This window comes from Artemia sp. Qi Xiang Cuo, chromosome 4, assembly GCF_049724085.1.
Source record: "Artemia sp. Qi Xiang Cuo chromosome 4, ASM4972408v1, whole genome shotgun sequence".
Taxonomy (NCBI): Eukaryota; Metazoa; Arthropoda; class Branchiopoda; order Anostraca; family Artemiidae; genus Artemia; species Artemia sp. Qi Xiang Cuo.
In genome coordinates, this window is record NC_142797.1 from 30506328 (window position 1) to 30578416 (window position 72089).

Here is a 72089-nt window from a genome sequence, read left to right on the forward strand (position 1 = left end):
TGTCAAACCAAGATACATATCATAATGATCCATTTAAAATTGATTATAGGTCGCTTCACAAACATAAAGGAGAAAAAAACAACTAAACGTTAAAAACCTTTATTTATGAATCAAATTTTATTTTTTAATAGAAGTCCAGATATTTATTTTCTTGCTTAATACACAAAAATATAAAAATAATAATAAGAAAACTACAAGTAATCAAAAAATAACAACTATGTCAGCGGCGGATCCAGGGGAGCGAGGGGGACCCCCCCCCCCTAATGTGGTCTAAAGTAGTGTAATTTACTTAATTAACGAAAGAAGAATTTGAAGAATATTCATATAGCAGTTTTTAAAACTATGTATGAGTTCGGAATAAATCTATCTGCCAAATCGTATCTACGGATATCGGATATCACAGTGCACCCATGTGACCAATTAGCTAACTTTTGTGATAGTCTGCTGTTGCGAGTGCTCCGTCACAAGTTCGACCAACACACTTATTTCAATCCACAGTATAAATGGATATACGAAGATTTATATACGATTACCAATAAAAAATATTCGTATATATATATATATATATATATATATATATATATATATATATATATATATATATATATATATATATATATATATATATATATATATATATATATATAATATATATATATATATATATACGAATGTATATATGAAACGTTTGTACATATCTATACTGTGTTTCAATCATTACCGCGAACAGTTACAAAATCTTAAGACTGAAAAGTCAATCTTAACAACGTTGTTCCTAACAGCGTTAGCAGTATAATGTGTGGGTGCTGGTGATAGAGCTATTCAAAAGAATACAGATACACGCTTTGCCACTATTATTATTTAATTGATGTAAGAAAATAAAATGTAAAAATATTTCTGTGTTTTTAAATTTTTTCTGCAATTCAGCAAAATTGTCTTGTGAGCCAGTGCCGGGTCACACTGCTCATACTTCTGGAAACTTTTCATATCTCCAGGAAATCTTGGAAGTCTTGTGGTTTTTTCTCCAATAAAAAGGCTGCTAACACTATGCAATTTTCCCCAATTTTGTATATTAATGTAAGAAAGGCAAAAGTGGACGGTTGAAAGTAATGCACAGCATATTGCTCTTATTGGCATATTTTTATACAATATAACAGCCTGCCTTGTCCAAATATTGAGTTTGTAACATAGCTGGTTTTCTACTTGAAAATCCCATAAGAACTTGCTGAAGATGCATTTTTAGCAATATATCTTATATTTTTTTTGTGTGTGTGTTTTTTTTTATGAAATCAAGACCTGAATCCCTGGCATTTGCGCTGGGTGGGACCTTTCTGGCCCAGGTCTTCACTGAAGTCCTATCTTGATTAATATCCACTAAATTTATCCCTTAAATTGTTAATTTAGCTTGTAATTCACCTGTTTTGTGGTATCTTAGTAAATATGCCAGCTCCAATTTGAGAGACCCCTCCAAAATAAACTCGTGTGTTCAGCTCAATCTTCAAAGCTGCAAGAGACTTTTATTTTCTTTTTCCACCGAAAGAATCAAACACACACAAAACAAAATAAACAAATAAAAAACCGTATCTTAACAATCACTAGTTTTTAGCGTCAAACACGAGTTTAGGATAATGGTAGGACTTGCCCAAGGGCCTCACTTAGGGCCTACCACGAACTCCTCCCTTCTATCAAGAAAAAAGGAAATAAAAGAAAGAATATGAGGGGGGTGAAGCCTCTCAATGAAATAGACTGAAAATCCGTTAGAAATAGGGAATAGTATAGGATATAGTTCGAATAACGCCATTGGCAGCATTTATCAGGTCACGTCAGGAGGAGATTGTTCTGCGCCTTTTAACCGTACTGATCAAAACTGAAATCTCCAATTGTAGATTCGATACCAGGTGGGACTCATGGAGCGTCAAAGGGATGATAAGTTGCCCTCTGGTCGGTTTAGGCCTTTAAGAATGGTATTAGAACTTCTTATTTACGATCGAATGAACTCCCCACAAGCTTTTACGACTTCCCACTCTATATGATCGAATGGAGTTAAAGATAATGAATGGGAACATATCGCTCTTGCAACAATACTCTTGTAACACAAAAATCTGTGTCACCACTTGCTATATTAGAACAAGTGGAAACCTCCAAAATGAGGTGAGATGATTATTGAAATTAAACCATCAAACTCATCATGTATGTAAGCCTTTGAAAGGGGATTTTTTGGGGGAGATTCAGTGGAGATGAATTTTTATGAGAAAGATAGTCAATGTTATGTGTTCGTTTTCTTCTTGTCTTTTTAATGAGAAACATGGTCTACGTTATGTGTTAGTTTGTTTATTTGTTATTGTTTTCTACGAGGGTCAGTTATGTCGAAGTAGTGGTCATAGAATATCAGTAAGGATCATCTGAGTAGAAATTTTAAGTTCCAATGTCCCTGTTGGTAACAAAAGAGAATGCACCACTGCAAAGTGCCATTTTCAGCAATTTGTGCCAAATAATGATCATTTTGGCCAAAATGGGTCAAAATGCTATAGAGCGGAAACTCTGAGATAATAAATTGGTTTGAGACTACACAAAGGCTATGTATAAAATCTTCCAGTATCAGAAAGCCTTATATTCCACTGTGCCACATTCGCCCTTAAACATATTAAATTAAAAAAAAAAGTTGAAAAAATAAATATGAAGAGCTAAACACTTAAACTGAAAACGAATATAAGTTATTTTATATACAAGGGCTGTTTGCTGTTGGAACTTACCCCCACCTCCACACTGCTTCGATACCTACTGATTTATCGTGAAATCGCGCGATGCTCTGAAAATGTCACGACCAAAAATCGAATCTTATTATTTTCTCATCAAAACTCCAATTAGTGACGATTTAATGCAAATTTTCGTTAAAAAAAAAATTCAGAAAACCTCACGTCATATTCGTTTAGGATTTGTGAAGAATAGTTCAGACTCTTACAGCTTGAATTGCAAACCATAAACCACATTGACCCAAATTTGTTTTATCTTTTGTTTGCTTTTAGATTTCAATACATTTAACCAAATAGTTCATTAAATGTTAATTATTCAATTTTTATGTATGTTTTTTTTAATTGAGTTAATTTAATTCTACGGTGTTTCTTGGTTTGTTTAAAAAATGTCCAATTCTTTCTACTGCACATCAGCGAAAACGTAGGTATTTCTATTAGTGCAGGAGATATAAATTGTAAAGAGTTAAAACTTTATTTACTAATAAATTCAGCATTGGTAAAAGTATCAGTATCAAATTCAGGATTTTTTCAATCAAATACATGGCAGGCTCTGCTTTTTTTTCTGGACTGAGAATCCTTGAATGATTACTTAATTGCATTTTATCATATGCTGCAATGTTGCTTGTGTAGGTTGCATTAGCTAGTCAGCGGTAGACAGGGACGACCAATGAACACAAAATTTCTGATGTAATCTATTCTGCTTCTCCGTGAACATTTTGCAAACAAGTAAAAAAAAGAAAAAAAAATACAACTGTCCTAGTTATGTTGAAATTTGAAGGTTTAATAACTTTCGTTGAAGTTCGTTCATAAATCTTTTACTCAATTCCAACAGGTTTGCAGCTATGCCGAAATGTAGGCTACACACTGGCATTTTCCGTTATATAAAAAAAAACAAGCAAAACCTGAGAACAACTTTATTTGAATCTCAATACACTGACAGAAAAAGTTTACTAATTAAAATACGGATATTTTCTTCGAGTCCTACCGACTTTAAGCGACCTCTGCCTGATCTTCTAAAAAAAGTGCAGACCCCCCCCCCCTCACCACTTCTCTTGAAGCTAAAGTTTAACTAGGGCTTTCAATAAAACATTTTAGTGTCCAACAAATCGACCCTGTTGGAAATTGAATGTATTTTACTTTTTTTTATATAAAAAAAAAGGTAATACTTTTACGAAAGTCCAGTCTATCACGTAGGAATTTCGCGTTATTGAAAGAATAAGTTCGTAAAATTCAAATGTTGCTTCGATTTGTTCTTAAAAAAGAACAAATTTAATCCAGATATAATCCTCAAAGTGAAGGAAAGCTATGAGATAATCGATATTGACATGAAGGACCCCTAGAGGAAAGTTTGAAAACTTTGGAGTGAAAATGCTCTTTTTTAGGTTTTAGGCAACCCTCCTCTTAAAAAGATTTTCTGACCTCCTCCCTAATAGTTCATATGCAGCTATCGAATACTATAGAGAGACTAATATTACTATGTAATTGAACTGTGATAACCGGTCTTTACGTTTAGACTACGTTTATGTTTAGGGACGACTTTGCAAGTTTGACGCAGCCTAGCGCGTGGAACAATGAGGCTAAATACATAGCTTTTTGATTGTTCTAGGCCAATTAGCCATCCTTAGATTTTTCTGGATAGCCCTTTTAAGGATTGGACGGGCCTCAAAAAGCGTAGTTATGAAGTAGGAAATGTCCATATTTCCAAGAGAAATCCTTTAGGTTAATGGGGGGGAGGGGGTAATTTACCCCCTAAGCTTGTCTTATGCAAGAATGCGACCAAATTTGTCAGTAACCTCGTAAATAGGAGGCCTAACCGAAGCTTTGAACGTTTTAGATAGATGAAGTAAAATAGCGATGTTGAAACTTGAAAGGAACAGAAGTTATCAAACAGTTCGTGGTAACGAACTGTAAGTAAGGAGCGACCTGGCTCAATAGTAACCGAAACTCTAAGAAACTATTTTGATACCAATAGATACATCAAAAGAATCGATTTTTTTGCTAATTTTAAATATATAAATTTCATCAAGTTTAGTCTTACCCATCAAAGGTTACGAGAATGAGAAAAGTCATAAAATCTTAGTGAAAATCACACCATGAGAATCACCGTATTAGAGAACCCTATTGTAGAGGTTTCAAGCTCCTATTTGCAAAAATATGGAGTTTTGTATTTTTTGCCAGAACAAAGATCAAGGATGCGTGTTTATTTGTTTTTTTTTTCTCTTTTTCCCAGGGGTGATCGTATCGCCCCAGTGGTCCTAGAATGTCGTGAAAGGGCTCATTCGAACGGAAATTAAAAGTTCTAGTTCTTTTTTCAAGTGACCAAAAAACTGGAGGGAAACTAGGCCCCCTCTCACGCTCATTTTTTTTCCAAAGTCACCGGAACAAAATCTTGAGACAGCCATTTCGTTCAGCATAGCCGCAAAATCTAATAACTATGTCTTTGAGTACGACTTAATCCCCCACAGTCCCCAGAGGAAGAGCTGCAAATTATGAACTTTGCCCATTGTTTACATATAGTATTGGTTATTACAAAGTATACAGACGTTTTCAGGGGGTTTTTTTCTGGTGGGGGAGTCAGGGGGAGAGGGTTACGTGAGAGGATCTTTCCATGGCGGAATTTTTCATGGGGGAGAGAATTTCCATGAAGGTTAGGCCCCCACCCCCGCCCATTTCTTAAAATCATCCGATCAAAATTGTGAGAAAGCCATTTAGCCCCAAAAATGTAAAATTAATATGCAAATTTCATTTTAATTATTCATGTAGCCTACGGTGAGCCAAAATCAAAACCTGCATTAATTAAAAAAAGTTCACAAATTAAACAAAAAAAGTTTTTTAATTGAAAATAAGAATTGACATTAAAACTTAAAACGAACAAAATTTATTCCGTATATGAAAGGGGCTGTCCCCTTCTCAGTGCCCCGCTCCCTACGCCAAAGATTTTTATTGTTTTAAAAAGTAGTGTTGTGAGAAAGAGTCAAACTTTAGCGTAAAGAGCGAGGGTTGAGGAATAGGTAGACCCTCCAAAAACACGGGATAATTTTTATCGTTTTAAGTTTTAATGTCGCTACTTTTTCCTTACTTTCAGTTAAAAAAAAACTTGTTTTTTTATTTAATCATAAGTAAAAAGGGATCCAATGACCGCATCAACGACTAGCCCCAGCTCACTATTTTTTACTTATCATTTATTCTTCACGATTACAAGGGCTGATTCGTCCAAGCGACAGTTAAACTTTAGTATTAAGAACAGAATAATAGACCGACGCAATTAGGGGCAGATCCAGGATTGTTTTAGGGGAGGGGGGGGAAAAATAGGTTGATCCGATAAATGTGCTTTAGGAGCAAGTTTATTTAGCGTAAACTTGTGTTAATTAAGTAAACTACACTACTTTAGACTATGTTAGGGGGGGGGGGGCGCACCCCCTTGTCCCCTGGATCCGCCACTAGATGCAATAAAAATTGCTGGGAGCAAATTAAATCTTAAATGCCAAGGTTAATCAGTCTAAGTACAAAATGAATTCCGCCCCGTCAACCACTCCCTCTTTCTCATTTTGGAATTTAAACTGCACTTTCTGAAGCTAATAACCTTCTGTGTGAAACACGTAAACCCGAATAACTAAGTATGAATCTAAGTTGAATTTGAATGAGAAGCATTTTTAAATGACTTTGAGACTAAAAAAATGAATTTTGATACCAATAGATACATCAAAAGAATCGGATTTTGGATGCTGTTTTTCAATAGATAAGTTTCATCAAGTTCAGTCTTACCCATCAAATGTTACGAGCCGGAAAAAATGTGCCTTATTTTTGAAAAAATTGGGACACCCCCTAAAAGCCATAGAACCTTAATGAAAATCACACCATCAGATTCAGAATATCAGAGAACCCTATTGTAGAGGTTTCAAGCTCCTATCTGCAAAAATGTGGAAGTTTGTATTTTTTGCCAGAAGAAAGATCACTGATGCGTGTTTATTTGTTGTTTTTTTTCCAGGGGTGATTATATCGACCCAGTGGTCCTAGAATATCGTGGGAGGGATCATTCGAATGGAAATTAAAAGTTCTACTGCCCTTCTCAAGTGAAAAAAAAATGGAGGGCAACTAGGCCCAATCCCACGCTCATTTTTTCCCTAAGTCACCCGAGCAAAATTTTGAGAAAGCCATTTTGTTCAGCATGGTCAAAAAATATAAGAACTATGTCTTTGAGGATGATTGAATCCCCCACAGTCCCCGTGGGAACGGCTTCAAGTTATGAACTTTGCCCAATGTTTACATACAGGCTAGTATTGGTTATTGGGAAGTATACAGACGTTTTAAGGGGGAATTTTTTCTGGTAGGGGGCGGTCGGGGGTTACCTGGAAGTATCTTTCCATGGAGGAAATTTTGTTTGGGGGAAAGGACATTGCCATGAAGGGGGTGCCGGATTTCCCAGCACTATTTAAAAAAAAGGAACAGGTAGACCCTCCTAAAAAAACGGGATAATTTCTGTTCGATTTAAGTTTTGATGTTGCTCCTTACTTTCAGTTGAAAAAATTTTTTTTTATTTAATCTTAGTTCAGAATTAAAGCGTAGTTTCTGAAACTGGGAAAGGTGAAAGCCTGCAACAACAATTTTTCGTTCTGTAATACGTAGCTAGCCAAAAATACAATGACTTAGTAATAGTAAAAGTATTTAATAGTGTTAATAAGCAAGAGTTAGGAACACATTAGTTTTGATTAAAGCCTTGCAAATCTATTTCTTGCCATTTCCATCTTCTCCACCTATAGTATGCCTATTTCATGCCGTTTATTAACCTTGGCTTCTTTATATTACATAACCATGGGTTGGTTTGGGCATAAATGAGCCCAAACCATCCCATTCATTCTCCACCCCAACCGAACCCATTCATTCTTCATTTTCGAAGCATCAATAAGAAAGTTAAAATTAGTAAAGAGGTGCAGCGGCGCCAGTAGCCCTCGTATTTAGGATAATTCCTGATTGTTCTAAGTTTTATCGCTACTCTTGATTTCTATTATTAAAAATATATTTTGATGTTAATTTGACGATTGGATGGTTTGTCTTTTTGGATATTCTTTTATTTTCAGAAAATAGAAGTTTATGAAAGACCTTGTGGGAAGGTAGGCTTATATGGTACTTTGGCTGAAGCTGGCGTATTTTTAGTTAAGACAGTCATTCTCCGTATTATTCGAATACGCTGAAAATCATCACAAGGATAAAGAGTAAGGTAATCCAAAGTAAGGATTACCTTACTTATAATTCTCCTAGTAAGGTAATCAAAAATTTTTTAATCAAATTTTTGTTTTTTTTTGTTTAGAAGAATATTGGTAAATGGAGCGAGCCTCATTATAAAAAACTAAATTGATTTTATGTTTCAAAATACATAAACTATCTTTGTATCAACATTTTTAAAGAATGGTTACATTCCTTTTAAGGTACATATTTACTTCTAGAAGGGAAAAAACGGAGATTGCCGTATTGATTGATGCATGATGATTGATGTATGAGTACAAGTCTTCGGATTTGATTTATTTTGTTTCTATTTTAATTACATAAATTATTATTTGAGTCTAATTTACAACATCTTTGATTTACCTTTTCAACGGATAATAACTTCAAGAATTTTATAGCGGTATTGACAAACTACACAAGCCTTTGTAGACTGGCGCGTCTACGACTGAGGCAAGTCAGAGTAATCTTGTTTGAGCATTCCCCTCTTAAAAACTTAAGACATTTAAAGACTTGGTTTTCAAACATTTTTTTTTGCTTATACTATTATCAGGACTCCTTATAACGTCGCTGAGAAAGTGTTTTGAAATCTGACTCTCTTTAGTTGTTAAAAATTGGTTTTAATGTTCACTTTTTATTTTTCATCATTTTCAACATGGCAAGTCGGCAACCTTTTCGAAATCCCATCGCGACAATTGTCAACCATCATGGCAAACAAAATGGCTGGGCACATTGGATAAAATAATAGAATAATGGGAAAGTTCAAAAAAATTTTGTCAAAAGCTAGTCAAACTTGAATTAAATTAAACGTGAAAATAAAAAAATATTTAATGAAGTTATAAAGACAAAAATAATATTTTTTTTTGTTATTATAGCTATTGAGAAGCGCAGTTGTTGAACAAGATGACACAAGTCAAATCTAATCTTGGATTTATTATCTTTAGAATTAAAATTGGTCTGAATTTGGTTCTAGTACAGTTCAGTTCTATTTTACTGTGCAACCCTGGCTCACGTTTCAGGTGCTAGAGTCTTTTCACATATTTCACGATTCTGTATTTTTTAATTTTTTTTATCTCTTTCGATTATCTTCTGAATAAAATATTGTGCATTTTCTAATAAAGATGTATAGACGATGAACAGTTTATTTAATAATACGAATAAAAATAAATAACGAAAAACTTAAACACTTCAAAATCAATTATTTATTACATAGCTTTGCTTGCGAAGACTGACTGGAAACACTGTTGTGGTAAGCAGCTAGACTTGCAAGGTAAGGGTGGTAAAGGTACTGGGCTGTTGGCAAACTCAGAGGTACAGCCATGCTTCTTGCTGGCTCTTCTCGTGGCATAAATCTCAGAGTTACATGGCGTGGGTTCTGGGAATGAATTAATCCAAAGTTCGGATTAAAGAAGGGAGTATTTTGACTATTGGTAAGGTGGGTATATGGACTTGATTGCTGCAGCTGACGACGTTTTGTTTTGTAGCGGCGATTCTGAAACCATATCTTCACCTAAAATATATACAAAGAGTCAATAATTGATTAATTTAACTAAAATGGAGCCATTTAGAGACCAACAGACTTCGTCAATCAATCAACAGAGACGCTTCCAAAAAGAAAATTCATCGGCATTCTAATTTTAATGTCCTTTTCATTTTGTTGAAAAAAATTCCCAGTATTTATCGTCGTTTTCTTATGTATGCAAATAGGGGATGTGTCTAAGTACAAAATGCTCGTTTGTTTTAATTTTTAGAATGGAAATAGTAAAATTGATTTCTTAGAAAAACCATGAAGTTTCTGATAGAAAAGTTTTTTTTATTATTATTTATAGAAGTAATCCTTAAATTTTGGGACTGTCCTTTTGACCGTACATGTTACAGGTTCAAGCAAGTGCTTTGAAACTAAACCTAAAAATAAGAATAATAAAACATGGATTTGTGAAATTGCTTTTGAAAGGTTCATTGAGGTCGTATGTCCAGTCTTATGCGTTTCTCATATTATTGTCAATAATTGGTTAAAAAAACCGTGTACTTGGTCATGTATTTAATTATTGCCAAATCAAAGCCAAAAAACTCATATTATTGTCAAGAATAACAAACCTAAACTTCAGTAAGCGAGTATAATGTATATAACACAATAAAAGGCAGAAGTGCATTGGCTATATGTCCAATCTTACACAAGTCTTATATAGCTGCCATTAAAACAAACCAGATTATATACATAAAATGTTATGATAGTAAAAATATTACAGTAGGAGTATTGAATTTTGAAGTTGTTTTTAAATATTGTCAAGTTTTGAATTTGAATTTCAATTAAAATTTTATCCAATATGATTCTTATACATTTTGGTGACAAAGCGAATAAAATAATGTATGTAGCATTATAGTACGCTTGAAATTATTCCCGGATGAATATTGGTTTTTCGGGTACTTGTCTATTATATAAAACACACTCGATAAGTGAAGTTTGGCTAATTCTAATGTAATAAAACAAAATATGATGAAAATATAATAGTTTAGAAACAGATTTGGGTTATATATTTGCACATTAGAGGGATGGTAGTGGGGGTAAAGCATAGCATATGTTGAATACGTAACCTAAACAAACCTATTCTAACCTAACCTAACCAAAATACCAACTAAATACTTAAATAAAATATAGCTACAATTTATTTTCCAACCAAGACAAAGCTAACTCTCTGGTATAAAGAAGTTGCTTGACCAGTTTCTTGTCTCATTTTCACATCATTTGCGATCGAAATTCTCGAGTGTGTTTTATATTTTAGACAAGTACCGTTTTTCGTCCCGTTTACACTGGCATGGAAACCCAATTAATTTACTTTGCATAAATTATGATTTCACTTAGCTCACCTAACTTAACCTATTTAGGAAGTTAAGCTTTTTTTAACTTAGTGATCACCTGTGAAATTTATTATAGCCTAAACTTGAAAAATGGCATCAACTGAAAATATGATCATGGATTTTATTAGAAATAGACCATATAATGTTCAATCCAAAGAGCGAAAATTACAAGGACACTTTCGAAGATGGGCAGCTCATTTAGAATTTTGCTGTGGCTACTATGTGATTCTAGGATACTATATGATACCTATTGATGTCTCAATTTTTTTAGTTTGACGAATAAACTTTAGAAATAGGTCTATAGAATAATTAAATAGTAAAAATTCGTTTTTTAAAGAAATTTTACAAATTAAATAGTAAAAATTTGCAAGTCTAAAGTGTCAGCTGAACGGTTTGATAAGTAAGACAATACAGACGTTACTGGTTTACTTCCTTTCCTTTGCCACCTTATTGTATTTTTATTTTTTCTATTAATGGAAAACTATAGTAAGATAGTAAAAGACTGTAGATGAAACTTGCCTAGCTTTATTTAATGACAACATTGTATTTTTAGGTGCTAGTGGTCGGTGTATTATCAAATTGTAACACTAGGATTCTTTTCAATTTTTGGACGTGAAAGCTGTGACATTTCAGTCAATATTATAGACTATTGTTGGAAACAGGGGCATCAATTGACAAAAATATAGGGGGAAGTAGACACCATACATGTTTCGTAATCTATCAAAGATACATTTTTTCTTTCATTAACTTTTTAAATTGAAATTCAAAATCTTTGGTTAATCCTCGATATTTTTGGAGTAGTAAAAATAGGGCACTTATGTATTATAGCAAACACACTCAAGAAGTGAAGTTAGGTTAATCCTAATGAAATATACCAAAAACTTCATTCTATATAATAATATAATTTGGGCTATATATTTGCAAATTAGGGGGGGGGGCGAGAGTTAAAGTAACCTAACTTAACCCAACCTAACCTTACCCCAACCCGCCCCTAATGTGCCCTATAGCCCAAATTCTACAAGTCCAATGCATTCTGTCACCCGTTATTTGTCTGTATGCCTACGAAACCGGTTCTCATAGATCGTAAATTCAGCAAACTACTCGACTGTGTTTGAATTAATACATAAGTACCAAAAATATTGTTTATGTTTCAATGTGAACGGGAAAATTTCAATCTGAAGAGACCCAAATAAAATCCCGTAACTTGTGCTACTTAGCGTAGGCTACTTAGAGCAATGTAGGCTACATCCGGCCTATAAAAGCAAATACTTAATTTTGGGTTTGTTTTCTATTACGAAAAATGTTTTTGTGTTGAAGTTCTTTTTTCAACACAAAATGTTTTTGTGTTGAAGACAATTTATGAATGAACTTTAAGCAGATACATTGCATTGGCGAGATATTAAAATGCCAAGGAACTGAATAGTAAATGATAAAGTACTAAAATGGTTATCATTAAGGTCCAAGGAAGACAAGGAATGGAGAAAAGAAAAAAAGATCTAAAAGATGAAATGACAAAGATTGTTGAAAAGAACTTTAGCACAAGTTGCTGAAAATATTTCTGCTGCAAAATCAGCGGGCAAAATTCCCTGGGAAAAATTGCAGCCATGAATTAGTATAGCTTTTAACTTAGTATAATGGCTCTGGACTAATCCAATATACACATATAATTACTATTTTGGGATTTTCTTTTTTAACTATGATTAATTTAAAAAACTTTTTCCACAAGACAAGTTTTCAAAGAAAAGTAAAGAGCTCCATTAAGCTAGGAGTAAACAAAAATAAAGTCAAATAATCTTTCAAGCGTAAAACTACCACAAATCACTATCAATAAACAAATGAAACTCAAAACGAACATATATTACAAAACATAGCTGAGTCAAACTCAAAACGAGCAAAAATTAACATGAGTAGGGATGATAACCCCCATGTCTTCTCAAGACCAGAAAACAATTTGCGCTTGACTGAAAAAGAAATTACCGTGGATTGTCAGTTTAATTGACATACACTGACATTTCTTCCTTAAGATTTGATAATTTTTATTTGTGAAAGTAAGAAAGGTGAAAACATTTCAAACGTATTTGGTTTTCAGTAAAGCGCAAATTGTGTTCTGGTCTTGAGAAGGCATGGGGGTTATCAGTCTTACTCATGTTAATTTTTGCTGGTTTTGAATTTGACTCGGCTATTTATTGTAAGTTCTGTTCTTTTTTAGTTTCATTTATTTATTGATAGTGATTTGTGGTAGTTTTAAGCTTTGAAGATTATTTGACTTTGTTTTTGCTCATTCTTGGCTTAATTGAGCTCTTTAAGTATTTTTTAATTTAATTTTATAGCCTCTGAAGTTGACCTGAAAAATAAAAGTTAATATAATTCCAAAAGATTCTATCTATGCCCTTTGACAACCTGGATACATATACACTCTTTTTATTTATTTAAATTGTAAGAGCAGAAGTAGTAATAGTGGTATCCCCAAAATTTCTGAGGTATCACCAAAAGTTTTTCTCGATGTATTGCTGAGGTGTCTTATTGGCAACCATAAACACAATGCTTTATGATTTATTTTAAAGAAACATTTAATTTTAAAGCATATTAGGCCAATTGCATAATTATGTGTGTGTGTGTGTGTGTGTCTGTGGGGGGGATGATATACCCAATATCTCTAAAGACACAGTTACTTGGACATTTTATTCCTCTGAACAAAATCGCTTTCTCAAAATTTTGATCTGACGCTATTGGAAAATTAAAGATTTTGGGAAGTGAGCTGTTGCTCCTTTAATCTCTTTTTAGTTGTAAAAGGGACACCATACACTCGCACTGTAATTGAAGCGCACGGGGGAGGACTTCCCCCTTGATATATCTAGTAAAAACATTTTAAACAAGTAAAAACAGAGTGAAAACATTTTAAATATATTTTGTTTTTAGCAAAGTGCAAATTGTACTCTGGTCTTGAGGAGGCATGGGGGTTGTCAGCTCGACTCGTGTTAATTTTTGCCCGTTTTGACTTTGACTCGGTTGTTTATTGGATGATTTAAATAAACAAAATACGTTTAAGATGTTTTAACCTTTTGGCTGATTTTGGATTTTTTATGATCACCCTTTCTGTATATACCTTATATGCCCCCAGGGCATAATTGACAACCCTTACCCTGAGGGCTGTGGGGGATGGTTTCATCATCAAAGACATAATTTCCAGACCTTTCATTTATGTTGAAAAAGATGGATATATCAAAATTTTGGTTGTATATTTTTAGGGAAGTAGTAGGCGTGGGAGGGGGATTAGTTGCCCTCCGATAACTTTTGGCTATTAAAAATTTTTAAACTCAGCGCATTAGGGCTCATTCAGCTCATTCAATTTCCAACCAAATGAGCCCTTTTCGAAGTTCCTATGACAACTCCTTCGATACGAAGTGAAAAAATTACATTGTACCCACATCGATCTTTACTTAGGCAGCGTTATTGCGCTGCCTATGATCAAAGAAATTGACCTCTCTCATATACATTATCAGTAATGATTAACGTTGGTAGATACCTGATCAAAATTGTTTAGTCCTGGGCACTGTTCTACACAATCGATAATCCTACTAGCCCAAGAATCGACTCTGATGGCTCTTCATCTAGTAAAGAGTCCACTTAGCAAGTTTCTTGTCGTCACTCTCCACTCGCTGTCAGTAGGGTAAGAGGTACCATTTCTACGAGACGTATAGCAATCTCCATGTTATTTGCGTACGCCCCCGTACCAAACAGGTTTTTCTGGTAGGTATTCTATTCTACAGGGCATTACACCTTTGCCAAGAGATTTACGCAATTTAAGGACAAGTTTTTCTGACGTAGATTTCTAGTTCATGATATACAAGTTTTTTTTTAGGTTAAATCCGTGGTCATTCATCTGTAAGTTGATTAGTAGGTTTTTTTTAAACTTGGCTATTAGGTTTTTAAACCTATTACTACGAACGCTACATGCATTCCACTTTTAGAACTACGAGTGACATTGTGTGATGCTATAAGACTGGTTTCGTTTCATGGGTTCATTAATAGAAGGACTAATGTTTTTGAAAAGGGTAATTACTTCTTTAGTTTACGAGATTTGCGAATTTTTTGCGAAAAGGTATTTGCGTAAAGGTATTACGATGGTTAAGAATGCCTCACGGGTAATTAAAGAATGGGATGCTTGCATCACAAAATACAAAGAATATGCTCAGATACTTAATAGATTTGACGCCTACAAGAGACATTGGTAGAAGGTATTCAATAGCTTAATTGAAAAGTAACGATAGAATGATATTGTGACTTGACCTAGCTTTACCTCGCCGATGTGGTCTGTATAATACATAAGTGATGATTTGCACAGTGTTGTCAATTTTAAATAGTTTAGAAATAAAAAAAATTAACAAGAAATGGCTGAAAAGTGTTTTGAGGGAGTTGAGTTGCACGAGGGTTCAGTTACATGCGGATTCAGTTACACGGGGATTAGTTAAATGGGGTCGAGTAGCCGGAGGTTCAGTTGTACAGGGTTTCGGTTATACAGGGGTTCAGTTACATGGGGGGTTCAGTTGTACGGGGTTTCGGTTATACAGGGGTTAAGTTATATGGGGGGGGGGGTTCAGTTATTTTTTCTGATTTTGTGTGTTTTCGCAAGAAAATAACTGGTCTTTTAGCAAACTTAGCCATAGCTACCTGAAACTCTGCATAAATATCTTCATTTTTAATCTAATTGCATAGCTACTAAAGGAACATTGAACATTTTTTCTGATTTTCTGTGACCACCCGGCACCCCAAAGACTCTTGAGCCTCCATTATAATACTTTTTAAGGCTTGATTATATCTTTTCAGAACAAATTATTATTTTAGGGAATTATTTCGGTGAAACTCTGTGGTCGTTATAATACACAAGTTCCATTTGAACGGTGTTGTGAGGTCCCTTACCACAACCCCAAAGGGCTCCGATACCCCCACCCCAACCCCCCAGGAAGCCCCCGGAAAGCAAAGGTTCTCTGGACCCCCAAAGGACCCCCGGTGCCCCGATTCCTCCTGAGTCCCCCATTATAATACTTTTTAAGGCTTTATTATATCTTTTCAGAACAAATTATTATTTCAGGTAATTATCTCGGTGAAACAGTTAGAGACATTTTAAGAGATGATTTTAGAAAAGGACTTGAGGGTGAAACTCTGTGGTCGTTATAATACACAAGTTCCATTTGAACGGTGTTGTGAGGTCCCTTACCACAACCCCAAAGGGCTCCGATCCCCCCACCCCAACCCCGAAGGAAGCCCCCGGACAGCATAGGTTCTCTGGACCCCCAAAGGACCCCCGGGGGCCCCGATGCCTCCTGAGTCCCCCATTATAATACTTTTTAAGGCTTTATTATATCTTTTCAGAACAAATTATTATTTTAGGGAATTATTTCGGTGAAACAGTTAGAGACATTTTAAGAGGGTTGTGAGGTCCCTTACCACAACCCCAAAGGGCTCCGATCCCCCAACCCCAACCCCGAAGGAAGCCCCCGGACAGCAAAGGTTCTCTGGACCCCCAAAGGACCCCCGGCGCCCCGATGCCTCCTGAGTCCCCCATTATAATACTTTTAAGGCTTTATTATATCTTTTCAGAACAAATTATTATTTTAGGCAATTATTTCGGTGAAACAGTTAGAGACATTTTAAGAGATGATTTTAGAAAAGGACTTGAGGGTGAAACTCTGTGGTCGTTATAACACACAAGTTCCATTTGAACGGTGTTGTGAGGTCCCTTACCACAACCCCAAAGGGCTCCGATCCCCCCACCCCAACCCCGAAGGAAGCCCCCGGACAGCAAAGGTTCTCTGGACCCCCAAAGGACCCCCGGCGCCCAAATGCCTCCTGAGTCCCCCATTATAATACTTTTTAAGGCTTTATTATATCTTTTCAGAACAAATTATTATTTTAGGCAATTATTTCGGTGAAACAGTTAGAGACATTTTAAGAGATGATTTTAGAAAAGGACTTGAGGGTGAAACTCTGTGGTCGTTATAATACACAAGTTCCATTTGAACGGTGTTGTGAGGTCCCTTACCAGAACCCCAAAGGGATCCGATCCCCCCCCCCCCACCCCGAAGGATGCCCCCGGACAGCAAAGGTTCTCTGGACCCCCAAAGGACCCCCGGCGCCCCGATACCTCCTGAGTCCCCCATTATAATACTTTTTAAGGCTTTATTATATCTTTTCAGAACAAATTATTATTTTAGGGAATTATTTCGGTGAAACAGTTAGAGACATTTTAAGAGGGTTGTGAGGTCCCTTACCACAACCCAAAAGGGCTCCGATGCCCCCACCCCCACCCCCAAGGAAGCCCCCGGACAGCAAAGGTTCTCTGGACCTTCAAAGGACCCCCGGCGCCCCGATACCTCCTGAGTCCCCCATTATAATACTTTTTAAGGCTTTATTATATCTTTTCAGAACAAATTATTATTTTAGGGAATTATTTCGGTGAAACTCTGTGGTCGTTATAATACACAAGTTCCATTTGAACGGTGTTGTGAGGTCCCTTACCACAACCCCAAAGGGCTCCGATCCCCCCACTTCAACCCCGAAGGAAGCCCCCGGAAAGCAAAGGTTCTCTGGACCCCCAGAGGACCCCCGGCGCCCCGATGCCTCCTGAGTCCCCCATTATAATACTTTTTAAGGCTTTATTATATCTTTTCAGAACAAATTATTATTTTAGGGAATTATTTCGGTGAAACAGTTAGAGACATTTTAAGAGATGATTTTAGAAGAGGACTAGAGGGTGAAACTCTGTGGTTGTTATACTACCCAAGGTCAATTTGAACATTGTTGTGAGGTCCCCGGCCCGAAACCCCACAGGGCTCTTATCCCCCAAACAACCTACGTAGGAAAATTCCCGGTCTGCAAGGGTCTCTTTGGTAGCCCCGGAGATCCCCTCGCCCCCCAGTCAACCGAGCCTCCCTACTAAAAATTTTTAATCCGTTAATATATGTTTTTAGAACAAATTATTATTTTAGGGAATTATTTCGGTGAAACAGGCCCTCATAGGTGTTTGTTGTCTGAAACCTATAGTTTGGGATGAATAGTTTGCTATTTCAAGCTTTTCTGAGCTAAGGTTTCTTAGTATTTCATAGGTGTGTGTTGTCTGAAACTTATGATTTTAGGTATGTAATTTGCTATTTCCGACTTTTCATAACCAGATTTCTTAGTCTTTCGTAGTTATGTGGTGTCTGAAACCTATCATTTGGGATGTGTGGGTTGCTATTTTTTGAATTTTCTGAGCTGGATTTCTTAGCCTTTCGTAGGTGTGTGTTGACTGAAACCTCTGATTTGGGAATGAGTGGTTTGCTATTTTTGACTTTTCTGAGTTAGATTTCTTAGTATTTCATAGGTGTGTGCTTTCACAAAACTATGGTTTGGGAGGTGTCGTTTGCTTTTTGGACTTTTCAGAGCTAGGATTCTTAGTCCCTCATACGTGTTTGTTGTCTGAAACTTCTAGTTTGGGATGAGTAGTTGGATATTTCAGACTTTTCTGAGCTAAGGTTTCTTAGTATTTCGTAGGTGAAGCTTCCACATCAGTTTTAAGTTCACCAAGACATAAAAAATTTAAAGTTCAGTTCTAATTTTTCCATTGAAGATAGGAAAAGTTATACTATTATTGTGATTATTTTCTATGAAGATAGAAAGTTTCACTTTAATTCTAAAATTTCTTAAATTCAGTTCCGACTTTTCTCAAAGAGATGAGAAAATTTAAAGTTCAATTCAAAATTATCTCAACGAAGTCAAGGAAAGTTCAAGTTCCCTACCGAATTTTACCAAAGAACACAATTTAATTCTAATTTATCCAGAGAAAATAAAAATCTTCCACTTAAGTTCTTTATTTCACAAAGACATAAAGAAATTTAAAGTTCAATTCTAAATTTTTCAGTGGAAGATAGAAAAAGTAATACCATACTTGTGAATATTTTCACGGAATATAAAAAGTTCTAGTTCAATTTTAAATTTTTTCAATGAAGTGAAGAAAAGTTCAAGTTCCCTACTGAATTTTACCAAAGAACACAATTCAATTCTAATTTATCCATAGAAAATAAAAATCTTCCACTTAAGTTCTTTATTTCACAAAGACATAAAGAAATTTAAAGTTCAATTCTAAATTTTTCGGTGGAAGATAGAAAAAGTAATACCACACTTGTGAATATTTTCCCAGAAGATAAAAAATTCTAGTTCAATTTAAAATTTTCTCAACGAAGTGAAGAATAATTCAAGTTCTCTTCATAATTTTACCAAAGAACACAATTCAATTCTAATTCCACCAGAGAAAATAGAAATCTTATACTTCAGTTATTTATTTCACAAAGACATAAATAAATTCAAAGTTCAATTCTAAATTTTTTGGTGGAAGATAGAAAAAGTAATACCATACTCGTGAATATTTTCACGGAAGATAAAAAAGTTCTAGTTCAATTTAAAATTTTCTCAATGAAGTGAAGAAAAGTTCAAGTTCTCTACTGAATTTTACCAAAGAACACAATTCAATTCTAATTCCTCCAGAGAAAACAAAAATCTTCCACTTAACTTCTTTATTTTACAAAGACATAAAGAAATTTAGAGTTCAATTCTAAATTTTTCGATGGAAGATAGGAAAAGTAATACCATACTTGTGAATATTTTCCCGGAAGATAAAAAGTTCTAGTTCAATTCAAAATTTTCTCAACGAAGTGAAGAAGAATTCAAGTTCTTTTCTGAATTTTACCAAAGAACACAATTCAATTCTAATTTCACCAGAGAAAATAAAAATCTTCCACTTCAGTTCTTTATTTCACAAAGACATAAAGAAATTTAAAGTTCAATTCTAAATTTTTCGGTGGAAGATAGAAAAAGTAATACCATACTTGTGAATATTTTCCCGGAAGATAAAAAGTTCTAGTTCAATTAAAAATTTTCTCAACGAAGTGAAGAAAAGTTCAAGTTCTCTACTGAATTTTACCAAAGAACACAATTCAATTCTAATTTCTCCGGAGAAAACAAAAATCTTCCACTTAAGTTCTTTATTTTACAAATACATAAAGAAATTTATAGTTCAATTCTAAATTTTTCGATGGAAGATAGAAAAAGTAATACCATACTTGTGAATATTTTCCCGGAAGATAAAAAGTTTCAGTTCAATTTAAAATTTTCTCAACGAAGTGAAGAAGAATTTAAGTTCTCTTCTGAATTTTACCAAAGAACACAATTCAATTCTAATTTCACCAGAGAAAATAAAAATCTTCCACCTAAGTTCTTTATTTCACAAAGACATAAAGAAATTTAAAGTTCAATTCTAAATTTTTCGGTGGAAGATAGAAAAAGTAATACCATACCTGTGAATATTTTCTCGAAGAGATGAAAAATTTAAAATATTGTTCCAAATTTTTCACAGAAGATAAAAAAGTTCAAGTTCCCTTCGGAATTTTACCAAAGAACACAATTCAATTCAAATTTCAACAGAGCAAATAACAATCTTCCACTTAAGTTCTTTATTTCACAAAGACATAAAGAAATTTAAAGTTCAATTCTAAATTTTTCGGTGGAAGATAGAAAAAGTAATACCATACTGTGAATATTTTCTCGAAGAGATGAAAAATTTAAAATACTGTTCCAAATTTTAAACAGAAGATAAAAAAATTCAAGTTCTCTTCGGAATTTTACCAAAGAACACAATTCAATTCTAAATTCTCCAGAGAAAATAAAAATCTTCCACTTAAGTTCTTTATTTAACAAAAACATAAAGAAATTTAAAGTTAGATTCAATATTTTTCAGTGGAAGATAGAAAAAGTGATACCATGCTTGTGAATATTTTCCCGGAAGATAAAAAGTTCTAGTTCAATTTACAATTTTCTCAATAAAGTGAAGAAAAGTTCAAGTTCTCTTCTGAATTTTACTAAAGCAAATTTTTTCTTGAATTCGCCTCCTGGATAAATAAAAAGACATTTCATTCAAGAAATTATGACAAATTCTAAGTAAGTAACAAACTGTTTCTTGAATCCTCCTCCTGAATGCACAATACAGATATTTCATTTAAGAAATTACGAAAAAATTGTAAGCAAGTAACAAACTCTTTCTTGAATACACCTCGTGGATACACAATGCAGAAATTTCATATAAGAAATTATCAAAAATTTTAAGTAAGTAGCAAATTATTTTCTTTCTTGAAGTTACCTCATGGATACATAATGCAGAAATTTCATTTAAGAAATTATGAAAAAATTGTGAGCAAGTAACAAACTCTTTCCTGAAGTCACCTCGTGGATACACAATGCAGAAATTTCATTAAAGAAATTATGAAAAAATTGTAAGTAAGTAGCAAATTCTTTCTTGAATTCACCTGCTGGATAAACAAAAAGACATTTCATTCAAGAAATTATAACAAAACTCCAAGTAAGTAACAAACTCATTATTGTTTTCACGACTTAGATACACGATGTAGAAATTTAATTCAAGAAATTATGAAAAAATTCTGAGTAAGTAACAATTTCTTTCTTGAAGTCAACTCTTGGATACACAATACGGAAATTTCATTCAATAAATTATTAAAAAATTATCATAAATTGTAAGTAAGTAGCAAATTCTTTCTTGAATTTGCCTCTTGGATAAACAAAAAAGTCATTTCATTCAAGAAATTATGACAAAATTCTAAATGAGTCACAAATTCTTTCTTGAAGTTACCTCATGGATACACAACGCTTTACTGTTTTCACGACTTATATACACGACTTATAAATTTAATACAAGAAATTATAAAAAAAAAGTAAAGGAAGTAACAAACTCTTTATTGATTTTCATCTGTTGGATACAAAAAAAAAAAAATTTCATTCAAGAAATTATGACAAAATACTAAGTAAGTAAAAAACTCATTCTTGAATTCGCCGTTTACATGCACACTACAGAATTTTTAGTCTTTGAGACCTCTAAACGTGATTAAACACGTTTTGAAACTACATGCTATTTGCTTGCCTTTCCTTGGCACCTTTCCAAACGAGCGGGGATTCCCCACTGGTTCCTACACATTGCAAAAAAGTGACGTTGATCTAGGTTCACTTAGACCTAGGTTCACAACCCAAAAGTTGGGTTGATCTAGGTTCACTTAGAGTGGCGCGCCACTCTAAGTGAACCTAGATCAACCCAACTTTTTGGATATCTCTCTCACTAAGACTCTGTTTGTGTGTCGTGTCTGTGCGTGTCTCGTCTCTATGTGTGTGTGTCATCACAGAGACGTTACAGAGACGACACAGAGACGTCACTTTTTGTGCAATGTGTAGGAACCAGTGGGGAATCCCCGCTCGTTTGGAAAGGTACCAAGGAAAGGCAAGCAAATAATATGTAGTTTCAAAACGTGTTTAAACACGTGTAGAGGTCCCATTGAATGAAATGTCTGTATTGTGCATGTAAACGGCGAATTCAAGAATGACTTTTTTACTTACTTAGAATTTTGTCATAATTTCTTGAATGAAATGTCTTTTTTTTTGTATCCAAGAGATGAAAATCAATAAAGAGTTTGTTACTTACTTTCCTTTTTTTTTATAATTTCTTGAATTAAATTTCTACATCGTGTATCTAAGTCGTGAAAACAGTAAAGCGTTGTGTATCCATGAGGTAACTTCAAGAAAGGATTTGTTACTTATTTAGAATTTTGTCATAATTTCTTGAATGAAATGACTTTTTTGTTTATCCAAGAGGCGAATTCATGAAAGAATTTGCTACTTACTTACAATTTATAATAACTTTTTGATAATTTATTGAATGAAATTTCCGTATTGTGTATCCAAGAGTTGACTTCAAGAAAGAAATTATTACTTACTGAGAATTTTTTCATAATTTCTTGAATTAAATTTCTACATCTTGTATCTAAGTCGTGAAAACAATAATGGGTTTTTTACTTACTTGGAATTTTGTTATAATTTCTTGAATAAAATGTCTTTTTTTTTATCCAGCAGGTAAATTCAAGAAGGAATTTGTTACTTACTTACAATTTTTTCATAATTTCTTTAATGAAATTTCTGCATTGTGTATCCACGAGGTGACTTCAGGAAAGAGTTTGTTACTTGCTCACAATTTTTTCATATTTTCTTAAATGAAATTTCTGCATTATGTATCCATGAGGTAACTTCAAGAAAGAAAAGAATTTGCTACTTACTTACAATTTTTGATAATTTCTTAAATGAAATTTCTGCATTGTGTATCCACGAGGTGTATTCAAGAAAGAGTTTGTTACTTGCTTACAATTTTTTCATAATTTCTTAAATGAAATAACTGTATTGTGCATTCAGGAGGATTCAAGAAAGAGTTTGTTACTTACTTAGAATTTGTCGTAATTTCTTGAATGAAATGTCTTTTTTATTTATCAAGGAGGTGAGTTCAAGAAAGAATTTTCTTTAGTAAAATTCATAAGAGGAATTGAACTTTTCTTCACTTCCTTGAGAAAATTGTAAATTGAACTAGAACTTTTTATCTTCCGGGAAAATATTCACAAGTATGGTATTACTTTTTCTATCTTCCACTGAAAAATTTAGAATTGAACTTTAAATTTCTTTATGTCTTTGTGAAATAAAGAACTTAAGGGGAAGATTTTTATTTTCTCTGTAGAAATTAGAATTCAATTGTGTTCTTTGGTAAAATTCCGAAGAGAACTTGAACTTTTTTATCTTCTGTGAAAAATTTGGAACAGTATTTTAAATTTTTCGTCTCTTCGAGAAAATATTCACAGGTATGGTATTACTTTTTCTATCTTCCACCGAAAAATTTAGAATTGAACTTTAAATTTCTTTATGTCTTTGTGAAATAAAGAACTTAGGTGGAAGATTTTTATTTTCTCTGGTGAAATTAGAATTGAATTGTGTTCTTTGGTAAAATTCAGAAGAGAACTTGAATTCTTCTTCACTTCGTTGAGAATATTTTGAATTGAACTAAAACTTTTTATCTTCCGGGAAAATATTCACAAGTATGGTATTACTTTTTCTATCTTCCATTGAAAAATTTAGAATTGAACTCTAAATTTCTTTATGTCTTTGTAAAATAAAGAACTTAAGTGGAAGATTTTTGTTTTCTCCGGAGAAATTAGAATTGAATTGTGTTCTTTGGTAAAATTCAGTAAAGAACTTGAACTTTTCTTCACTTCGTTGAGAAAATTTTAAATTGAACTAGAACTTTTTTATCTTCCGTGAAAATATTCACAAGTATGGTATTACTTTTTCTATCTTCCACCGAAAAATTTAGAACTGAACTTTAAATTTCTTTATGTCTTTGCGAAATAAAGAACTGAAGTGGAAGATTTTTATTTTCTCTGGTGAAATTAGAATTGAATTGTGTTCGTTGGTAAAATTCAGAAGAGAACTTGAATTATTCTTCACTTCTTTGATAAAATTTTAAATTGAACTAGAACTTTTTATCTTCCGGGAAAATATTCACAAGTATGGTATTACTTTTCCTATCTTCCATCGAAAAATTTAGAATTGAACTCTAAATTTCTTTATGTCTCTGTAAAATAAAGAACTTAAGTGGAAGATTTTTGTTTTCTCTGGAGAAATCAGAATTGAATTGTGTTCTTTGGTAAAAGTCTGTAGAGAACTTGAACTTTTCTTCACTTCATTGAGAAAATTTTAAATTGAACTAGAACTTTTTTATTTTCCGTGAAAATATTCACAAGTATGGTATTACTTTTTCTATCTTCCACAGAAAAATTTAGAATTGAACTTTGAATTTCTTTATGTCTTTGTGAAATAAGGAACTGAAGTGGAAGATTTTTATTTTATCGGTTGAAATTATAATTGAATTGTGTTATTTTTTAGAATTAAGAAGAGAACTTTAATTCTTCTTAAATTCATTGATAAAATTTTAAATTTAACTATAACATTTTATATTCCGGAAAAATATTCACATGTATGGTATTACTTTTTCTATCTTCCACCGAAAAATTTAGAAATGAACTTTAAATTTCTTTATGTCTTTGTGAAATAAAGAACTTAAGTGGAAGATTTTTATTTTCTCTGGATAAATTAGAATTGAATTGTGTTCTTTTGTAAAATTCAGTAGAGAGCTTGAACTTTTCTTCACTTCGTTGAGAAAATTTAAAATTGAACTATAACTTTTCATCTTCCGTGAAAATATTCACAAGTATGGTATTACTTTTTCTATCTTCCACTGAAAAATTTAGAATTGAACTTTAAATTTCTTTATGTCTTTGTGAAATAAAGAACTGAAGTGGAAGATTTTTATTTTCTATGGATAAATTAGAATTGAATTGTGTTCTTTGGTAAAATTCAGAAGAGAACTTGAACTTTCCTTGACTTCGTTGAGAAAATTTTGAATTGAACTTTAAATTTTCTCATCTCTTTGAGAAAAGTTGGAACTGAATTTAAGAAAATTTAGAATTAAATTGAAACTTTCTATCTTCATAGAAAATAATCACAATAATAGTATAACTTTTCCTATCTTCTATGGAAAAATTAGAACTGAACTTTAAATTTTTTATGTCTTGGTGAACTTAAAACTGACGTGGAAGCTTCACCTACGAAATACTAAGAAACCTTAGCTCAGAAGAGCCTGAAATATCCAACTACTCATCCCAAACTAGAAGTTTCAGACAACAAACACCTATGAGGGACTAAGAATCCTAGCTCTCAAAAGTCCAAAAAGCAAACTTCACCTCCCAAACCATAATTTTCTGAAAGCAGACACCTATGAAATGCTAAGAAATCTAACTCAGAAAAGTCAAAAATAGCAAACCACTCATTCCCAAATCATAGGTTTCAGTCAACACACACCTACGAAAGGCTAAGAAATCCAGATCAGAAAAGTCAAAAAATAGCAACACACACATCCCAAATCATAGTTTTCAGACACCACATACCTAAGAAAGACAAAGAAATCTGGTTATGAAAAGTCGGAAATAGCAAAATACATACCTCAAATCATAAGTTTCAGACAACACACACCTATGAAATACTAAGAAACCTTAGCTCAGAAAAGCTTGAAATAGCAAACTATTCATCCCAAACTATAGGTTTCAGACAACAAACACCTATGAGGGCCTGTTTCACCGAAATAATTCCCTAAAATAATAATTTGTTCTGAAAAGATATAATAAAGCCTTAAAAAGTATTATAATGGAGGCTCGGGAGTCTTTGGGGCGCCGGGGGCCCCTTTGCGAGCCTAGAGAACCTTTGAGGACCGGGGGGTTCCTTCGGGGTTGGGGTGGGGGATCGGAGCCCTTTGGGGTTGCGGTAAGGGGACCTCACAACACTGTTCAAATGGAACTTGTGTATCATAACGACCACAGAGTTTCATCCTCAAGTCCTCTTCTAAAATCATCTTTTAAAATGTGTCTAACTGTTTCACAGAAATAATTCCCTAAAATAATAATTTGTTCTGAAAAGATATAATCAAGCCATAAAAAGTATTATAATGGGGGCTCAGGAGTCTTTGGGGTGCCGGGTGGTCACACAAAATCAGAAAAAATGTTCAATGTTCCTTTAGTAGCTATGCAATTAGATTAAAAATGAAGATATTTATGCAGAGTTTCAGGTAGCTATGGCTAAGTTTGCTAAAAGACCAGTTATTTTCTTGCGAAAACACACAAAATCAAAAAAAATAACTGAACCCCCCCCCCCCCATGTAACTGAACCCCTGTATAACCGAAACCCCGTACAACTGAACCCCCCATGTAACTGAACCCCTGTATAACCGAAACCCTGTACAACTGAACCTCCGGCTACTCGACCCCATTTAACTAATCCCCGTGTAACTGAATCCGCATGTAACTGAACCCTCGTGCAACTCAACTCCCTCAAAACACTTTTCAGCCATTTCTTGTTAAATTTTTTTATTTCTAAACTATTTAAAATTGACAACACTGTGCAAATCATCACTTGTGTATTATACAGACCACATCGGCGAGGTAAAGCTAGGTCAAGTCACAATGTCATTCTATCGTTACTTTTCAATTAAGCTATTGAATACCTTCTACCAATGTCTCTTGTAGGCGTCAAATCTATTAAGTATCTAAGCATATTCTTTGTATTGTTGATGCAAGCATCCCATTCTTTAATTACTCGTGAGGCATTCTTAACCATCGGAATACCTTTACGCAAAGACCTTTTCGCAAAAAATTCGCAAATCTCGTAAACTAAAGAAGTAATTACCCTTTTCAAAAACATTAGTCCTTCTATTAATGAACCCATGAAACGAAATCAGTCTGATAGCATCACACAATCTCGCTCATAGTTCCAAAAACGGAATGCATGTAGCGTTCGTAGTAATAGGTTTAAAAACCTATTAGCCAAGTTTAAAAAAAAAAAACCTACTAATCAAATAACAAATGAATGACCACGGATTTAAACGAAAAAAAAAATTTTATATAATTAAATAGAAATCTAAGTCAGAAAAAATTTTCCTTAAATTGCGTAAATCTCTTGGCAAAGGTGTAATGCCCTGTAGAATAGAATACCTACCAGAAAAACCTGTTTGGTACGGGGGCGTACGCAAATAACATGGAGATTGCTATACGTCTCGTAGAAATGGTACCTCTTACCCTACTGCTGTCTTCGCTATGTCTGGCAGCTCTGGCCTTCTGTCTTCGTAAACTTCCCTCAACTTTGAAAAGGTCAGGCTCAGGCCTTTGGCCCTTGGAAAACTTCTGCTTTGCTCAAACACTACTCGGGTATACAGCCATGGGATCAAATCGCTCGAAGTAAAGTTTTGCTGGAATATCCTTTTCCACTAAATCTTTTCTCGCTTTTTTGATTCTACAAAAGTGTCAGTATATATAAGAAAAAGTGGGCTATCAGTGATTTCAAGGCTATTTTACAACGTTTTCGCGCTTCAAGCTTGAATGCGTAATTTAGCTTTAAATTTATTGGACGCAAAGACATATTTATATAGACATACAGGTATAAATAGACTGACCATGTTTTAATCTTCAAATTAGAGCCTTGTTGTTTATTAATTAACGAGGATAAGAAAGTCAGATAAGGTCAAATGAAATTACTGTTTCAATTGACTTACCTGGGTTTCAGTTAACTTCAAAAGTTGAGCAAGGTCAGCTCTTTCTGGTCCTGATAAGTATTTTTGAATACTGAACCTCCTTTCCAGCTCAAACACTTGAGCATGTGAAAACGCTGCTCTTGACCGCTTCTTTCGAATTCGATTGCAGGAATCTTCTGCAATAAAAAAAAACAAACTATTGAGCCATGGGAAACATGCCTTGAGCAGTTTCAGCAAAATAAACCGTGTTTTGAATCACGGTAAATCAAAAAGTAGACAACATGCTGTATCTCAAATTCAGGCGCGTACGTAGTAATCTATTTCAAATAGAGCAATATGTGGATGGGAGATTGGAAAAAAAACAAGAATAGCTTATACCTATCTAAAGTGGGAAAAGTTATAGGCAAAATATCGCTGATATTAGAGAAGACAAAGCTCCACCTCCAACAATCCCTATCTGCATGATTGAATTTTACCAATCAATGCAGAAGGACAGAAATGCAACCGTGAATAATACAAGATACATCATTATTTTTGACCATCAATCTATTTGAGGTATATTTTGTAGGATGCTTACAACACTAGCATGCCCATTGACATCCATTGGACATCTAGCGTGTCCAAACAGATATTCTGGCTATTACCTTTAAATTCACGTTTCCAGGTCAGGGCATAATTTGATGTGGGGCAAGGTGGCGACTCCCCTTACCCTTCCCCCAACTGAAGTTTGGTTTCTTCAAAAATCTTGTCAAAAATAAGATAAACCTCCATAATTAAAGCATCCACAGAAACGAGTCAGTTTTCTTCAGTATATCTTTGCCTTTATGGGATTATTTGACTCGTTTTTTAGTTCTCACTGTCATTGGCATTGCCACTTAATTTGGGAAAATTGGCTCCAACTTTGCCCCCCCCCCAGGATTTTGACGAAATTACACCACTGTTCCAGGTCAGTAACATTTTTTGGGGATAGGTCGAGCATACCTCTATCTCAACCACCGTGCTCGAGCATAGTGATATTTGTGTAATTCAAATGACGCCGTGATACAAGACATACACTTTAGAAGAAAAAAAAAAACATAACTAAAATACACGTTTTCTTCGATTGTTATTAACAAGTATCCTAGTTGTTTGTATACCTAAGGCTTTTTAACAACAAAAAATATAAAAAAACAAGCTGAATGTCAAAAGCTTCATTTTCTCACTACAATTAATGGAAGGAAAATATTGCATTTTGAAAAAATAGTCTGGTAATCATAGGCAGTGCAATCGCGCTGCCTAAATAAAGAACAATGTTGGCACAATGTATTATTAATCTGAGTAGGGTTCTAAACCCTATGCTCTTTAAAAGCCAGAATATAATTTGTAAATTACTGAAAAAAAAATCAAATGAATTTACTGAAAAAAATGTGCATTATCAGTTTAATATACATATGTTCATATTTATTCCTTAAAATCTTAATTGATTTTTTATTTCTCAAAGATATAAAAGTGAAACATTTAAAAGAATTTTTTCAGTAAAGTACAAATTATATTCTGGCTTTTAGAAATCATGGGGTTTAGAATCCTATTCAGATTAATTTCTGCTCGTTTTGAGTTTGACTTATTTTAATTTCTGTTTGTCTTGGGTTTTATTTATTTATTGATACTAATTCATCGATATTTATTGATACTGGTAGTTGTAAGCTTGGCAGATTATTTGATTCTATTTTTGTTCATTTTTGGTTTAATGGGGTTCTTTACTTCTTCTTTTTTGAAGAAAACTTATTTTGTGCAAAAAGTTTTTTTGATTCATCAAATAAAATACGGGAAGCAGACTGGAAAAATCAATCAATTATGCCAACTTGGCATTGCCAAGTTTGAGAATGTATTCTACGAATACATCTCTGATATTTATCACGCAACAACTTTTGAATTGCGACTGCCAAAATGTCAAACTAAATGTCAAAATACCAAAACGTCTCTAACCATTGTTGTAGCCCTATAAAATGACTACATATTATTGAATTTAGAATCTCCCAAAAATTAGCTTTAGATTTGACGAGGTTCACAATTACTGCCCATGGAACAGATTCAATCCTTTGATCAATGACTCGGGCACTCTGAAAACCTTTACTATCTTTATCGTTTATCCTATTATTAGGGTTAGCGACTTCAATCTGACATCATATATTTAGCACGAGGAGTCTCTTACACATTTGCACCTAAATTTCTATAGAATATGGTTATTGTAAGGGGCTCTTAAAATTTCAATGGCCCAGTCCTCCGCAAGATCTTAATCTGGCCCTGGGGACATCCCATCTTAGTTGGGTTTTAAATGTGGGCTGGCGTCTCATGGGGTAGTATTGCTTATTGATTACATACGGTTCGTTAAATTATTTTTTTTTTTCAAATGATTTTACCGAGTTTTTGTAAGCTTGTTTTGATAACTCTGGAGATGAACCTTCTGTCAGATGAGTGGCGTTAGTTTACATTACCATGTCCGCTTTGTTAGACCACCTGGGCTTAGGATGAGGCTCACTTTACACTTGAATATGGATTGTTTATACAACAACTTCTAATCCGATTCGAGTGCCCACCGAGTTGAATGCTAAGTGGCTGAGGACAAGAAAGATGCCAGAATTATATGGTATCTGTGGTAGCATACTGGGTTTTCTAAATGGAGTGATTAAGAAAAGGTGCCGACGTTTCAAGTGATGGCTGGTCTAGCCGACGAGTATCATAATTCTCACGGATTATGAAAGTGTTTAAAGTTATAAACTGTCTAAAATGTTTCGGCAGATTTTTTTGTTATTATTTTATGACGGTCTATTATCTTGAGTCATTGAATGTTTTTTCTTCGTGAGGTCTTTCTGTCAGAATATATAAAACTATCATCAAATGGCTAATACTTGAAGTAAGTTTAAAAAAAACGTTTGGATTCTCTTTCCAAAAGGCTCCTGTTAAAATTAAATCTTAAAACTGGAGTCTATTTTACAGTCATGCCCAAAACAAAAGGGCGCATCTAAAATCTTCGTAATTTTACAGATAAGAAAAAACAATATGTTTACGCTTTGTAAATCCGAGTGATTTGTCAGATTAATTATTGATAATTTGATCAATAATGATCATGCTTTACCATTTTGAGCTATTGAATGTTTTTTCTTCGTGTAATTTTTCTGTCAGACTAAAACTACCATAAAATGGTAAGTATTGGCGGCGATTTAAATTGTGGCTGGATCGTCCTTTTTTCCTTTGTGTTGTTTTTTGCCTATTTCCCATAAAGGTAAAGTTTAAATATTTTAATAATGTTCTACATAAGTAAATTTTTATATAAGGTATATAAAAGAGATATATCCTTTAATGTTAGCTGAACCGACAGTCTAAGAAAATTTGCTAACTTAGGTGGTCTCTGGAAAAATATATAAATTTTTATAGTCATATTTTGATTGTCAAAATAACAACAACTATAACATCAGGATTGAGTCATGTTTCTATCCTAATCCAAATTTCATACTAGAACCTATTCCTAAGGTAAAAAAACGTTGGAAAATGGAAAAGTGTGGAGAACTTCCGATTCATATAATTCAGCAAATAAAGCTAAAACTGATTTTTCCAGTGAAATTCTACAGTGAAGCTGAACCGCACCATGAGTTATTTTATATATAAAGGGGCTGCTGCCATCCTAAGCCTCTCGTTATTTTCACTAAAGTTTCAATCATGTTAAACATACTAATCATCAAGGAAGCATAGGCTAAACCTTAGTGCAAAGAGGGTGATACCCCCCCCCCCTAGGGGATGGTAGCCTCGATCATATTCAAAGTAGACTATTTTGTTTTCAGCTTCAACGTTGCTCTTTACTTTCATTTTTCTTATAAAATCTTCCTAAAAGCAAGTAAGGTGCCATATAAATCTTATTTTGTCAGTTTGTATTATCGTATTCAGGGCTGTTCTAGATCTGACAGCGCTGTAATCCCTTTCGACCAAGGCCTTACCCAGGATTTTTTTTTCAGAGGGGGTTTTACTAAAAAAAAAATTCGGGAGGGGGGGGGGGGTTTACGCAAAAAACTCCAAAAACCCATAAAAATTTGTTTATATCCATTTTTGTTACGTTTTTACGAGTCAGACAAACATTTGGGGGGGGGGGTAAAACCCCCTAACCCCCTCTCTGGGTACGGCCTTGCTCTCGACCCTTGTTCTCTGCACTAAATTTTAACTTTTGCATGACAACGCTTCAAAAAGGAAAATCGTTCCTAAGTTAAGTGCATATCTTATTGTTTGAGACGGTGGGGTGAAAGGATAGTAGCTGTAAAAACCAAAATGCATTTTTGGTCAGGAGTCTTAAATATATCAAGGGGGCCTCTGCGGAGAAATATTGGTCCTGCTTGTAAAACTAAAATTGACTATTTCCTGTGTCATGATATCTTTTACTATTTAAAAAGTGGGCCAAAATAATGAACCTTGATTCAAAAAATACCTCTCCAATTTTTCTTCGACCATTGGTTCACCATTGGTTCGACCATTGGTTCTTCGACCATCAGCCTTCTCGGTAAAAATACAATATCTTGTTGTTTTGCATATAACAACTCAAACCTCCAGAACAGGGTTCTTGGACATACTAAATTTTATTAGGTAACTTTCATCAAGACCCTGCCTTTTGAGGGTGTTCCTCTCGTTTTTTATGTTGATGTAATCCTTGTTAAGTTAATAACCTGTAATTTGTCCTTTTAGATTAAATCAAATTTACTTATTTTTAATGAAGTTCAACTATTGAAAAAGCAGTTCAACTATTGAAAAAGCAGCTGTACCTAGTGCCTTCAACTCTTACTTTACCACCCTACCAACTTTTAAGACCCCCTCCTTTCCTAAACTAGGTAAATCTTCACCAGCTGAGAGAAGTATTTTTCTAACTCCTTGTACAAACATAGGATTCTGTGATTTCATTTCTTCTTTAAGTAGCAGTAACACACCTGATGCGCTTGGACTAACAAATCGTGTGCTTAAGTCTGTTTCTTCGTATGCTGTTGAATCTCTTACCCATATTTTTAATCTATCTATTTCAAAAGGTGTATACCTTGATTCGTTTAAAATTGCAAGTACTCCCTCTTTTTACGAAGGGTGACCCCAGCTTAGTGTCAAATTATAGACCTATATCAATTCTCCCAATTTTCTCGAAATTACTTGAAAAAGTTGTGCATAAGAGGCTTTTTTCATTCCTGTGTACTGGTGCTTCAACTGGAAGCGGTTCTGTTCTGTCTGATCACTAGTAAGGCTTCCGACCTAAACTCTCTACTGCATGTTCTCCCGTTGACGTTACAGAATTCGTGCGTGTTAACATAGACAAGGATCGTTGTGTTTTAGGACTATTGCTTGATTTTTATAAAGCTTTCAACATGGTAGATCATTTTGTTTTACTGGGAAAACTGTCCCTACTTGGAGTTCGGGGAATTGCCTTTGAATGGTTTAAATTTTACCTGTCTAATAGATCTCAATTTGTGTGGTATGATGGGAAATGTTCTGATCTAGCTTCGGTTTCCAAAGGGGTACCTCAAGGCTCAGTTTTGGAACCTCTCATCGTTCTTTCTTAGGTTAATGACCTTCGTCCACCGCCCGACCTTCATGCCCAAGCCGCTTTTTGGCAAACCATAGTAATTTTTTTGTGGTTTCTAATGATCTGCCCTGTACTGTTGCTAAGACTCAGCTCCTGCACAACTATGTGCGGGATTGGTGTGAGCAGAACGGGATGCTGTTGAATAGCTCCAAGAGTAGTATTATTCATTTTCGAACCCCATACCACATGTATGAACCTTCCCCAACAATCCTTGTTTTTTATGGTACTGATATAATTCCCAGTGCTCTTGTGTGAAGCTTCTTGGCGGTCATGTTGATTGTTTTATTTCTGTCAAAACTCATATTTCCTATACACATTCTATAATTTCTCGTCAAGTGTCTATACTTCATCTTGCCAATCAATTTCTTACTCCTGATGTAATGCTTTCTCTTTACTATGCATTTGTCCTTCCTTATATTTCTTATTGCTGCACTGTATGGGGCAATACTAACTATTCTTCCCTTCGACAACTCCGAACAGCACAGAATAGAGCGGTGAAGGCAACTTTTCGCCTACCCCGACTCTTTCCTACAGCTGATCTTTACAGTGATACAGGTCTAGATGCCTTAGATGTGGTTATCAAGAAGCAGAACCTAAAACTAGCTCATCGAGCCTTCAATTTATCGCTTCCTCCAAACATCTTATCCTACTTTGATCTAGCATCAACACATAAGTGCCAGACTTTGCTTCGGAGCTCTGTTCACCAATTTCGGTTGCCGAAAAGGGTATCCTCAGCAGCTCAGAGGTCACCAATTTATAGAGCAATTGCTCTTTGGAACTCTATTCCCAGTGAACTTTCTCTTGTCAAAAACTCTTCTTCCCTTTGCAGAAAAATATTCTCTAAAGCTTGAAGTAATTTCGTTTTTTTTTCTTTATTTCTTTATTAATTTTGCTTTATCTATTTATTCCGCTTTAATTTATATAGTTTTTTTTTATACTCTCTCATTATGTTGAATTAGATTCGAACCCTGTTTTTTAATAATATTATTAATGGTTTGGAAATTTAATAAATTACAGGACATTTTCAGTTCGGATAAAATTAAGTCAAAGGTTATTGTGTAGCAGTTGTTTGTTTTTTGTTGTTTTTTTTGTTGATTTTTCTCGCATTGTCTTTATGTTTTTGAAATATGGTTTTATTATCTTTCCTTCCCTGATTTGTTTTGTATGGATTTTGTGATTGATACGAGGTCCTCTACAAGCTATGCTTCTTGGGACCTCTAGCGCTTAAGTGTATTTATGTATTTATTGTAGTATTTAATAAATTGAATTGAATTGAATTATGATAATCTACTAATTTAGTGTTATTTAACCATCTAACCAATTTAAACAACCGGGCTTCCTTTTTACAATTCATGTTACTTCAAACGATGCGTTTAATAGAAAATTCCTCTTTAAAACAATATGATCGGGCCCAAAATGAAATACCACATCTGAAATTATTGTAATCTCACAAGATAGCGAATTTAAGGAATTTATACTTTCCCCAGACACACTATTTTTTTCTAGAATTTTAACGACACAAAAAATCAATAAGATATAGGCCTACTCTATGAAGTTAAATAATGTAGCTTTAGCAATATATAAAAAAAGGGCTTAAATATGATCGCTGGAATATGGGGTTTCATTTCGTATAGGCCTTAAGATTTATCTTAGGTAGGTACTCAAATATTGGTACTTGTGTAGAATCCGGTAGTCACGCGAGAAGTGAAGTTTCGTTAATGCTAATGAAATAAAACAAGATAGGATGAAAATATAATAGCAAATTTTGGCTATAAGTTTGCGTATTAGGGGGGGGGGGGTCGAGGGTAAAGCATAGCATATATTAAATACGTAACATAACCCAACCTAGGTACCTTTTTTGCCCCTTCAACCCCAAAAAAACTAAAGTTTAAATCTTTGTCACGGAGTGAGCAATACCTCACATGCAGAGAAAACCTGTTTTCAATTAAGCATCTCGGTCTTTCTCAATGCGGTCTTTCTCGCCTGACTACTGGATTATGTACAAGTACCCAAATATTTTTACTTTCCATTAAATTATGGCTCATTGCCCCTCCTTCCCGTGACCTAGATATTTTGTTCAACCTCTGGAATGTCAACCAGTCGGAAATCCCCAAAACGATCTTTTTAACTTTTTACTTATTTTCAGAAAAAGGGTCAGATGCACCCTACGTTTCCAGCATAGTTGAATATGCTCGCTTTGACAAGCATTCCATTAAATTTTGATTGACTTTCAATTTTTTTTCATTATCCAAACTCATTTTCTTTCTAAAAGTATGTTGCGAACCTTACAGTTTCAGTTTTCCTTCAAGTTATGAATATTGCAGTTGAGACTGAACGATATGCAGGTGTTACCACAACAGGCACATATGCATAAATCTAGGCTAGGGGCCCAAGAACGAGGCGGGGGTTTACTATACCGAAGCTGTGAAAAATACGAAAAGAACAAATATAGAACATTCGTATATAAATAAAAATAAATAATGTTTCACGGGACATGACGTAGATCTCAAGGTACATTTTTAGTGAAATGCTCACAAAATTTTGAAAAAGTCTTTCGAATGACAAGAAGGATAATCTGTCTAACAGGCTGACAGAAAATTAAATACCAAATTGGTGTAGTAATTTAGTTACCGTGGATAACTTTAGTCGGTGGAAAAACAACTTAAATGAGTCTGTCTGTTGACCACATATATAGTATTTCTAGAAAGCTCAGAACGTTTTAAAGATTGTTCGAACACGTCTATTGATGGCAAAGTGTTAGTCCCCCAAGAAGTTTGTTGTTCCATTTCACCAATTTTTTCATTGTGGTAAGACCCAAAGAGTTGAAGTTCGACTCAGTCTTCAACAGACTGAATCTCAACCTACCTTTTACTTAAGAGCGAATAAAGATGTTGCCTCACCTTGATGCTGAGATCTTTCTACATCATCAGTTATTTCTCCTTGTATGACAGAGGAGCTGTTAGAATAAGATCTTGAAGGATTTGGACTATCTTCGCTGTATCTATCAAGAAGCCGATCTCGTAATTCTAGAAAAGAGAGCTGTTTTACACTGCCATTTGAATTATCAGTAAATTGTTTAAAAATTATTTCTTATGGTTCAGTTTTTTGGAGGGAGAGTTTTGACCCTTCAAGCGAGTAAAATCCGAAATTTTATAGAAGTTATAATTTTTCTTTAAATTTGGTGTAGTTTATAGTTCATTTTATTTATATTTATATCTATCTTTATCTGTTTTAAGACTAGGTAATCTAACTTTTTTCACATTTGTAGCACTGCTTTTGTTCCCTAAATTTTTCTTGCGTAATTTTTATTTTCCTATTTTTTTTCTCTTCTTTGCTTGGTTCCCAACTTTCAATTTGTTACAAAAAATGCCTTAAAACCTCACTTTTAATCCATAAAATGAAATAAGGAATATTTTTATTTTCTAGGATGAGACTTAAAAGCTTCCGGTTCCGAGTCACGTTTTTGTTTTAAGTATCATGTACCATATACCATGAATCATTATTAGAAGACCATCTACCCAATGTCGCTACCTAATTGCCATCGATGTTATAAATCAAGTCCACTTTATTAAATAGATAAAAAGCATGCCATGTTTTATGAAGAATTTAAGAGGATATTGCAGGCATTCTAAGTGGAAATACTCTTCTATTGCCTTGTATTACAACCAGATCTGTCTTATCTGAAGAGGCGCTTGAATCTTATCAAATTGACGGGCGCCATTCTTCATGAGGTAGGTAATTAAGAGTCTGAAGAAGCTAGAATTATAAAAAAAACAACAGATATTTAATTTGATAATTGATCTTACGATTTTTTCAGCTTCATAATGCAAGACGAAAGTACAACACGTAAATGACAACAACCCAATGATCAATGCATTTTGAAAGCTATAGGAATTTATTATCAGGGGGAGTCGAACCCATAGCGTCTTGCAAACTAACCGGGCAAGTTTGATCATCAGGCTACAATAATTGTCGTTTCCCTAGCATATCATATTTTATGCAGCTGTATCTGTCGCAAAAAATGTTTTGTTAAATTCGATTTTATTAAAAGTATTTGATGAATTTAGTCTTTAAATACCCTTTCTCCTGCCCAGATTAAAAAAAAAGAAGAAAATACTTTTGTGAACAATAGATCAATAATAAAACAGAAAAGACAAAAGATAAAATAAATTCCTTGGAAACTTCATTAATATTTGAAAAATGCCTAAATATATAGGCTAAAAAGGTATGTAAGTATTTCCCAGGAACTTTTTCTAAATCAATAAAAGACAACTGAGATGGCAAGACTAAGTAGTTAATGGTTCCTAGTCTTAATTAAATAAAAAAAGTTTTTTCAGCATTAAAAATTCAAACGAACAGAAATGATTACGTATATGAAGGGGATTGCCCCTTCCTCAACACCTTGCTCTTTACGCTAAAGTTTTTTAGTACTTTTGAAAAAAGTCTCTTATTGTTCTAATTAAACGACCCTTTTGTTTCAGGAGTCGTTCTTAAAGAATTCCGACAACATTCAAACTTTCGCGTAAAGAGCAAGGTGTAGAAGAGAATGAAATCCCCCTCACATACCTAATAATTTTTGTTCGTTCTAAGTTTTAATGTTGCTCCTTACTTTCAGTAGCAAAAATTTGTTTTTTTATTTAATTTCTGATCGTTTTTAAATAATGCCCATCTCCACGGAGATATTCCCCTCCCCACGGAAATATTCCCTAGACAATTCAATCCCGGTGAAAATTTACCCCTGACAGTTACCCTTAGGAACTCCATGCGTAAAATTGAGACGGAAAAGAGAAAGCAAGACATAAAAAAAGAATTTAGTTTAGGAATTCTGGCAAATTCCCCCATTATATAATTTCCACGGACAAGTTCACCCCCTGGAAACTTCCCTCCCATAGAAAATTCTCCTGTGAAAAAAAACAGCAGAAAATTTGTCTCCCCCGTACGAAAATGTATACATGCTTCCCAATTACAAATACTATGCGTAAATGATGAGGAAATCAAACAGTTCTTGGTAACTAACTGTAAGTAAGGAGCGACCCGGCTCAATAGTAACCGAAACTCTAAAAAACGGAATTTTGATACCAATAGATACATCACAAGAATCAGATTTTAATGTTGATTTCAAATATATAAGTTTAATCTTACTCATCAAGTTTAGTCCTACCACTAGAAAGTTACGCGCCTGAAAAAATTAGCCTGATTTTTTATAAAGGGGGGAAACACCCAATAAAAGACATAGAACCTTAATGAAAATCACACCGTCAGATACGCTGAATCTGTTCAGAGTATCAGAGAACCCTACTGTAGAGGTTCTACTTTAGAGGTCTTCTAGGATGACTTAATCCCCCAAAGCCCCCGGTGGAAGGGCTGAAAGTTATGAACTTTACCCAATGTTTACATATAGTACTGGTTATTGGGAAGTATACAGACGTTTTCAGGGGGGAATTTTTCTGGTAGTGGGGGGGGAGTCGTGGGTTATGTTGGGGGATCTTTCCAAGGAGGAAGTTTTCATGGGGGAAGGGACATTACTATGCAGGGGGCGCTGGATTTCCCAGCATTATTTAAAAAACAATCAGAAATTAAATTAAAAAAACAATTTTTCCAACTGAAAATAAGGAGTAACATCAAAACTTAAAACGAACAGAAAATATTACGTGTATGATTGGGTTCGCCCTCTAGTCAGTACCTCGCTCTTTAAGCCAAATATTTTTTAGTACTTTCATAAGAGCTATTTATTCTAATTAACGACCTTTGTGATTAAGGGGTCATTTTTAAAGAATTGAAACAAAATTCGAACTTAGCGTAAGGAGCGAGGTATTGACTACAGGGCGAACCCCCTAATATACGTACTAAAAATATATGAATATAGAAGTTCGTTACGTAAGTTAATTCGTAAGTTACGTATATTTATTACTAATAAAAACGTTCGTAAATAAAATTTAACAACTTTCGAGAAAGCCATTTAACCAAATAGAAGTAAAATTAATATGCAGTAAGGAGCAACATTAAAACTTAAAACAAACAGAAATTATTCCGTATATGAAAGGGGCTGTCCTCTCCTCGACGCCTTGCTCTTTACGATAAAATTAGACTCTTTCTCACAACGCAATTTTTAAAACATTAGAAACTTTAGCGTAAAGAACGAGGCGTTGAGGAAAGGACAGCCCCTTTCATATACGGAATAATTTCTGTTCGTTTTAAGTTTTAATGTTGCTCCTTACTTTCAGTTAAGAGACTTGTTTTTTTATTTATTTTTATAACATAAAAACCTTTCCCCTGGGGTTATGGGGGGGGGGTCATGTTACATCCAAAGGTATAGTTATTGAGCCTTTCAATTATGATTTTGATCGGACGATTTTGGGTAAAAGGAGCAGGAGAGAGGGTTTAGCTACCCTATAATCTTTTTGGTCACTTAAAAATGGCACTAGAACTTTTAATTTCCGTTCGAATGAGCCCTCTCACAAAATTCTAGGACCACTGGGTCGACAAGATCACCCCTAAGAAAAAAAGAAATAACGAATAAACATGCATCCGTGATCTTTCTTCTCACAAAAAATACAAAATTCCCCATTTTGGCAGATAGAAGCTTGAAACCTCTACAGCACGGTTTTCTGATATGCTGAATCTGATGGTATGATTCCCATTAAGATTCTATGACTTTTAGGGGATGTTTCCCTCTTTTTCGAAAATCATGCAAATTTTCTCAGGCTCGTAGCCTTTAATCCGTAGGACAAAACTTAAGGAAAATTATATGTTAGAAATTAGCATAATAAGCCGATATTTTATGTATATATATTGGTATCAAAATTCCAATTTTTAGAGTATCGAATTATCTAGAAGATTTTTCTGTGGTGGGATTTTTCCCTGGAGGGAGAAACGGGCTTTCAGGCATTATTTAAAAAATGACCAGAAATTAAATAAAAAAAAAACAAGTTTTTCAACTGAAAATAAGCAGCAACACTAAAACTTAAAACGGACAGAAATTATTACGTGTAGGAGAGGGGTTTTCCCATCCTCAATGCCCCGCTCTTTATTCTAAAGTGTGACTTTCTGTCCCAATTATTTAAGAACGACTCCTGAAACACAAGGGTCGTTTAATTAGAACAATAAGAATTTTTTTTTAAAGAGCTAACAAACTTTAGCATGAAGAGCGACATATTGAGGAGGGGCAACCCCCCTCATGTACGTAAAAAGGTCTGTTTGTCTTAAGTTCTAACGTCGCTCTTTACTTTCTGTTGAAAAATCTGTTTTTTTATCATTTAAGCCATGCCAAATATTTTCTACGTAGTCGTCAGACACCTTGGTATATGGACATGCAACTTTCAAGATTTCTTGTTGATCTAATGCCCTTTGAATGCTTTGTCAATTATTTAAATTGTTCGAGCGGCACCTTGTTATATTCGTAATTCTAGTTTATATTTTCGTTATAGTAAGTATTTCTAATCTCGCTTATAATGAAAAAATAAACATCAGGTTGATATGATGGCCCTTGGAATCCCAAATTTGAATACTTTTAAATCAACAAAAAAAGCATAAATGAAAAAAAAGCGTGAAGAGCGACACTGAGATTTAAAATGAACAAAAATGAAAATGTATATGAGTGGGCTACCCTTCCCCCTCTGCAAGTTAAAACTTTGCTAGGGCTTTATTGAAAAAAAAAAACAACAACTGAGTTGTTGTTTGTCCTGTTGTTAAGTCCAACAAACATATCCAGTTGGTAGTTGCAAGCATTCTTCTGACCGATTGCCTTGAATAGCATTTGAAATGAAAACTTTATTGTTAAAAGCAAAAGTGCATCAATGAGCTCTTCCATTCTTGAGGCATTGTGGAATATACATAATTTCCATCCTATTCCAAATGTTTTTGTGTTATTCGTTCTTGAATTATTGAAAAAAAAACGTCGAAGAGTATCGTCCAAGACTGAGGTGCCAGGGCTGTCTTCTGATATTCATAATAATTTCTGTTCGTGTTAATTTTTATTGTCGTTCTATACTTTCGTTTGAAAAACGCTTGCTTTTTTATTTTATTTTGGCTCGTTTTAATAACATAGCCACGGTTATCCTAAATATAAGGGAGAGTGGTTACAATCCCCTAAAAGATCACACTAAGTTTAACTTTTTCAGAACAACGCTTCTGAAAAAGTACAAGGGGAACACCTTATTCTGAAAATAATAAGGGATTATTTAGTACTTTCAGGAATAAAAAGAAGTTTCCTAAGTAAACATAGACCGTAATAGCTTGTGTGCAAATATACAATACTCTATAATCGCTGCCTGTGTTAGATTAACGGTCTATAATAACGGTGCATCTTTATGAACTACATATAGGGACAAGTGTTATAACACGCGCCAGAATGACCTCTGGGACTGGAGGAGCTAGATAAAGACCCCTTCGATGGTACTTTGAATTACTTCTTGATAGTATTTCAGCCCTGTTTGGGCCAAAATTGCTATTTTTCGTATTCTTGTAAATGATAACTTTAGAGTTTTCATAGATTTATATTTTCATTAGGATCGCACCCCCTTTTGGGACATTTTATCCCTATTTCCAGTATTATACAAGTTTTCATATGATAATAGTAGGACCATCAATTTAGGGGGAGAAATGCGTTCAATGGTGTTTCCATCGAAAAGAGCAAAGTATCCCCCCTCCCCCTAAATTTGGAAAATACAATTGTGATTCCTTAAATATTTGTGTATTGACGCCCTTGGCTAATAATTTTTAACGATCAAATTTAAAATCAATTAATCTTGCATATTTGGAATGAGCATAAATAGTTGATTTTGCTGAGGGGAGGGTATTGTAATACAAAATTTTTTTTTTAGAGTTTCGATTTCTATTAATAGAAAGCACTTTTTAATTGGGGTTTGTTGCTAACAATAACTAATTGATTGAGGGTTTTCTTAAGTGTGAAGAAGAGTTTGACCCCTCTTCCTTTCCTCAACTTCATTTTATATAAAATCAATTTTAATGTTCGTACAAAAAGACTTTGGTCACCCTTGAATGATTGGCCGTCTCCAAAAAAGAAAACCCCAAGAAATATTTCTAGGGACAGGGTCTGAAATTTTCAAACAAAATTTGGGTAATTGTCTTAAAGATTTTCAATGGGAATTCTTCGAATTTTTTTTTATAGGGATCTGCCCAGTCCCAGTGCGTACATGAATGTAATCTTTTACGTTGATTAATTTGATCATGTTTGTTTAAAATGATCAACTTGTTGATTAATTTGTTAATTTGTTTATTAATTGTTGATTAATTTGATTCTGACCACGCAGCACATATACTACAGACTTAGTTAAAAAAAATACACAGATTTCTATATGCTCATTAAAATTAAAGTTAGTAGATTTGCGCCTAAAAACGTACTGTTTGAGGATTCCAGCACGTATTCCCCCTCTCTCACAATCTAAGACAAATCATTTGGTCCTCCCTTTCCCCCAAATAGTTGATGGTGAACTATAACTACTGTAACTAAGTTCTATTGGGCTTCAAGTGGATGGACTCGCTTAGATACAATTTCAAAGGCAGCGCGCATGCGCTGCCTAAGTAAAGAACGATGTATTCACAATGTGTTTTTTTTTCTCCATACCCGGGCACTTCGTATCGAAGGAGTTGTCGTAGAAACTTCGAAAAGGACTCATTCGATTGGAAATTGGAGTGGCTAGTGCCCTTTTTAATAGTCGGAAGTGATTGGAAGGCAACTAGGCCCCCCCCCCACGAACATCATTTTCCCGAAAATATCCAATCAAAATTTTGAGATAGCCATTTTGTTCAGCGTAGTTGATTTCCACATAGAAAATATGTTTTTGAGGAGGACAATCCCCCACAACCCTCGGGGCAAGTGTTTTACGTTATGCCCTAGGGGCATATAAGGTTTTTATAGAAGGCGTTGTCGTAGAAACTTAAAAAAAGGCTCATTCGATTGGAAACTCAAAGGACTAGTGCCCTTTTTAATAGTCGAAAGTGATTGGAGGGCAATTACCCCCCCCCCCCCACGCCCATCATTCCCCCAAACACATCCAATCAAAATTTTGAAATAGCCATTCGTTCAGCGTAGATGATTTCTAGATAGAAAATATATTTTTGAGGAGGACACTCTCCCCCCCCCCAACCCTCGGGGCAAGGGTTTTAATTTATGCCCTGGGGACATATAAGGGTTTTATAGAAGGCGTTGTTGTAGAAACGTCAAAAAAGGCTCATTCGATTGGAAATTCAAACCGCTAGTGCCCTTTTTAATAGTCAAAAGTGATTGGAGGGCAACTATCCCCCCCACGCCCATCATTCCCCCTAACACATCCAATCAAAATCTTGAGATAGCCATTTTGTTCAGCGTAGTTGATTTCCAGGTAGAAAATATGTTCTTGAGGAGGACACTCCCCCACAACCCTCGGGGCAAGGGTTTTTAGTTATGCCCTGGGGGCATATAAGGTTCTTATAGAAGGCGTTGTCGTAGAAACTTGAAAAAAGGCTCATTCGATTGGAAATTGAAAGGTCTATTGCTATTTTAAATAGTAGAAACTGATTGGACGGTAACTAACCCCCCTTTCACACCCACCTTTTTCCCAAACACATCCAATCACAGATTGGAGATAGCCATTATGTTCAGCGTAGTTAATTTCCAGATAGAAAATATGTTTTTGAGGAGGACAATTCCCCACGACCCTCGGGGCAAGGGTTTGAAGTTATGCCCTAGGGGCATATAAGGTTTTTATAGAAGGTGTTGTCGTAGAAACTTCAAAAAAGGCTCATTCGATTGGAAATTCAAAGAACTAGTGCACTTTTTAATAGTCGAGAGTGATTGGAGGGCAATTACCCCCCCCCCCCGCCCATCATTCCCCCAAACACATCCAATCAAAATTTTGAGATAGTCATTTTGTTCAGAGTAGTTGATTTCCAGAGAGAAATATCTTTTTGAGGAGGACACTCCCCCCCCCCCCAAACCCTCGGGGCAAGGGTTTTAATTTATGCCCTGGGGGCATATAAGGGTTTTATAGAAGGCGTTGTTGTAGAAACTTCAAAAAAGGCTCATTCGATTGGAAATTCAAACGGCCTGTGCCCTTTTTAATAGTCAAATGTGATTGGAGGACAACTAGCCCCCCCCCCCACGCCCATGAGTTCCCCTAACACATTCATTTAAAATTTTGAAATAGCCATTTTGTTCAGCATAGTTGATTTCTAGATAGAAAATATGTTCTTGAGGAAGACACTCCCCCACAACCCTCAGGGCAAGGGTTGTAAGTTATGCCCTGGGGACATATAAAGTTTTTATAGAAGGTGTTGTCTTAGAAACTTCAAAAAAGGCTCATTCGATTGGAAATTCAAAGGGATAGTGCCCTTTTTAATAGTCGAAAGTGATTGGACGATAGCTAACCCCCCTCTCGTGTCCAGATTTTCCCCGAACATATCCAATCAAAATTTTGATACAGCCATTTTTTTCAAAGTAGTTTAAAGTTCTATAAATTAGGTCTTTGAGGATGACAACCCCCTCACCACCCTCAGGGCAAAGGTTGTAAGTTATGCCCTGGGGGCATATAAAGTCTTTATAGAACGCATCGTCGTAAAAACTTCAAAAAGGGCTCATTCAATAATAAATTGAAATGGCTTGTGCCCTTTTTAATAGTCGAAAGTAATTGGAATGCAAATAACACCCCTTCTACGCCCACCATTTCGCCAAACACATCAAATCAAAACTTTGATATAGCCATTTTGTTCCACGCAGTTAAAGTTCAGGAAATTATACCTTTGAGGAGGACACTCCCCCCACAGTCTTCAGAGCAAGGGTTATAAGTTATGCCCTGGAGGCATATAAGGTTTTTAATGAAATCTTTATCGTAGAAACTTGAAAAAGGGCTCATTCGATTGGAAATTCAAAGATCTAGTGCCCTTTTTAATAGTCGAAAGTGATTTAGATAAGATAAGATAAGATTTATTCATAATCAATTAATCATACAAGAAAATACATTGTGCTAATCCCCCAAAGGCTCCTAGGCCTGTAATAGAGGGGGAATCCATACCATTTAAATCAAACATTAAATCAATATAAAAACATTAAAATAGGCCTACATTGAAAAATCCAATCAATACGTACAATCCAACCACAGCACTCCAAATCCCCCTCGAAAAGCTCCATGTCCAGGGATACAAGGGGGAATAAGAAAAAAAAAAGAAAATACAATATATCCAAACAACCATAAAAAATAAATCAGTCGCCAAACAACATATAAAATTAAAAAGAGACCATACCTGAGGCCTGGGAGTAATAGCGCAGAGAAGACCACCATAAAACAAAACTAAACATTCAGGGGAAATCAACTCCACAAAAAAAAAAAAAAACTATTCTGTTTGATTCTTAACTAAATGGTCCTTAAGAATCCTATTGAAAGTGCCAAACGAGTGGCATTTCTGTACTTAAGAAGGCAGGGAGTTCCAAACCTGATGACAAGCGATGAGGGGATTGAAATCTGACCGCACAGTGGGAGTAGGAGGAATGCAGATATTATGTGACGAACGAAGGTTATATGGAGCTGAATCAGAAATAAACTGAGGAGTTTTTTGAAGAGATTTTGGAAGATTGCCATGAAGCTTATTAAAAAAAAAACAACCACAAGAAAGATTGTATATATCGTTTTTTTTTATAAGGGGTCTTTTTTAGTACGTTTGGGTGTCAATAACAACACGCGTTTTTTTATAATACTTGAAAGAACGCGACCGCAGTGTAGAAGGAAAAGTAGACATCCAAACTATGGGGCAATAAGAGACATATGACTGGACAAGGCAGAAAAAAGAAGCTTCAGAATAGATCCAGGAAAGGTGTGTTTGAGTTTTCGAATGACACCCAAACTCCGTGAGACCTTAACCCTAATCATGGCTATATGGTATCTAAACAAAAGGTTCTCATCAAGCAGGATACCAAGAAACCGGACCTACCGATTCTTTGGTCTACACAAGGAGCCTTGTGACACCTGATGCTGTGTCAGTTGAGGGAAAGCTACACCAATTCGAGAAAAAATAAGAAAATGTGACTTGGCAACATTCAAGGCCAAGTAATTCGGCTCAAACCGTGAAACTACTCTCTCAAATATTGCCACCAGATTAGACCTGATATCACATTCCGTCCTCCCTAGAGTCCCAAAAATACTTTCGTCAGGAAAAACAACGAAGCAATCTTCATTAGAAGTAGCATTGGGACACGAAGAAACATCCGGGTGACCCAGATTGCAGCATACTAGAGGACTGGTGTTTTTGACTACTGAAATCAGATCATTGACGTAAATCAGAAATAAAACGGGGCCAAGAACAGATCCCTGGGGGACGCCATATTCTACTTCAGAAGGACTCTGGAAAAGCGGATTAATTGAAATAAGTCTACCAGAAAGATATTATTCAAACCAAGAGAAAACATTTGATCTTATACCAATATGCGATAATTTCCAAAGAAGAATCTGATGAGTCAAAGAATCAAAAGCTTTACGAACATCCCAAAATAAAGCTGCCGGGATAAGACCAAAATCTATTGCCGAATGAATAAAATTCAAGAGAGATACGCAAGCATGCTCTGTAGAGTGATTCGCTCGGAATCCGAACTGAAATGCATGAAAAAAATTTTTGACATCCAGAAAACTAAGAAGCCTGGATAGCATAACCTTCTCAAAAATTTTGCTAAAACAGATAGCAGAGAAATTGGCCTATAATTAGCAGGTTCACTCCGAGACCCCCCTTTATACAGCACTATAACCTTAGCTCGCCTGATTGATTCAGGGAAAATTCCTTTCTCGAAAGACAGATTGACAAGCTTAGTCAATGATGAAAGAATAGCAGGAAGAACGGCACGGATAACCCTTGTAGGAATTCTGTCTGGCCCTGAAGACGCTGAACCTTTAAGTGCATTTACGATCCGAGCTACCTCAAACTCAGAAACAGGGTTTAAGACCATTGACTTTAAACATGGGGGTCCAAGATAGGCTGTGAAATCGCAACGAGGAGTTGTAGAGCTCACAGATGAAGCAGTCGTCTTTCCTATATTAGCAAAATAAGACGTAAGCTCTAGCTGAACATTTTCTTCTCATTGGACAATTTGACCATCAACTATCAGCGTTGTTGGAACTGAAGGCGGAGGGGGAGTAGGTTTAAGTACAGAATTAATAATTTCGAGGGCAACTAGCCCCCCTCTCTCGCCCACCTTTTCCCCAAACACATCCAATCAAAATTTTTAGATAGCCATTTTGTTCAGTATTGTGGATTTCCAGATAGAAATATGGGTTTGAGGAGTATACTCCCCCACAGCCCTCAGGGCAAGGGTTGTAAGTTATTCCCTGGGGGTATATAAGGTTTTTACTGAACGCGTTGTCGTAGAAACCTCAAAAAGGGCTCATTTGATTGGGTATTTAAATAGCTAGTGCCCTTTTTAATAGTTGAAAGTGATCGGAAGGCAACTAACACCCTTTCCACGCCCACCTTTCCGCCAAACGCATCCAATCCAAATTTTTTTTATAGCCATTTAGTTCCACGAAGTTTAAAGTTCAGGAAATTGTACCTTTGAGCAGGACACTCCCCCACAGTCTTCAGGGTAAGGGTTATAAGTTATACCCTGGGGGTATATAAGGTTTGTATTGAAATGTTCTTCGTAGAAACTTGAAAAAGGGCTCATTCGATTGGAAATTCAAAGGGCTAGTGCCCTTTTTAATAGTCGAAAATGATTTAGGGGCAACTAACCCCCCTATCACGACCACCTTTTCCCCAAACACATCCAATAAAAATTTTAGGAGAGCCATTTTATTCAATGCAGTTGAAAGTTTTGAAAATTAGGTCTTTAAAGATGACAACCCATCCCCCCACAACCCTCAGGGCAAGGGCTTTAAGCTATTTCCTGGGAGCTTGTAAGGCTTTTACTTAAAGCGATGTTGTTAAAATATCCAAAGGGGCTCATTCAATTGGAAGTTGAAAGGGCTAGGGCCGTTTTAATAGTCAAAATTGATTGAAGGGCAATTAACCCCTCTCTGACCCCCACCATTTCTCCAAACACATCCATTCATAAGTTTCAGATAGATATTTTGTTCAACATAGTTGAAAGTTCTGGAAATTAGGTCTTTTAGGATGATAACCCCTTCAGAGCTTTCAGTGCAAGGGTTGTAAGTTATGCCCTGGGGGCCTATACGGTTTATGCAGAAAGTTATTGTAGAAATTTCAAAAGGGGCTCATTTGATTGGAAATTGAAATTGCCCTTTTTAATAGTCGAAAGTGAGTGGAGAAAAATTAACCCCCCTCTCACGTCCTCCATTTCCTCAAACACATTCAATCAAAGTTGAGAGATAGCCATTTTGTTCAACGTAGTTGAAAGTTCTGGAAATTATGTATTTAGGGATGACAAACTCCCCAAAGACCCCAGGGCAAAGGTTTTAAGTTATGCCCTGGGAGCATATAAGGTTTTTAATGATAGAGTTGTCGTGAAAACTTCGAAAGGGGCTCATTCAATTGGAAATTGAGAGGGCTAGTGCCCTTTTTAATATTTAAAAGTGATTGGACGGTAACTAACCCTGCTCTCACGCCCACCATTCCCCCAAACACATCCAATCAAACTTTTCAGATAGCCATTTTGTTCAACGTAGTAGAAAGTTCTGGAAATTAGGTCTGTGAGGATGACAACCCCCCCTCAGCCCTCAGGGCGAGGGTTGTAAGTTATCCCCTGGGAGCATATAAGGTTTTTATTGAAAGCGTTGTCGTAGAAACTTCAAAAGGGCTCTTTTGGTTGGAAATTGAAAGGGCTAGTGCCTTTTTTAATAGTTAAAAGTGATTGGAGAAAGACTAACGCCCTTCTCATGCCCACCATTTTCCCAGACACATCCAATCAAGATTTTGGGATAGCCATTTTGTGTAACGTAGTTGAAAGTTCTTGAAATTAGGTCTTAGAGGATGACAACCACCCTCACAGACCTTAGGGTAAGACATTTAATTTATGCCCTGGGGGCATATAAGGTGTTTATAGGAAATGTTGTCGTAGAAACTCAAAAGGGATCATTCGATTGGAAATCGAAAGGCTTAGTGCCATTTTTAATAGTCGAAAGTAATTGGAAGGCTTGACATTTTTATACGTAATAAAGATCAATGTGGGTACAATGTATTATTTTTTTATTGTTGTTATTGTTTAGACCAGGGCACTTTGTATCGAAGGAGTTGTCGTAGGAACTTCGAAAAGGGCTAATTCGATTGAAAATAGAAAGGGCTGATGGCCTTTTTAGTAGTTGAAAGTGATTCGAGGGAAACTAATCCCCTCCCATGCCCACTCTCCCATTTGACTATATGTTTTAAAACTAAATGTTGTCATAAGATTAAATCAAAATGCACTGTGTTAATTTTAATTCCCAATAAGGCAACTCAGCAGTATCCCAAGAACGACTAAGGGTATTATGTTCAAACTTCTGGGGCTGCTTCTGCTCTTAAAATTTATCCAAATCAAAATAGCGTAAGTGTATCCAAGCTATCAAAGAAAGTAAACAGATTTTTTTGCGAATGGTATCAAGTTTTCCATTTCAGGTCAACTAGAGAAGGTATGAAACTAAATTAAACACTACTATTTTTGTCCAGATTTTAAGAGGGTGTATGTTGTTAAAAATAGCTGAAAATTTTTCTCCAGCATACAAATAGTAGGAGAACAAATTCTCCAGCATTCTAAACTATAAATCTTAAAAAAACGAAAAGATTTAAAGTATCATTTTCTTTTTCTCTGAAAAGACTGTGTCAAAACAAAACAAACATAAATTAATTAAAAAAACTTTTCCCACAAAATAAGTTTTTCAAAGGAAAGTAAAGAAGTCCATTAAACAAAAAATGAGCAAAAATTAAATCAAATAATCTACCATCCGTGAAACTACCACAAATCAGCATCGATGAATAAATGAAACCCAAAACGAACAGAAATTACAATAAATAACCGAGTCAAACTCAAAACGAGCAGAAATTAACATAAGTTGGGCTCAAAACCCCTATGCCTTCCCAAGGCCAGAACAAAATTTGCACTGGAAAAAAATACAAATGAATGTGTATTGTCAGTTTAGTATACATATTATGATATTTAGTAATCAAAACCTTAATATTATTTGATTTATTAAAGTTATAAAAGTAAAAGCATATATATTTTTTCAGTAAAGTGCAAATTTTGTTCTGGCCTTGGGAAGGCATAGGGGTTTGGCGCCCAACTTGTGTTAATTTCTGCTCGTTTTGAGTTTGACTCGGTTAATTATTGTAATTTCTGTTCGTTTTGGGTTTCATTTATTTATTGATGTGGATTAGTGTTAGTTTCACGCTTGGTAGATTATTTGATTTTATTTTTGCTCATTTTTTGTTTAATGGAATGCTTTACTTTTCTTTGAAAAACTTATTTTGTGAAATTTTTTTTTTTAATTAACAGAAGTAAATGTCTAATATTAACTGTTTGTTTTGCACTGGCAGCATGCAGCGTAAGAAAAAAAGCCAAATCGCAGCATTATGGCTTCTAAAACCACGAATAAAACAAATTAATTTTCAATAATTCTAAATCGATTGTCAATCTCGTAATTATCCCTCGATTACATTTTGGCTCTCCGTTGGCCAAAGGATATGATTCCGGCCACCAAATGGCAGAAATCCTCACTTTCGTTGTTGCGTGATCCATTTTGCTACTTAAAAGAGTAATAAAACTCTCATTTTTCGTTTTGGTGAGTCTTCTTCCGGTATCCTAGGACCACTGGTTTGATACTATCTCCCTTAGGGAAAAACAAACACATAGAGGTGATCAACCGTCTCAAAAAATAATCTTGTTTTTGTTTACAGAGGGCTCAAAACCTTTACACAAAAGTTCTCTGACGCTTGAAATTTGATGGTACAACTTTCATCGACATTACTCTCCTTCTTAGGAATGTTTCAACCCTTTTTTCAAAGGTTAGCAAAATTACTAAGGCACGAAACTTTTAATAAATGATTTTTAGATAATCGAATTTTACAGATTTAGATTCATCGTAAAAATCTGGTTCTGTTAATGTATATATTGCTATCACTATCCCTATTTTAATACTTTCAGTTATTATTTGCCCAATTCGCTTCTTATTTACTGTTTCGTGACAGTTTTTCGAATTACTAAGAAGCCCTGGAATGGCTGCGATAGGAATGCAATACTTTTTACGTCCTATCCTGAGTGTCTGATCAACCGTGCTGCCGGTCATATGGGTAGCACGCAGCGTTTACAACAGCTTTGGAGGTGGTTACGATGCGCTTTTTTCTGCTACTGTACTAAGCGTAAAAGATTAAGGTCTTTCTTTTTCTATTTTCATCCACCTTCTTAAGTGCCCTACAAACATGTAGGTAAAACTTAAAGTTATTCCTTGTCTTGATGCTATCTGTCTTTGTTTGTGACAATTCATCATTCGGTTTTTCTTGGACCCTATAGTCCACTACAGCTAAGATGTTATCTCATAAATTCAGACGGAACTGAAGAGTCAGGCCTATGCCTTTGTGTAAGAGACCTTGAAATCATCCAGGGAAGGGCCTGCCGGTGGCCAAATTGTCAAAAGTAATCTATATTATAAATGACACAGAGTAGGTTATTCTTATTCCTAAAGGGAAATCTCACTTAGAAATTATACGAACTTACAAAATAGGCTATAGGAAAATGAGAAGCATCCGAACTGATTGCGTTAAATAGCTTTATTTAAATAGTATAAGTTATTTTGTCCCCAACCATCTCCCGTCCCTAAAAAAAGGAATATATTTCATATTCTTTTGGACATGTTTCATTAATGAATATTAGGAAAACATTGGATATATCTTATAGTAAATTTAAGAATTTCTGACAAAGTTGGTCGTAGGATATTTAAAAAAAAACTCCCTCCAAGTTTCTTTGTAAATTTTGCCTAACAGTCTTATAATTGGCATACAGGCAAAAAAAATTTGACCAAGGCCAGTTTCGGGGTGGAGGGTATCGACTTAGAACCCCTCCCCCCTGAAACTTTTTTCCGACTCGTAAAAAGTAACAAAAATACATATGAAAAATTCTTGTTGCGTTTCATAATTTTATGTACCCTCCCCCCCCCCTGAACAAAAATCCTGTATACGCCATTGCTTTTGCTGTTCAAAACATGCCAGAATTACAATCTAAACTAAGGGCTAACTTAACTGTTGTAAAGTTAACTAAAGTCAAGCATAGTATTCTAGGGTTCAAACGCACTTATACACATTATTAATGTATTTTTGTCAGAATTAATACTAATTACTGCATACAAAAGGTAGCTTTTTGCATGTTAAAAGCTAGTATATATATTCTAATTACTTTCAGGTACGGTCAGTACCCGGATGACTGACCGTATTTCAAACAATAGGCTATACGAAAAATGTGGTTCAATACCGCTCTCTAGGGCTATAATGAACGAAAGGTTGAGGTGGCTAGGGCACGTTGTGTGGATGAAGGATGACAGATTGCCGAATATTGTTCTTTTCGGCCAACCGTCTTGGGTTAAACGGAAAGCAGGTCGTCCGCGTCTTGGGTGGGAGGACGTCATAAAGAAAGATTTTACGGAAATAGGAACTTCCTGGGCGGGTGTAAAAAAGGAGGCTTTGAGTACATTAGGATGGAGGAGGAGCGTACGTAGCTGTGTTGGCCTCAGGCGGCTTGGTGCTGCGGTGAGTTGTTAGTAGTAGTAGTAGTAATTACTTTAAAAAATAAACATGTTTTATTATGTAAAAAACAAATATTACAGACCCCGTTGAAGCTTTTTTTGTCCTATTAACATACCTCTAGCCACATACACAGTGAAAAGGTGGTGAACATGCCATTAGTACCTAGATGGTAGCAGGCAAGTTTTAACTGATATAAATAAACAACAGGAAAAAATTTCATAGTCATGTCATTCATGTAGTCATTTTGTAGTCAATTTAATGTATATTTTCTCTTCAGCTATCATCAGTGTTTAAGTGAAGTTTGAAACAAGTCTTCATATTTATTCACGTTACGAATAAAGAAAGAAATTTAGCATGTAAGTAAAAGTTTAGGATAAAAATTTAGCTTTAATAAGAGCTAGAGATCACACATCCTCCACCTACGTTCATATCCCCTTGTGGTTCAAACACCGCAAGCTCGATATACAAAAATATATCTTGTATGGATTTTGATTTATATATATATATATATATATATATATATATATATATATATATATATATATATATATATACAATATGCTCGGATAGGGCTAAGTCCTGCTACCCCAAATTGTGATGTCTAAACTGCTAAATATACCCCAGTTCTGAGACTGATTTCAACGATGATTTTCAATTTTACGTAGTAGCTTCAAATTGCAATGCCTAAGAGCCATTTTTTTTCTCTTAATTTAATCAGATACCGATTGGGTGGATTCAGAACTTGAGATTCAAAATTTTTCATATCCTCTTATGTTAAGCTAAATATATTTACCTCGTTGTCCAGACATATCCAATGCTTGATCACTTTCAACTGGGCTTGAAGTCAATTCGAGTTCACACTGATCAGAATCAGAAAATTCAAGGTCAGACTCGCTATCTTTTCCTTCCCATTTTTCCTCATTTTTCTTAGGATCATTTCTAGTCAAAATGTCCAAGATAGAAAATGGTGTAGGTTTAGCTTTACCGCTTTTACCTTCCATGTTCATACCTCTCTTAACTCTAAAGAAAATTCAGTCCAATCTCTGCGCACTTGGAAATAAGAGAAACACTAAAAACTGCTTTGATTTCTAAGAGATCCAACTTCGAGCCAAAGGAGGGATCTCTACGTTAGAAGAACCAATCAGAGCATAGTCTTTCAAACGCTTCAATAGCAGCATAATCATGGATCCTTTAGGGACATTAGGAAATGAGTGATGGCCCTAGAGAATGTGTTCTCGGCTAATTGATATGTCGAATGGATGGTAAATACATTAGTGATGAAAGATGGGATTTCGATATGTCGACAAAGTAAAAACTTGCTGACAGGAAAGCCACAGAAATCCAGTATTATTTTAACAGCACGACATAAAGAACAATATGATATGAGTTAATTACTTTCCCTTGAATGTCAGACTAGTGCAAAGAAAAGGGAAAATTAGGTCCAAAGTCTATTTTATCATTAATAATTCGACACATAAGGATTATTGTGACGGGCTTGCTAAATGAGCAGATATGTTAGAATCTTAAGAAGTCAATCCTGACTAATTGCTAAGAATGCTAAGGTTGCTAAGAATGGTAGTGATCTTTCTTTTTAATTCATTCTAAGGTATTGGTACCTAACAGAACTATATTAACGAATGGGTACTTGCCTAGATTGACAACGAGTATAGAATCTCTTGACCATTGTTAATTTGACTGTCCCTACACTGTCCCAGGACATTTTCTTGCACACAGCCTATCGTCAAGCTAGTTATGGCTAAATTAGCGGATATGCAATCTGAGCAGTCGACAGTCAAATCCCAGGGTCAGATTTTCTTATATCCAATAGTTTTTATTTTTATATATATTGTTTTTTTACAACCAAACATGTAATCTTCTACAAAATGAAATATTGGGATGGGATCTTCTGAGGCTCTCCCCTCTGTTTCAGCACAAAAATGTGTTTCCAGTGTTGCTAGGACCCAGCAAAGAAACATCATATTACCCTTACCGTTACGCCAACGTTTAAAATGATTTACACCTTCACAAGCTGCATCGTACGGAACCTAAGTTTTGGAAATAACCATCTCAATGGATTGACCTATAATATCCATATTTAATAAACAGATATAAGATTTCATTGATTTTCTAGCTTCACTCATTTTTGAGCAGCTATAGTTGCTATCTGTTGACATAGTATAGTACATAGTACAAAATTAAAAGAACGAGGTATTTCTGATGAAAGTAAAGAACCTAAAACGGAAAAAATTGAAATCTAGATTGAAACCTAAAACGGACAAAAATTTCTGCTTTGCAGTTTAAACAAGATTAAAAAAAAACTGTTTCAGATAAACTGGCTCGTGACATACTTCTGTATTTTTGGAATTCTGAAAAAATATAGCATTAATAAAAACTAATGTTCCTCTATTGTTTTACAGAAATAAAACTTGACGTAAAATTTATTGATTTCATGGTCGTTAAAGACTATTAAGGGCTTTGTGAATTATTCTTTTATTTTATGTAGGCCAATTAAGAATCTTCTGCTTCTAATCCTGTTTTGTTGCTTCGGATCTGTGTTTTTAGTAAAGCACTAGCTTTTCAGACCTCTATAGATATTGGGAAATGTCACGAGCCAGTTTACTTAAAACAGCGTTTCAAAAGTACATGGCATAAGCTGCAAAACAGTAATTTTGTTCGTTTTGAGTTTCAGCTTCACTCTTTACTTTCATTGGTAAAACTTTGATTAAAAAAAAATGTTTTTTGGGGTTAAAAAAAAAAAACAAGAAACCTTGAAAAAATATCTTTCTCTAGCTTAGGGAAAGAAACTAAAGAATTCGACATGAGTTACCGCTAGAATACAAACCCTTGTATAGAATAATCGTTTCAGATTTTTCGTTATTTCCAATCACCCGTTTATTACATGCTAGAAATTTAAGACAATGAGATAACTAGAGCTCAAAGTTTTACCATAACTTGATCCCACCTTTTTAATGCTCTTTTCAACAATAAATCCCCAAAAAAGAACATTTATTCGATCAATAGCTTTGAATTGAGCCTTTAAACATTTTTATACGATTAGCAGGAGCAGGGGTGCGTGCGGCCCTTAGTTTCTATCCCACCTTAGATTTCAAGAAATATGTTTCTGAGAATATTTTCATTGGACAATTCTTTTTTTTTGGTATTTTCATTGAGAAAACTGAAGAACAACAATATGCCCGTTCTAGGTATTAAAAATTCGCTTTGCCTCTCCCTCACGGAATATTTTGTGAATCAACGCCACTAGCATTGCATAGAATTAGCCATCCACTAAAATTAGCTTAGTTCTCTTAGTCAGTAAATGCTTTATAAAAAACAATTATTAAGGGGACTGCGAGGGGGACTATACAAGGAAGGGGACTGCAAACTCCAGGTTTAGGGGTTTTAATTATTGCACCCTTTTTATTCTTCCCAAACTTTCTACTCCAGAAATTGCAGCCAAAGCACAATTTTTGGTTAATATAACACTTTATAATGGCGTTGTCAAACCTAATTTTAAAAAAGCACGTAGATATAACAATTAGCTTTCAAGTGAGCCCTTAAAGAGCTCTCTATGACACTCTAATGCCATGCTAGCGGCGACACATGAAAAAAAGAGGACATAAGAGTGCTACCCATGAAAAAAAGTAATTTTTCTTGCTGCTGAAGGCGGTGGGTTTTAATTTACCTGTTAAGGATTTTCGGTAATGGCCGTTCCAACGATGTACTTTTAATTTCGATCCGAATCCATTTTTGTGAGGTTTCAGGACATTTTTCAAATTCCTATAGATTTGTTTTCAAAATAACATTTCTATTAAGACTAATCGAAATAAAAATTACCATTTTTGAATCAGCTACAGATGCAAAATTTTTTCTTACTCGACAGTTTTTAAAAGAACATATTTTAAAAGTTTTCGTCACTGGTCGTAGTTCGCTCTTTACAAGGCTACTGCTTCAGCTTCAACCAGGATAATAACTAATATTTGTACTCTTCAGGCATGTTTCAGGTTAGGTCTGATTGCCACAGTTATGATACTCGCGCGAGGCATGAGCGGTCTGCTCCAATTGCCACCACTGTTAATTCTAAGTTCTCGTTTATTAATCGAGGAAAAAAAAAAAATATGGTATAGCATTGGTAATGAAATAAAAAAAAAATGAAAAGGTTTTGAAAATTTAGAAAATAAAGTTAAGACAAAAAAGTATTCGAATAATGAATTTCAATCAACTATTTGAATTACGTTTATCTTTTTCATTTTTTTTAATTAGGCAAGGAGGGACTGGAGGAGGATTGTAGAAATTTTAGATTAGTGTGTTTTTTTATGACGGTGACTACAGTCGCAGCTTGGTGAGAAGAAAGGTACATATTAATTTACATTGTAAGTGTCGTGTATGTAATTAATTCATGCAAATAACCAGCATCGACATTTTCATTTTTGTGGGACGTCCCAAGGGCAACTTGTTTTTGCAAATTCATGGGTAGGCCAGAAGATTGAGTTGCAGAGAAGTTGTTTTTTATGTTTCATTGTGTAGGCATGTTGTTTAGTCGTAGTTTATTAAAAAAGTAAGCAAATTATTTGAAACGCTAGAGCAATGTATATAAATAATATAACAGTAAGATCACGGCTTAGAGATTTTTGGCACTGCATCCTTGGCGCGTACAAACAGCTCCTCTTATTTAACCTGTCATCCGCGTTCCAGTATATATTTGTTATTCACTTAATAATGGAGCGAATTTGCATTATTCGTAATTGCGAAAGCAGAAAGAAATGTGGTGAGCCCGTAAAGTGGTTTGTTACTTTCCCATCTCGCAGGTATGACCACTAATTGGCTTGTGCAGGATTTCTAAGAAGGGGGTGGGTCTGATTAAATTTGTGAAAATAAGGAAATTTGATATAGGACCTTTGTTTTTCTTCTAATAACTGGTGGAATCAGTGTTTCCATTCCACTAACGTGGGAATAAATTATTTAAGTGCGAAAAAAAGAGTAGAATTAAAGAAGGACACAATCCGGAAGTAAGTGTGTTATCATGCTTACTATTTGAATAGGAACGTTAACAAAATTGATTCTTACGCTATATTACCAGTGTTTCCACTTCATTTTTTTTCAATCCCTTAAAGGCCGGTGGAAAATCCCTAAAAATCCCTATTTTCAATACCAAAATCCCTCAAAGTTTCTCCATTTTCTGACTTCTTTCCAAATTACAGGTAAAGACCTATTAGGCTGACTTTTAATAGCATTTGTTCAAGACGACTTATTTTGTATACGTGTACCAAAATATTTTCTTTTGACGTTTAAAACAATGCTTTGTATTTATCGACTAGTTAAGTTCAGTTTTGATTTATAGATTCTGGATCCAGATCTCAAATTCTGGACCATATGAATATATTTTTTTTTTACATTATTTTCTCCTTCTCTATTACGACTTTTGCAACACCCTCGTTTTTATTTGATATGGTACGAAGGATTAGAATGAATAATATCCAATCGGTCGCTTTTTCACGCATTATTTTTATTTTGACTTTTTTTTATATTGAGTTGTTAATTTGAAGCAGAATATAGTAGCAAAAATGAATCACAAAAAAATTGATTTAAGGACAGCGCCTGCATTTTGATCTTTTGAATTATTCGATTTTAGCAAGTGTAGACTGTTACCTGCCTCCCAGTTTTCCAGAAAATGCCGAATGTAGACGCACTTCAATTTGTATTCAGGAAAATTTAATGAGAATTACCAAATAATAAGATTTAAGAGAAAACACCGAATACTAAGATTAATACCCCAAGTCAGCGTTGTCATCGCCATCACCATCGTCATTTCCAATACCTAAAAAAGCAATGCATTCGGACGCAGTCGCATCGGATTTCACGGACTTCATTTTTCTTTAAACCCTCGGGGAACGTAGGGGGGCCTTTACGCTTCCTCCCATACTTGACAGGAATCGTTGCAGCCAAAGTTACGTTTTTGAGCCCATTCCTCTTTTCATTTTTTATTGTTTTCAGAGCGCTGAAAAAGTCTTTCCACAAAGACATTTGAGCAGGGAAGTCCAAAAATAAACCGAATGACATGAAGAACGCTAGTGAACTTTAGCACTCCACTTGGCGTCTTGATGGATGCCACCCAATTCCAAAAATCAAAACTTCAGTCCTTCCCCATTAGTTATTTGTTTCAAATTTTGCGGATCTATCAAGTCCGACAAAAACTAGAACGTTTATCAATCACTTTTGCTGGAATCCCGCCGTTGTATCAAAAATTCTATATCCGCAACAAACATCCATAGGCCCGGTAAGAAAAAAAGTGGAAAATCCAAATTTAAAGTAGAAATAAAGAACTAAAGTAGGTCTAAAAATATTAGAGGAGAAACATTCAAAATAAAGTATTCCACTAAAAATATAGTAGAAATGGAAGCACTGGGTGGAATAGCCATATCCAAGAAAATACCAAACGTCTGTTAAGAAGTGTTTTTCGTTAAATACTTAGTCGTAAAACTCCAAGTTAAATATGACCTTTACTTTTCTTTAAAAAACTTTCTTTTTCGTAAAGTTTTCCTAGTATATATATTGGCACGTACAAACGACTCCTCACATTTGATCTGCCATTAGCGGTCCCGTGTATATTACCCTGGAACAAGTATTTTCGCAGAAACTTTCTCGAAATGCCTTTGAAACCAACTCGAGACTTCGAGTCCTACTTGTAATTCATAAAAAAGTCTAATAATAACATTGCACTACTAATTACCGATTTTTATATACGTATTGGAATAAATTAATTTAAAATTAGATTTTTTAAAATTTAGTATTAAAGTGTTGAAGCCATGTTTCGTGTTCAGGAGAAATCTGACTTGTCTACCCGTGAAAAAATCGAATGACGCTTATGTTTATAGTTGTATAAAAGTTCTCAGGAGCGCTTGCATCTCGGTCCGGGTTTGTATAATGGTTGAGATAGGGAGTGATCGACAGTGATCGTACTGTATTGCATTTATATACAGTGCACTAGAGCTTCTATTATAAAAGGGATGGGGCAAACCCATTCTAAATAAGGTCTGACCATGAATTAAGTTTATATTTTGTGATTAGTATTAGATTGATATTAACATATATCATCATATTTTGGGGGAATATTTATAGAGCAAATATTTTCTCCGCCCCCAAAACTCCCCTTCTGGTTCGTTAAGTATACTTACATTACTTAATAAAAACCATTGTCGGGTTGGATCACCACAAATAAAAATTCCCCATCATTATTTGCCATGGAAAAGACAAATACAGGGACTGGTAGAAGATAAACAGATCGATTTATAGAAGACAGGTTGTCAAAGAGACAGTTAGGTGATTTCGAGACAATTTGACAAGATGTGTGTCAACATTTTCTTGTTTTGATTTCGATTAGGTTACCCTCGGTTTAATCAGCATTAATGACACTAAATGGGCCTATTAGCGCCCACAATAAAATTACAACCAAGACTTTGTATCAGCCTTAAGTTTTCTTTTGTTGTTATTTTTTTAGATTCATGTGAGTGGAGAAACCTTTGAACAACTTTCAAAGCCTTCTCGAATTAAAATTGTTTTAAAGGAATATTGAAACACGAATGAGCTTAACCCAACAAAGTCGAATCTGATTACCCCGCCAAACACTTTTCAGCCTGTAAAGTGGTCTTGCATGGGGTTAGGCCATCCTGTGTTAATAACAATTTGTCCGTCTCATTATTCACACAAAATGTGCCACGAATACGGCTATAAATTTCCTTGCACATAAAACAAATGGGAGGGTCCAGAAAACCGTGTATTTTTTATTATTTATTCACTCTTTTTTACAGAAACTAATAAAGTATAATTATTCCAATGCATTTCCTAGTAAGCAAAGCAACTTCGATCACTACAAATTGATATTTATCGAAATAAAATTTAATTTGATTTAACAATGCTTCGAGAAAAGAGTTCATCTAGTGTATTTGCTTTTCGAAATAAAACACAATTAAAATCATCACCACAATGTGAAGCAAACTTTTATCCCCTCCGGCCTCATACCGAGCGGGAGATCAGAAATGAAATGCGTAATCATCTGAGTATTCATTCTCCTTATAAGAAGAGCGAGAAATTTCACTTTGTAGATAGTGCCTTTAGGCATTTGGCACATATTGAATTTCATTCCATAACTTCCATCAACGACACACCCTTTTGGAAGAGTTTCAATGATATTTCAAAACTTATACGAATTTTCATGTCTTAATAGATATAAACGAGCAACTTTAAAAGCAATGTACTTTGATATTAAGAATAAGCATGAATTGTCTAATAGATTTCGTTGTTGCATATACTGTAATAAAAACTTTGTTTTTTGAGTTTCTGTAATCTGACAAGGGTAACTCTTTGCTTACAGTTTGTTACTACATGCTGTTTGATCAAATAGTCTATTAAATGAGAAGGAGGGCTAGTACACTCTCCTTCAACCCCCCGTTTTCTTACATTCAAGTTTAATATTTGTAACACAATGGTTTGAGATTAATCGTTATCCCTGGAAAAATTTACCCCTCCAATATTTATTCCGTCTAATTTTAAGTCTATTTGCCATTTAAAATAGAGTAGAATTTCCGCAGATACGAGTAATTATCGTTTCAACGCTACAAAATGGGGGCTTTCATCCCCTGAGCAACATTACTGTATTTGTAATCCTACATTCATTCATATACACATATTCTTCCAAATAAAGGAAGGCCAGAGGTTAAATCCTCCTCTGAATTTTCATTCAATCAAAACTTATCATAATAAGTTTGAAAATGTGGGCCTAAAACACTATCTTGAGGCCTTTGGCAGCCTCCTTCCCAACAAGAGACTACAACGGTGGCCTCTAGGCCAATAGCCGCTGCTCAATTACACAGTACTCCATAGGCCTAGTCGTTAGCTTTATTGAATAAACGGTCTATGGAGGAAAATTTTAAACTTATTGAAATTTTGCGTACATGGAGTACCCATAAAAAATTGACAGTTTTGGTGTAAATATTTTCATAAAAATTCAATTTTTGGAGTTTCTGTTTCTATTAATACAATCCTCTCTTTACTTTTTTTTTTTATCAAAAATAGACTGTAATATTGAAAAAAAATACAAATCCTTTTCTAATGCATATTTTAAATTCTTCTTCTTTTCTTTATTTTATCCAGCGGTATTTGGTCCTCCTTTCCGCGTTTCCTCTTCTTTTTCGTTTTCTTAATGATGGGTTGCTGATACTTCATGTAATGGATAGAATCAAACCGGTTATTGTTTCCTTTTTGTACTCCTGAAAGAAAAAAAAAATCAATTCTGTTTCTTTCTTCTTTTTAATCCAAGACTCCTTGCTTATTTGTAATCTGATGTGTCCCTGTTTCTTTATTATTTTTCGCTTTACTACCTATCTATCTTACCTCTTACTCGACGTTCCATAGCTTTCCACTTTTATAATTCCTCAAATACATAATTTTTTCTCTCCTAGTAAATATTATCTACCTTTTTCCTAAAAACTTTTTTTTTCATTCATACGATTCTCCATCTTTTAATTTACCATACAACAATTTCAAAATTCTCATTCTAGCTACCCACGGCGGCAAGGGGCTGCTCCCATTCATTAGGCCAATGACATATTACATTAAAATACACATTTACAATGCATATACTTTTTTGTACTTTGAAATACATTCACTTTTCTTAGAACACTTTTCACTATATTTACATAAATAAAAAAAAATTAAAAATATAACACAATTTTTTTTTTAATCCATCACATTTCAACGCACTCTACTCTCGCAGGGCCTTGCGTTGTTAGGTAGCTACAACAATCCTAAAAAAAATCCCAAAAATCAAATACTCTTTACTCTTTAATACAGTTTGTTACCACGAACAGCTTTATGAATACTTGTGTGCCAAATTTGTGTCGTTGGATATGTTAGTCTGACGAACAGCTTTTTTCTGTCACATTTTAATAATTTTTTCCGTGTGTGTTTCGAGAGTTTTTTTGTGTATGTATAAGAGTATTTACTTTTATCTCTATATTGGCCAGGTAGGGGTTTTGCTGTATTTGTTTCCTCGGTAATGAGAACTAAAATAGAGATGCACGCATGGAGAATGCTTTGAATCTTAGTCCCTGTCTTCTTTTACATGTTCTTTACGATTCTTTTAAATCGTATTCTAATGTGCTCACATCAAAACAAATAAGAAACAATTTCTTTTGGACAAGTTGTTATCTTAACATACTCCATAGAATTCACAGATCCTAATTAGGTGCCAATGTTTCATTCTAATAGCAGCGAAGAAAAGTTGAGGTAACCAGCTGTAGTCAACTTTTCAACAAGTGCTTAACCTTTCGAAGAAGCCGCGTTCTAAGAGTCATTGAAACACCACTAGAGACACACTGAAAAGGTTATGTGATGACATGAAACAGGCCACAATTTACAACAATAATCCCCCATCTGTGTTTTGTTTCAAATCAATTTGTACTACGCCTTTTAAGGCTAAATGGCAAAGTTACATTCAAACCAGATTTTTTCGGTACTTGTTAATTAAACGAAACACACCCATGAATTGAAGTTATATTTGCACATTAGGGAAGGGGGTAGGGATAAAGTATTTGAACAGCGCCCCTAACCTAATCGGTACTTGTGCATAATATGGTTCCCACAAGAGAAGTCAAGTTTGGTTAATGCTAATGAAATATAATAAAATAGGATGAATATATAATAGTTTAGAAACAAATTTGGGCTATATATTTGTACATTAGGGGGGGGGGGGTAAAGCATAGCATATAATAAATACGTGATCTAACCTAAACTAGGTACCTCCCCCCCCCCGAAACCCCAAAAAAAAACCGTTTAAATATCGTAAACGCAACGAAAACCACGCTTTGCATTCCATTTCTCTATTGTAAATACCCGTTTGGCGGGTTTCATCTCTCGTTTCCTTGATATACTTATAGCGGTGGGTGCCAGATAGTGCACAAGCACCACCTAATCTAACTTAACTTAACCCCCACCCACCCCGCCCTAGTGCACAAATATATAGCCCAAATTTTACAAGTCCAATGCTTTCTGTTACTAGTCATTTGTATTTGTGGCTATGAAACCGGTGCTTTGAGATCTAACCAAAGCGTAGTTCTTGGGTGTGTTTCGCTTCATAAACAAGTTCCATTTTTTCTCTCTTTTTTTGAAATTGAAAAGATCAGTGGAAAGTCTTGTAATATTTGAGATTTAAGAATGTTGGAATAAAGGACCAGCTCAATAAGTTGAAAAATTAAAAGAAAATAAAACAACAAAAAGGAAATGCGGAGTCTAGCAAGGCCCAAAGGTAGGCAAAAAAAAATTAATAAATATCAATAGGCACAAAACCACATTTATGGTCAAGGAAGGGATTTCTAGTTTTTAGTGAAATCCGGTACTTTTGAAAGGGGGCCGAAATATATAATTTTTTTCTAAACAGTTTTGTTTAACTTTGTCTGTTGATGTCAAGGCTCGGTTATGATAAATTTTTATACAAATCTTTAATGATTTCCTAGTTAAATTCAGCACAATTTTTTTCACTTGACGTGCCACCCCAACTGGTTAAATGCGGACCCCCAAGGAAACGCATACAATACTGAAAAGCATAGACCTGACAGAAAGTCGGCAAATCTCAGTGTAAGCTAAGTATTACAACTTTTTCAACCTGGTAAGATATAACACCTTTTCCACTGAATTTTTAAACCTGGTAAGATATAACATCTTTTCCACCGACAAACCGAATTGTAAATTGGATCGTAAAATGTGCCGTTCCAATCATAATATAGCTAAACCATGAAAACGGTGTTCACTGACGATCAGGATGATCAGTTCATAATCTATATTAGTGTTTGGGACTCTGGGTTTTGAATTGTTGATTTGTGAATTCTACTGTTCTACTATTCGTAATTCGACAATCCAGTTATATTCATCGTGTTCGGGAATTTCTTTCTTTAACTGATAGATCTTGTTTCAAGAATCAGGTTTGTCAGCTGAAGGGGTATATGATTACTATATTCAAGAACATCAAAGAGTACTAAATAGCCATCAGATGAACTGTAGATGAGGAATATATTCCATTTTGTCGAGGTAAATTTATCGTAACTAATGTTTTTCCTAATTACTGGACCCCGGGCACCCCAAGATTTTTCTGGTGCCCTCATTCCCAGTTTTTTTTCTGTTTTTCACTCTTTTTTTAAATAAGTTTTTTTTTAATTTTGTCAATTATTGGCACCCTTGTCACATTGCTCCCCCCCCTCCCAAGATTTTGCTCTAGATCCACCCCCGTATTCAACCATATTTTATTCGTTATTTAAATAATTTTGCCAATCAAAGATTAAAAGGCAAACTGTAAGGGGGACTTAAAATCACTTATCAATCATTCTAGTCTTTATCTAGACAATAAAGCTTAGTGGTTGCTATGATGACAATGTCAAACAGATTTTAATAAAAAGAGATTGCCCAAATGGATTGATTACCTGTTTCTATTATACTGGAGGTGTAATTGACCCCAGAGTATTCACTAATGGAAATTTAAAGTGCCTATTCATCTGGCTGTAAATTTTCAATTTTCATGTTTTCTTCTTGTTTTTTAAGCAATAAGTGGAAAAAAAAGGCACAACAATAATTTTTCGAAGACAGTAGAAAATAGGAAAATTTTCGATTTACGGTTATTCGAAAATTTAAAATAATCGAAAATGTTCGATTATTTTAGCAGTGTTGTCTGTAATCTAGATAGGAAGACAAATGCTGTGCTAGACAGTAGCCAGCTAGACGAGCCAGTGCTGTGCTAGACAGTACTCTGCTAGAGATAACCGTAGATTGTCAGTTTAATATACATATACTGATATTTATTCCTTAAAGTTGTGACATTTTTTTTTATTTATTAAAGTAAAAAAGTGAAAACGTATTTAATGCATTTTGTTTGCAGTGAAAGTTCAAAATATGTTCTGGTCTTGAAGGTATGGTATGGTAGAAGGTATGGGGGTTCTCGTCCCTACTCATGCTAATTTTTGCTTGTTTTGAGTTTGACTCGGTTATTTATTGTAATATCCGCTCGTTATGAGTTTCATCTATTTATTCGTGGTGATTTGTGGTAGTTTTTCGCTTGGAAGGTTATTTGACATTATTTCTGCTCTTTTTTGGCTTAGTAAAGCTCCATACTTTTCTTTGAAAAGCTTGTTTTGTGGGAAGAAAATTAAATTAATTTCATTCGTTTTTCATTAGCATAGTCTTTTTCATGGAAAAGATATTACTTTATATCTTTTCGTATTTTTTTTTCAATCAGAATTTGTAGTTTGGCTTGCTATTTGTGTGATGGAGAAACTTTTCCGACAATTTTTAATACTGGCACAAATAGTAATGTATAATTTAAGGTTACACCTCCTTAAGTTGACCTGAAAATTAAAACTTAATATCATTCCCAAAAGATTCTATCTATGCTCTTTGACAACCAGGACACACTCACATTCTTTAGATTTATGTAAATGGGAATAGCCGAAGTAGTAGTAGCAGTAACCCCGACAGTTTCAAATTAATACCCCCAGTTGTTCTCGATATATTGCTGAGGTTTTATATTAGCAACCATTCCCACAGTGCCTTCTGATTCAAATTTAGAACAACATTAGCTTTTAAAGCATAATGGACCAATTGCATAATTGTTGGGGTTTGATATACCCAATATCCCTAGAGACATAGCTGCTGGACTGTTCTACTATGCTGAACAAAATGGATGTCTTAAAATATTGATTGGGTGTGTTTGGAAAATAAATGGAATTGGGAGGAGGGCTGCTTGTCCTCCAATCTCTTCTTATTCTTAAAAGGGACACTAGAACATTTAATCTTTAATTGAATTAGCTCCTTTAAAAGTTTCAATGATGTTTCTATCTATTATAGAGTGGTGCTGCCTATGATATTGCTTATATGCCCTTTTGAAAAAATACATGCACATAGTTTTTTCGGTTAATTGAAACTCCCCCTAAACGTTCCCCAAAAGTTTCACCTTAGTACCCTTAGCATCATTAATTAAAGTAACTATAGTGGTAGTATTAATAGTATGTGTATTGCCTTATGGTGATTTGAACATCATTCTCATCAAGTCTCTGTCATTAGCCGTTGCTATGACATTGCTGATATATCTTTTCAATAACCTGTATATTCGTATACTTTTGTGATTTTGATCTGAAAACTCTTAGCCTTACAAGCATTTGCAATAGAGGTAGTAGTTGCAGTAGAAGTAGTAGTAGTACTAGTACTAAATGTAGTAGCAGTAGTAGTATTAGTAGTAGCATGCACATATTGCCTTTTATTCAATTGATCTTCCCCTATAAGCATTTTCTGAAAGTTCTAACTTAATTAATTAATTAATTTATTTATTTTATAACCCATCAAAAATACAAAGCATGACGATGGAGTATAACAAAAAGAAAGAAAATGAAACAAAAAAGAGCACATACAAAAGCAGTAGAAAATACGTGAAAATTAAAACTCAATCAACCAAACATTTCACAGAAGTAAGCCACTCCAAGGTTGGTAATCTCTTTAAATGAATCATAAGTACATACAATATAAAATGATAATAACCCAGCAAAAAAATAAATAAAAAATAAGGAAACTAGCATTAAAAAAAAATCCAAGGAGGAACCCAAATAAGGAACTTTAAATATTTGAAATAGGCCCTCCTGATTTCTATTTGATCTAATTGGCCAAAAATATCCCAGAAAGGAACCAGGTATAGAATACGAGAGAGAGAAACAGCATTATATACTTTCGCAAGGTGGTGTTTACAAAGATTCAGCTGTGATCCAACTGCACCAGCATACGCATTACGAATCTTACGTTCGGTTCGGGCAATAAGTAATTTCTGAGTTGACTTTAGGGATGTACCAATAGGAAAATCAAGGTACACAAGTTCCTGAAGTTGTACAACATCAGAATCCCCCAGATTTACTCTAACAGGGGTTTCAGAACGATTAAAATTAAGTAATAATACGTGCGACTTAGCCACGTTTAAAGAAAGGCCGATCTCATTACAATTCTTAGCAATATCCCTAAAACTTTTTTCCAAATTAAATAAATTCCTAGTAAGGTTAAGAACGTCATCCGCATAACATAAAGCAGTAACAGACATACTAACAGCGTTGAATATACAGCAAGGCGATATCTCCACTTTGGCTCTTAGGGTCGCTTTATTACAAATAGTAGGAGAGGTAATGACCCCTTGTTTAATTCCAATATTCACACTGAGTTCTGAAGGAAGAAACGAGTATCCAATCTTTAAACGTACTCGGAGGTGTCTGTACATACAATAACGAGGTCGAACCACGTCAACAGATACCCCCCCCCCCCTTTTTAATAACTGATGCATAGCCTGAGAATGAATTAGAGATCCGAAGGCATTACTGATGTCATGTGCGCCAATAGCCAAAGGGCTACCTGACCTTTCGGCATCCTTTAATATTGTACATAAACTCCTTAAAGCGTGGTAGTAACCGAGACGCGGTTGAAACCCAAACTGAAAGGGAGGCATCACACACTGCTGTCGATTATGATCAGTAATTAACAACTCAAAAATATTTAAAAACACACTAGAAACTGTAATGGGCCTATAAGACGAACATTGAGAAAGCGGTTTCTCTTTTTCAAAACCAGAAATACAACACCAGCACATAAGCAATCGGGCACAACTCCTACTGTAAAAATCATATGGAACAGTAAAGCGATATGGTCAAAAAGGTAATCACTGGCAAACTCAAAATAGCGAACACAAATCCCATCCGACTAACAAGAAAACTTCTTTTTAAGCTTCGGTATAACCTCTTTAATCAAATTACCTCCAACGATTACCTGCTTGGATCTAGCTCGACTGTTCAAAAAACTCATAACTTCATCATCAAACATTTTAGCCTGCGGACTATCAGGGGCTTTAAACTGGGCAGAAAAATGAGCCACCCACTCAGACTCGTGTAGTTCAAAAGCATAAAATCAGTAGATCGACCAGGGGCGAGACTTCCAAAGCAAATTGGATCGCCAGCGATTTTTACCGCCAGTTCAGCTTTGATATTGGCAACATGATCACGGAGCGATTTGGAAAAGTTTCTTTTCGCATGAATACGGACGGCATTTACAACACCAACTCTAGGCCTATCACTCTCTTGCCATATACAAAAACGATACTTTAGCCTGGGAACAAGCACTGACTAAAATTGGATTTCGAGACAAACTATATTTTTCTGTTTTCACTCAAGACTTTCAAACAGGTACAGCTGCATTATCAGCACATCTAATAGCATGAATAATTTGTTCACAATATAGATTAAGCTGTAAACGAAGCTCAGGCTCGTCCATATAGGGCTGGGCACATGTAGCGGATTTCGGGAACTGATTTCCAAATCAGCGGCGATTTAAAAGAAATCGGCGTCGATTTGAGCTTGAAAAAGTTTCTAGTTTTCGGTCCCGATTTACAAAATCAGCGCTGATTTTCATCATGATCATCACAAAAAAATAGGGATACAAATAAATAGTCAGCCAGAGGTATCTGTGGTGAAAGATCCCACTACCGAGCTGAGAACTAAACTGAGGACTAAGCTGAGATCAATCAAGCAATTATTAATAAACTCCAGTTTACTATTTGTGTCCATGATTTTTTGTTTTGAAGATTTTGCGCAATAAATTTTTCTTTCAACAAATTTTTCTTACCGCTATCGTTTGTCCATTGATGCTGAAATCGGTTCACGAAATCAGCTATGTGTGCCTAGCCCTTAACTGCAGAAGAAGATTGAAGGAGGTGGTAGGGAACTTTTATTTTAGTCAAAATATCATCACAAACTTTCCAGAAAAGTCCTACGTCGGTAAGATCCCAAGATTTCCCGACAGACCATTTAGAACGTAGGGGAGGGGCCTTGGAGAACTAGATACTGATATACTCACGTTAATAGGAATGTAATCACTACACACAAAAAAATCATTCAAAACTGAAACTACATGCACAGGCTCGCCGGAGAACAGAAAATGATCGATGTTTGAAGTACTGTTAGCTACGGATATGAAGGTAAACTGTTAATTTTTCGGGAGCACAAGGAACACGTTAGGCAACATCTTCTTTACAATTTGAGCTCGGGGGCAACAATCACTTGATTAATCACAACTGAAATCGCCAATGATGAGACAACGTTGGAATGGATGAAGCATTTGTTTTACATTAGTCGAAAAAACTTTATGCACAAGATAATTTCTTCAGAAAAAAGTAAAGAACTCCATTAAACCAAAAATGAACAAAAGTAGAATCAAATAATCTACCGAGAATACAACTACCACAAATAAGTATCAATAAATAAATGAAACCCAAAACAAACAGAAATTAAAATAAGTCAAACTTGAAACGAGCAGAAATTAATCTGAGTAGGGTTCTAACCCTATGCTTTCTAAAAGTCATAACATAAATTGTACTTTACTGAAAAAATTCGAATGAATTTACTGAAAAAAAGTGCATTGTCAGTTTAATATATATATGCTGATATTTATTCCTTAAAATCTTGATTAATTTTTGATTTCTTAAAGGTATAAAAGTGAAATTATGTAAAAGAATTTTTTCCAGTAAAGTACAAATTATATTCTGGCTTTTAGAAAGCGAAGGATAAATTTCTGTTCGTTATATATTGACATAGTCTTTTTCAGGGAGAAAGACTGAGCCTCTTCTGAAGTTAAACAACCATCCCTTCCATAAGAACCTTTAATACCCCCTGGACATAACTTACAAGCCTTACCCCTAATCTCTGGTTTTTTTTTCAACGACCCTCTGATCACTTTGACTCTTAAAAAGGGCAATAGAGTGTCTGATTACCAATCCAATGAGCCCCCTTTGAAGTTTATATGACCACACTTTCTATAAAAACCCTATATGTCCCGAGGGCATAACTTACAACCCTTGCCCTTAGGGCTGGGGGGATTTGTTATCCTCAAAGACATAATTTCCAGACATTTCTGATATGCCTAACAAAATGGCTCTATCAAAATTTTGATTGGAAGTGTTTGGGGAAATGATAGGCGTGGAGGGAGACATTTGCCCTCTGATCACTATCGACTAATAAAAAAGACACTAGCCCTCTCAATTTCCAATCGAATGAGCACTTTTTGAAGCTTCTACGACAAAAATTTCTATAAGAACTTTATATGCCCCAAGGGCAAAATTTACTACCCTTGTCCTGAGGGCTATGGGGGAGGGTTGTCATCCTCAAAGACATAATTTCCAGACCTTTGAGCTACGTTGAACAAAATGGCCATATCAAAATGTTGATCGGAAGTGTTTGGGGAAATGATGGGCGGGGGGGGGGGTGATTGTCCCTCTGAGGACTTTCGACTATTAAAAAGGGCAATAGCCCTCTCAATTTCCAATCGAAAGAGCTCTTTTTGAAGTTTTTACGACAACTTTTTCCATATGACATTAAATAACTTATAACCATAACTTGTAACCCTGAGCATAACTGAGCATAACCCAGGGCATAACTTATAACCATAGCCCTGAGGGCTATAGTTATAACCATAGCCCTGGGGGTTGAAATACTCAAAAACATGATTTCCGGACCCATCAACTACGTTCAACAAAATTGCTTTATCAAAATGTTGATCGGAAGTGTTTGGGGAAATAATGGGCATGGGAAGAGGGGCATTCGCCCTCCGATTGCTTTTGATAATTAATAAGGGATATAGCCCTCTCAATTCCCAATTGAATGAATCCTTTTTGAAGCTTCTACGACAACGCTGGCAAATACCTAATTCCCAAAACTTTCAACGACGTTGAACAAAATGTCTAACTCAAAATTTTGATTGGATGTGTTTGAGGAAATGGTGGGCGTGAAGGGGACGTTAGTTGCCCTCAAATCACTTTCGACAATTAAATAGGGCACCAGGGCTTTCAATTTCCAATTGAATTAGTCCTTTTTGAAGTTTCTACGACAACGCTTTCTATAAAACCTTATATACCCCCAGGGCATAACTTACAACCCTTGCGCTGAGGCCTCTGGGGGGTGTGTCATCCTCAAAGACATAATTT

At 34.9% G+C, this 72089-nt stretch overlaps 1 protein-coding gene across 1 annotated transcript; it reads right to left on the reverse strand.

The window, feature by feature from the left end:
• Positions 1–9113: 9113 nt before the first annotated feature.
• On the reverse strand, positions 9114–54070 carry LOC148952989 (uncharacterized). The gene is made up of 4 exons (XM_089087488.1): positions 53844–54070; positions 36310–36435; positions 27844–27998; positions 9114–9483 (listed from the first exon to the last, which is right to left on the reverse strand). The coding sequence occupies exons 1-4, from the start codon at positions 54055–54057 to the stop codon at positions 9172–9174; spliced, it is 807 nt and encodes a 268-aa protein (XP_088943614.1). The 5' UTR covers positions 54058–54070; the 3' UTR covers positions 9114–9171.
• Between the last annotated feature and the right edge of the window lie 18019 nt (positions 54071–72089).

What these genes read in the sequence shown, in the direction of transcription:
- LOC148952989 (XM_089087488.1), bottom strand. Translation starts at nt 54,057, where the DNA reads ATGAACATGGAAGGTAAAAGCGGTAAAGCTAAACCTACACCATTTTCT. An exon ending in GGATATGTCTGGACAACGAG is followed by an intron (nt 36,436 to 53,843) that starts GTAAATATATTT and finishes TCTCTTTTCTAG; the next exon opens with AATTACGAGATCGGCTTCTT. An exon ending in AGAAAGATCTCAGCATCAAG is followed by an intron (nt 27,999 to 36,309) that starts GTGAGGCAACAT and finishes TTTTTATTGCAG; the next exon opens with AAGATTCCTGCAATCGAATT.